This window comes from Triticum aestivum, chromosome 1A, assembly GCF_018294505.1.
Source record: "Triticum aestivum cultivar Chinese Spring chromosome 1A, IWGSC CS RefSeq v2.1, whole genome shotgun sequence".
Classification (NCBI taxonomy): domain Eukaryota; kingdom Viridiplantae; phylum Streptophyta; class Magnoliopsida; order Poales; family Poaceae; genus Triticum; species Triticum aestivum.
This window is the reverse complement of record NC_057794.1, coordinates 305,546,917-305,619,005: the sequence shown is the minus strand read 5'-3', so window position 1 is coordinate 305,619,005 and position 72,089 is coordinate 305,546,917. Positions and strand designations below refer to the sequence as shown.

The 72,089-nt window shown below is 45.8% G+C and overlaps 2 protein-coding genes across 3 annotated transcripts; one reads left to right on the top strand and one right to left on the bottom strand.

The window, feature by feature from the left end:
• The first annotated feature begins 47,356 nt into the window (after positions 1 to 47,356).
• On the top strand, positions 47,357 to 52,315 carry LOC123047349 (multidrug resistance protein 2). 2 transcript variants are annotated; one of them, XM_044470881.1, is made up of 4 exons: positions 47,357 to 47,702; positions 50,225 to 50,848; positions 51,399 to 51,574; positions 51,661 to 52,315. In XM_044470881.1, the coding sequence occupies exons 1-4, from the start codon at positions 47,641 to 47,643 to the stop codon at positions 52,257 to 52,259; spliced, it is 1,461 nt and encodes a 486-aa protein (XP_044326816.1). In that variant the 5' UTR covers positions 47,357 to 47,640; the 3' UTR covers positions 52,260 to 52,315. The 2 variants fall into 2 exon arrangements, with proteins under 2 accessions (XP_044326816.1, XP_044326818.1); XM_044470883.1 differs by lacking the exon at positions 47,357 to 47,702 and adding an exon at positions 47,716 to 47,855.
• A 1,522-nt stretch (positions 52,316 to 53,837) lies between these two features.
• On the bottom strand, positions 53,838 to 56,451 carry LOC123047357 (microtubule-associated protein RP/EB family member 1C). Its single transcript, XM_044470895.1, has 6 exons — positions 56,191 to 56,451; positions 55,871 to 56,026; positions 55,107 to 55,213; positions 54,810 to 55,014; positions 54,604 to 54,717; positions 53,838 to 54,373 (listed from the first exon to the last, which is right to left on the bottom strand). The coding sequence occupies exons 1-6, from the start codon at positions 56,299 to 56,301 to the stop codon at positions 54,050 to 54,052; spliced, it is 1,017 nt and encodes a 338-aa protein (XP_044326830.1). The 5' UTR covers positions 56,302 to 56,451; the 3' UTR covers positions 53,838 to 54,049.
• Between the last annotated feature and the right edge of the window lie 15,638 nt (positions 56,452 to 72,089).

The window sequence follows — 72,089 nt, the reverse complement described above, 5'->3', positions numbered from 1 at the left end:
TTACCTACGCATCAAAACCACAACGATAGTTTGTCAAGTTAGTGTTGTTTTAACCTTCTCAAGGACCGAGCGTAGCCACACTCGGTTCAACTAAAGTTGGAGAAACTGACACCCGCTAGTCACCTGTGTGCATAGCACAGCGGTAAAACCAGTCTCGCGTAAGCATACACATAATGTCGGTCCAGGCCGCTTCATCCAACAATACCGCCGAACCAAAGTGTGACATGCTGGTAAGCAGTATGACTTATATCGCCCACAACTCACTTGTGTTCTACTCATGCATATTACATCAACGCATAGAACCTGGCTCGGATGCCACTGTAGGGGAACGTGGTAATTTCAAAAAAAATCCTACGCACACACAGGATCATGGTGATGCATAGCAATGAGAGGGGAGAGTGTTGTCTACGTACCCTCGTAGACCGTTCGTGGAAGCGTTATATCAACGCGGTTGATGTAGTCGTATGTCTTCACGATCCGACCGATCCAAGTACCGAAAGCACGACACCTCCGAGTTCTACACATGTTCGGCTCAGTGACGTCCTCGCCTTCTCGATCCAGCAAGAGGAGCAAAGTAGTAGATGAGTTCCGGCAGCACGACGGCGAGGTGACGGTGTTGGTGAAGAACAATCTCCGCAGGGCTTCGCCTAAGCACTACGAAAACTATGACGGGTGATAAACTAGAGGGGACGGGGTTGCTAACACATAGCTTGGTGTTTCTTGATGTGTCTTGGGTGCTAGCCCAACCACTCTATTTATATGTTGAGCCTTGGGGTCGAAACTTGGAGTAAAAGCCTCCACAAAGTCGGTTTCACCCGAAAGGCAAGAGTCCTTCTCGGACTCCAGGGCCAGACGCCAGGGTTCCCGGCGTTTGGACCCAGACGCCAGGGACCCTGGCGTCTGGCCCCTAGACTCCGCAAAACTTCCTTTTGCGCTTTCCAAAAACCTTGTGGGCTTTCCCCTTTGGCCCAAATAAAGTGTTCTCGTACCCAAACAATTCGGGAAACATCCAGAACCCCTTCCGGTGAATTCCAGAACCCTTCTGGAGACCAAACACTATTATTCCATATATCAAACTTTATCTCCGGACCATTCCAGAGTTCCTCGTCATGTCTGTGATCTTATTCGGAACTCCGAACAACATTCAGTCACCAACATACATAACTCATAGTACTATATCGTCAATGAACGTTAAGCGTGCGGACCCTACGGGTTCGAGAACTATGTAGACATGACTGAGACACCTCTCTAGTCAATAACCAATAGCGGGGCCTGGATGCCCATATTGGCTCCTACATATTCTGTGAAGATCTTTATCGGTCAGACTGCATAACAACATACGTTGTTCCCTTTGTCATCGGTATGTTACTTGCCCGAGATTCGATCGTCGGTATCTCAATACCTAGTTCAATCTAGTTACCGGCAAGTCTCTTTACTCGTTCCGTAATACATCATCCCGCAACTAACTCATTAGTTGCAATGCTTGCAAGGCTTATAGTGATGTGCATTACCGAGTGGGCCCAGAGACACCTCTCCGACAATCGGAGTGACAAATCCTAATCTCGAAATATGCCAACCCAACAAGTACCTTCAGAGACACCTGTAGAGCACCTTTATAATCACCCAGTTACGTTGTGACGTTTGGTGGCACACAAATTGTTCCTCCGGTAAACGGGAGTTGCATAATCTCATAGTCATAGGAACATGTATAAGTCATGAAGAAAGCAATAGCAACAAACTAAACGATCAAGTGCTAAGCTAACGGAATGGGTCAAGTCAATCACATCATTCTCCTAATGATGTGATCCCATTAATCAAATGACAACTCATGTCTATGGTTAGGAAACTTAACCATCTTTGATCAACGAGCTAGTCAAGTAGAGGCATACTAGTGACACTCTGTTTGTCTATGTATTCACACTATTATGTTTCCGGTTAATACAATTCTAGCATGAATAATAAACATTTATCATGAAATAAGGAAATAAATAATAACTTTATTATTGCCTCTAGGGCATATTTCCTTCAAGGGGGAGGCATTGGGAAGTAATAAGTAGATGATGGGTTGCTAGAGTGACAGAAGCTTAAACCCTAGTTTATGCGTTGCTTCGTAAGGGGCTGATTTGGATCCATATGTTTCATGCTATGGTTAGGTTTATCTTAATTCTTCTTTCTTAGTTGCAGATGCTTGCGAAGGGGGTTAATCATAAGTGGGATGCTTGTCCAAGTAAGGGCAGCACCCAAGCACCGGTCCACCCACATATCAAATTATCAAAGTAATGAACGTGAATCATATGAGTATGATGAAAACTAGCTTGACGATAATTCCCATGTGTCCTCGGGAGAGCTTTCCTTTATATAAGAGTTTTCCAAGCTTGTCCTTTGCTACAAAAAGGATTGGGCCACCTTGCTGCACCTTGTTTACTTTTATTACTTGTTACCTGTTACGAATTACCTTATCACAAAACTATCTGTTACCGATAATTTCAATGCTTGCAGAGAATACCTTACTGAAAACCGCTTGTCATTTCCTTCTGCTCCTCGTTGGGTTCGACACTTTTACTTATCGAAAGGACTATGATAGATCCCCTATACTTGTGGGTCATCAATGACTTATGTATTTGGGTCCTCATGCCCAAGGCTTGTAATATAAAGATTTATGTTTATCCTTTGTGTCGTAGAGTTGTGTTGTGATATTAACGTGAGTCGCCATTCATGATCGTGCATGATGCGTGTATGATTAGTGCATGATTATAAAAGGGGGCGTCACACCTAGCTTCACCACCATTGTCCCCTGCCTCGGAAAGGGGAACCACGCACGGGTACAGGAGGACCCGACGCCGCTGACACCACTTGGGCCAGATCTGGGAGCGTCCATCGGTGGCGGTGGGGGGGAGGAGGAAGGGTGGACGAGGAGAGAGGATGCTCACGCCGCCCCGGCCACCTCCCGGGGAGATGGCGCTAGGGCGGGGACGGGAGCGGGTCAGGGGAGTGAGGAGCCTTCCTCTAGGGAGTTCCACTTCCACGTATCCTTGCCTTCAAGTTGCAGTTCAGTTTGGCACAAAGTGGGCTGCTAGTCGTGTGATTTAGAACTTTAGGAGAAACTGCTAGTGTATTAGTCCCCGAGACTCAGGTCATGTAGAATGGATGACCTGAGGATCTAATCTCCTCAGGTTATAACATATTATTTAAAACCGTTCCAGTGGCCCCTAGACACGGGCCGGTGTGAAAAGTCAACCAGAGGATCGAAATCCCCCTCGTAGACTTGAACTAGATTGAACTGGTGTGCAGTAGCCTTCGAGACTCGGGACGGGTAGAATGGCCATCTCGAGGATTGAATCTCCTCAGATTGTTCATTACACTAAGAATTTTTGACTAAAACGTCAATCAAGTATCCCCTGAGACTCAGGTTGGGCAACATGGCTGACCTGAGGATCGAATTTCCTCGAGAACTACCTGAGCCGAGTAGCGACGTTTGGGCACAAGTTGCCCGCAAGATCGATTTTGGGGGATCCGTCAATCAACCTGCTAGGCACCGACTGATGGCTTGAGAATTTGTGACTTTTTATAAGGAATTACTTGGTTTTCATCAGGTTTTCATTATTTCCCAGTTATTTCTAACGCTAATCCTTCAAGAGAGAAGAAAACTTGTTTTTTCCATTGTTTGGCACGAAAAATCATTTATAGAAGGAAACCAAGGAGAATTATACGAAATAAAGTCAGTTCGAGCAACTTCCATGTTGGTAAGATATGCTCCAACGGCAACAAAGCGCCAGATAGCCAATGGTACAAGTACAAGTGCTTGTACTAGGCGCCGCTGGCTCCCCCTCATCTACAACAACAACCTTTGTGAAGGGCATTCGTGCATTAGAAGACCTAGCCTGTGACACCCCGAGACCGACGCTCCAAATGCCTTCCATGTTTTGCGTGTCAACCTTGTGTTTTATTTGTTTGTTGCATTTCATCATCGCATCATTCGCATTGCATCGGCACTCTGTTGTCGTCATGGTTTTCAAAACTTGCACCCGTTTGTAGTTGCCGCGTCCCCCCTTGCCTTTGTTGACCGTTCCAAGACCAACCGTGTTTTTGGATTCCCTCTTGGCTAACCACCTAACCTCTCTCGTCAGCCCATCGCCCCCTTGCATGCGCGTCTGAAACTCCCCCCAACCCGACCCGGACAGTCATGACCGACGTGTTTGAATCATCTCCAAAAATACCTTCGTTTCTCATTGGACTCCCTAACCTTTTATTCTTGACTGTCTGATGGTGATCCGATGATCAAATTTGCTCCAAACCCCCTCTAGTCCATAGGCTATATTTATAGCAGATGACCCCCTAACCAAATCGTCCCCGACCCTAATTTCTAGGAGATTTGTCCCCTCACCTGATGCCGCCACACTCCTACTGTCTCTTCCTCATCGGGATCTCCTCCCGATCCATCCAATCGATCCCCACCTCCTCGATTTGCAGACCCGGGCAATCATCGTCCCCGACCACTAAGCACCTCCCACCTCGAGCTCCTCCAAGATCACCACACCGCCTCCACCAGCACTCCACTCGATCCACCGTCGCCAGCGACCGCGCCACCCGGACCTCGCGCCCTGGCCTGCTCTGTTGAGCCTCTCCACTTCCAGCACCCACCAGCACCTCCCAGAACGGCCCCACGCCCGTGCTCCCGCAGCCCCCCTCGTCCAGGAGCTCCATGAGGAGAGGAGCAATATGTTGGGGAATGTAGCAGAAATTCAAAATTTTCTACGCATCACCAAGATCAATCTATGGAGTAATCTAGCAACAAGGGGAAGGAGAGTGCTTCTACATACCCTTGTAGATTGCTAAGCGGAAGCGTTCAAGTGAACGGGGTTGATGGAGTCGTACTCGTCGTGATCCAAATCACCGATGATCCTAGTGCCGAACGGACGGCACCTCCGCGTTCAACACACGTACAGCCCGGTGACGTCTCCTACGCCTTGATCCAGCAAGGGGAGAAGGAGAGGTTGGGTAAGACTCCATCCAGCAGCAGCACGACGGCATGGTGGTGAAGGAGGAGCGTGGTAATCCTGCAGGGCTTCGCCAAGCACCGTAGGAGAAGAGGAGGACTTGGGGGAGGGGGAGGGCTGCGCCAGAACTTTTTTGTGTGGCTACCCTCCCAACCCCCACATATATATAGGGGAAAGGAAGAGGGGGGCCGGCCCCCCAGATCCAATCTGAGGAGGGGCGGCGGCCAAGGGGGTTGCCTTGCCCCCCAAGGCAAGGGGGGCGCCCCCCCTCCCCCCCTTTAGGGTTCCCCCAAACCTTAGGCGCATGGGCCCTAGGGGGGAGGCGCCCAACCCACTAAGGGGCTGGTCCCTCTCCACATACAGCCCATAGGGCCCTCCGGGGCAGGTGGACCCTCCCGGTGGACCCCCGGAACCCCTCCGGTGGTCCCGGTACAATACTGGTAACCCCCGAATTATTCCGGTGACCGTATGATGACTTCCCATATATAAATCTTTACCTCCGGACCATTCCGGAACTCCTCGTGACGTCCGGAATCTCATCCGGGACTTCAAACAACATTCGGTAACCACGTACATCTATTCCCTATAACCCTAGCGTCATCGAACCTTAAGTATGTAGACCCTACGGGCTCGGGAGTCATGCAGACATGGCCGAGACAACTCTCCGGTCAATAACCAACAGCGGGATCTGGATACCCATGTTGTCTCCCACATGCTCCACGATGATCTCATCGGATGAACCACGATGTCAAGGATTCAATCAATCCCGTATACAATTCCCTTTGTCCATCGGTACAATACTTGCCCGAGATTCGATCGTCGGTACCCCGATACCTTGTTCAATCTCGTTACCGGCAAGTCTCTTTACTCGTTCCGTAACACATCATCCCGTGATCAACTCCTTGATCACATTGTGCACATTATGATGATGTCCTACCGAGTGGGCCCAGAGATACCTCTCCGTTTACACGGAGTGACAAATCCCAGTCTCGATTCGTGCCAACCCAACAGACACTTTCGGAGATACCTGTAGTGAACCTTTATAGCCACCCAGTTACGTTGTGACGTTTGGTACACCCAAAGCATTCCTACGGTATCCGGGAGTTGCACAATCTCATGGTCTAAGGAAATGATACTTGACATTAGAAAAGCTTTAGCATACGAACTACACGATCTTTGTGCTAGGCTTAGGATTGGGTCTTGTCCATCACATCATTATCCTAATGATGTGATCCCGTTATCAACGACATCCAATGTCCATGGTCAGGAAACCGTAACCATCTATTGATCAACGAGCTAGTCAACTAGAGGCTTACTAGGGACATGGTGTTGTCTATGTATCCACACATGTATCTGAGTTTCCTATCAATACAATTCTAGCATGGATAATAAATGATTATCATGAACAATGAAATATAATAATAATAACTAATTTATTATTGCCTCTAGGGCATATTTCCAACAGTCTCCCACTTGCACTAGAGTCAATAATCTAGTTCACATCGCCATGTGATTAACACTCACAGGTCACATCGCCATGTGACCAACATCCAAGAGTCTACTAGACTCAATGATCTAGTTCACATCACTATGTGATAAACACTCAAAGAGTTCTGGGTTTGATCATGTTATGCTTGTGAGAGAGGTTGTAGTCAACGGGTCTTGCCATATTCAGATCCCTATGTATTTCGCAAAACTTTATATCGTAGATGCTGCTACCACGTTCCACTTGGAGCTATTCCAAATTGTTGCTCCATTATACGTATCCGGTATCTCTACTCAGAGCTATCCGGATAGGTGTTAAGCTTGCATCGACGTAACTCTTTACGTCGAACTCTTTATCACCTCCATAACCGAGAAACATTTCCTTATTCCTCTAAGGATAATTTTGACCGCTATCTGGTGATCTACTCCTAGATCACCTTTGTACCCTCTTGCCAGACATGTGGCAAGGCACACATCAGGTGCGGTACTTCAGCATGGCATACCGTATAGAGCCTATGACAAAAGCATAGGGGACGACCTTCGTCCTTTCTCTTTCTTCTGCCGTGGTCAAGCTTTGAGTCTTACTCAACTTCACACCTTACAACTCAGGTAAGAACCCCTTCTTTGACTGATCTATTTTGAACTCCTTCAAAAACATGTCAAGGTGTGCGTTCTTTGAAAGTACCATCAGGCGTCTTGATCTATCTCTATAGATCTTGATGCCCAATATGTAAGCAGCTTTATCCAGGTCTTCCTTTGAAAAACACTCTTCAAACAACCGTTTATGCTTTCCAGAAATTCTACATTATTTCGGATCAACAATATGTCATCCACATATACTTATCAGAAATGTTGTAGTGCTCCCACTCACTTTCTTGTAAATACAAGTTTCTAGCAAACATTGTATAAACCTAAAAGCTTTGATCACTCCATCAAAACATATATTCCGATTCCGAGATGCTTGCTCTAGTCCATAGAAGGATTGCTGGAGCCAGCATACCTTTTAGCATCCTTAGGATCGACAAAACCTTTTATTGTATCACATACAACTTTTCTTACGAAAACTGGTAACAAAACTTGTTTTGACATCCATCTGTAAGATTTCATAATCGAAAAATACAGCTAATGCTATCATGATTCCGACGGACTTAAGCATCGCTACGGGTGAGAAATTCTCATCGTAGTCAACTCCTTGAACTTGTGAAAAGACTCTTTCCCACAAGTCGAGCTTCATAGACGGTAACATTACCGCCCACGTCTGTCTTCTTCTTAAAGATCCATTTATCTCAATGGATTGCCGATCATCGGGCGAGTCCACCAAAGTCCATACTTTGTTCTGATATATGGATCCTATCTCGGATTTCATGGCTTCTAACCATTTGTCGGAATACGGGCCCACCATCACTTCTCCATAGCTCGTAGGTTCATTGTTGTCTAACAACATGATATCTAAGACAGGATTACCGTACCACTTAGGAGTAGTACATATCCTTGTCGACCTACGAGGTTCGATAGCAACTTGATCTGAAGCTTCATGATCACTATCATTAACTTCCTATTCAACAGACGTAGGCGCCATAGAAAACATCTTTCTGTGTTGCATCACTCTCTAGTTGAAGTAAAGGTTCGACAACCTCATCAAGTTCTATCTTCCTCCCACTCAATTCTTTTGAGAGAAACTCCTTCTCGATAAACAATTTGCCCTCGGATCTGAGATAGAAGGTATACCCTACTATCACCTTTGGGTATCCTATGAAGATGTGTTTGTCCGCTTTGGGTTCAAGCTTCTCTGGTTGAAGCCTTAAGCATTGCAGCCCCAAACATTAAGAAACGATAACTTTGGTTTCTTGCCAAACCAATGTTCATACGACGCCATCTCAACGGACTTAGATGGTGTCCTATCTAAAGTGAATGCAGCTGTCTCTAACGCATAACCTCAAAATGAAAATGGTAGATTGATAAGAGACATCATAGATCGCACCATATCTCATAAGGTTCGATTACGACGTCCGGACACACCATAACCCAGTGGTGTTCCAGGTGGCTTCAACTGTGAAACAATTCCACAATGTCTTAAGTGTTTGCCAAACTCATAACTCAGATATTCTCATTGATCAGATCGTAGGAATTTGATCTTCTTGTAATGATGATTCTTAACTTCACTCTGAAATCGCTTGAACTTTTCAAACTTTTTAGACTTGTGCTTCATTAAGTAAATATACCTATATCTACTCAAATCGTCAGTGAAGATGAGAAAATAGCGATATCCACCGCACGCTTCAATTCTCATTGGATCACACGCATCAGCATGTATGATTTCCAACAAGTCACTTGCCTGTTTCATTGTACCTGAAAGCGGGGTCTTAGTCATCCTGCCCATGAGGCATGGCTCGCATGTGTCAAGCGATTCAAAATCAAGTGACTCCAAACATCCATCGACATGGAGTTTCTTCATGCATCTTACGCCAATATGACCTAAGCGGCAGTGCCACGAGAAAGTGGTACTATCATTATTAACTCTACATCTTTTGGCGTGAACATGTGTATTACCACGACCGAGATTCAATGAACCATTCACATAGGGTGCATGACCATGAAAGGTATCATTCATGTAAACAGAATAACCATTATTCTCTAACTTAAATGAATGACCGTATTGCAATGAACATGATCTAATCATATTCATGCTCAACGTAGACACCTGATAACATTTATCTAGGTTCAATACTAATCCCGAAGGCAGATGGAGCGTGCGATGGTGATCTCATCAACTTTGGAAACACTTCCAACACACATCGTCACCTCGCCCTTAGCCAGTCTCCGTTTAGTCCGTAGCTTTTGCTTCAAGTCACCAATAATAGCAACTGAACCGGTATCCAATACCCAGGTGCTACCAGGAGTACTAGTGAGGTACACATTAATAACACGTATATACTTTGTTGAAGTTGCCAGCCTTCTTATCTACCATGCATTTGGGGTAATTCCGCTACCAGTGACCGTTCCCCTTACAATAGAAGCACTTAGTCTCGGGTTTGGGTTCAACCTTGGGTTCCTTCACTGGAGCGGCAACTGGTTTGCCATCCATGAAGTTTCCCTTCTAGCCCTTGCCCTTCTTGAAACCAGTGGTCTTGTTAAACCATCAACACTTGATGCTCCTTCTTGATTTCTACCTTTTGCGGTCTTAAGCACCGCGAACAGCTCCGGGATCAACTCCATCCCTTGCATGTCATAGTTCATCACGAAGATCTAGTAGCTTAGTGATAGTGGCTAGAGAACTCTATCAATCACTATCTTATCTGGAAGTTTAACTCCCACTTGATTTAAGTGATTGTAGCACCCAGACATTCTGAGCACATGCTCACTAGCTGAGCTATTCTCCTCCATCTTGTTGGCAAAAGAACTTGTCAGAGGTCTCACACCTCTCAACACGGGCATGAGCCTGAAATCCCAATTTCAGCTCTTGGAACATCTCATATGTTCTATGGCGTTCAAAACGTCATTGGAATCCCGATTCTAAGCCGTAAAGTATGGTGCACTAAACTATCAAGTAGTCATCAGGATGTGTCTGTCAGGTGTTCACAACATCCACAGACGACGTTGTAGGGGTTTGCACATCGAGCGGTGCATCAAAGACGTAAGCCTTCTGTGTAGCAGTGAGGACACTCCTCGGACTACGGACCTAGTCCGCATCAGTGCTTACAATATCTTTCAACTTGGTCTTTCTCTAGGAACGTATTGAAACAGGGAGCTACAACGTGAGCTATTTATCTACAACATATTTGCAAAGACAATTTAGACTATGTTCATGATAATTGAGTTTCAATTTTAATGAACTCCCACTCAGATAGACATCCCTCTAGTCATCTAAGTGAAACATGATCCGAGTCAACTAGGCCGTGTCCGATCATCACGTGAGACGGACTAGTCAACATCGGTGAACATCTTCATGTTGATCGTATCTTCTATACGACTCATGCTCGACCTTTCGGTCTTCCGTGTTCCGAGGCCATGTCTGTACATGCTAGGCTCGTCAAGTCAACCTAAGTGTTTTGCTGTGTAAATCTGGCTTACACCCGTTGTATTCGAACGTTAGAATCTATCACACCCGATCATCACGTGGTGCTTCGAAACAACGAACCTTCGCAACGGTGCACAGTTAGGGGGAACACTTTCTTGAAATTTTAGTGAGGGATCATCTTATTTAAGCTACCGTCGTTCTAAGCAAATAAGATGTAAAACATGATAAACATCACATGCAATCAAATAGTGACATGATATGGCCAATATCATTTTGCTCCTTTTGATCTCCATCTTCGGGGCTCCATGATCATCGTTGTCACCGGCATGACACCATGATCTCCATCATCGTGTCTTCTTGAAGTTGTCTCGTCATCTATTACTTCTACTACTATGGCTAACGCTTTAGCAATAAAGTAAAGTAATTACATGACGTTTATGTTGACACGCAGGTCATAAATAAATTAAGACAACTCCTATGGCTCCTGCCGGTTGTCATACTCATCGACATGCAAGTCGTGATTCCTATTACAAGAACATGATCAATCTCATACATCACATATATCATTCATCACATCCTTTTGGCCATATCACATCACAAGGCATATGCTGCAAAAACAAGTTAGACGTCCTCTAATTGTTGTTGCAAGTTTTTACGTGGCTGCTATAGGTTTCTAGCAAGAACGTTTCTTACCTACGCGAAAACCACAACGTGATATGCCAATTTCTATTTACCCTTCATAAGGACCCTTTTCATCGAATCCGATCCGACTAAAGTGGGAGAGACAGACACCCGCTAGCCACCTTATGCAACTAGTGCATGTCAGTCGGTGGAACCAGTCTCACGTAAGAGTACGTGTAAGGTCGGTCCGGGCCGCTTCATCCCACGATGCCGCCGAATCAAGATAAGACTAGTAACGGCAAGTAAATTGACAAAATCGACGCCCACAACTGCTTGTGTTCTACTCGTGCATAGAAACTACGCATAGACCTAGCTCATGATGCCACTGTTGGGGAACGTAGCAGAAATTTAAAATTTTCTACGCATCACCAAGATCAATCTATGGAGTAATCTAGCAACGAGGGGAAGGAGAGTGCATCTACATACCCTTGTAGATCGCTAAGCGGAAGCGTTCAAGTGAACGGGGTTGATGGAGTCGTACTCGTCGTGATCCAAATCACCGATGATCCTAGTGCCGAACGGACGGCACCTCCGCGTTCAACACACGTACAGCCCGGTGACGTCTCCTATGCCTTGATCCAGCAAGGGGAGAAGGAGAGGTTGGGGAAGACTCCATCCAGCAGCAGCACGACGGCATGGTGGTGAAGGAGGAGCGTGGTAATCCTGCAGGGCTTCGCCAAGCACCGTAGGAGAAGAGGAGGACTTGGGAGAGGGGGAGGGCTGCGCCAGAACTTTTGTGCGGCTGCCCTCCCAACCCCCACATATATATAGGGGCAAGGGAGAGGGGGCCGGCCCCCCCAGATCCAATCTGAGGAGGGGGCGGCGGCCAAGGGGGGTTGCCTTGCCCCCCAAGGCAAGGGGGCGCCCCCCCTTTACGGTTCCCCCAAACCTTAGGTGCATGGGCCCTAGGGGGGGAGGCGCCCAGCCCACTAAGGGGCTGGTCCCTCTCCACATACAGCCCATAGGGCCCTCCGGGGTAGGTGGACCCCCGGAACCCCTCCGGTGGTCCCGGTACAATACCGGTAACCCCCGAATTATTCCGGTGACCGTATGATGACTTCCCATATATAAATCTTTACCTTCGGACCATTTCGGAACTCCTCGTGACGTCCGAGATCTCATCCGGGACTCCGAACAACATTCGGTAACCACGTACATCTATTCCCTATAACCCTAGCGTCATCGAACCTTAAGTGTGTAGACCCTACGGGCTCGGGAGTCATGCAGACATGGCCGAGACAACTCTCCGGTCAATAACCAACAGCGGGATCTGGATACCCATGTTGGCTCCCACATGCTCCACGATGATCTCATTGGATGAACCACGATGTCAAGGATTCAATCAATCCCGTATACAATTCCCTTTGTCCATCGGTACGATACTTGCCCGAGATTCGATCGTCGGTACCCCAATACTTTGTTCAATCTCGTTACCGGCAAGTCCCTTTACTCGTTCCGTAACACATCATCCCGTGATCAACTCCTTGATCACATTGTGCACATTATGATGATGTCCTACCGAGTGGGCCCAGAGATACCTTTCCGTTTACACGGAGTGACAAATCCCAGTCTCGATTCGTGCCAACCCAACAGACACTTTCGGAGATACCTGTAGCGAACCTTTATAGCCACCCAGTTACGTTGTGACGTTTGGTACACCCAAAGCATTCCTACGGTATCCGGGAGTTGCACAATCTCATGGTCTAAGGAAATGATACTTGACACTAGAAAAGCTTTAGCATATGAACTATACGATCTTTGTGCTAGGCTTAGGATTGGGTCTTGTCCATCACATCATTCTCCTAATGATGTGATCCCGTTATCAACGACATCCAATGTCCATGGTCAGGAAACCGTAACCATCTATTGATCAACGAGCTAGTCAACTAGAGGCTTACTTGGGACATGGTGTTGTCTATGTATACACACATGTATCTGAGTTTCCTATCAATACAATTCTAGCATGGATAATAAACGATTATCATGAACAATGAAATATAATATAATAATAACTAATTTATTATTGCCTCTAGGGCATATTTCCAACACAATAACGCCTGAGCACTCCTCCTCCTCGCGACCCGCCGCCCCGGCGAACCACACCGCCGGCGACCACCTTCAGCAGGCCCCTCTACCGCGCCCCTCCTCCTTCCTCCCTTCATCCCCTTTTCTGGTCCCTCAAGCTCTCTCTGTTCGGCTGTCACAGAACCCCCACCATGGATGCAAGCTTCAAGCCACCACCGCTGCCGTCGATGCCGGCCATGGCCGTGCCACGCGCCGGAGTGGAGCTTCGAAGGAGTTCGTCATCGCCGCCAATCACCTCGGCTCTAGCCAAAACGAGTTCGACCCCTTCCTCTCCTCCGCCCCCTCGATCCCGCTGCTTCCTGCTTCGCTCGATTGAGCAGCGCCACCGCCGGAGTTCCTCGTCACCGGGAACCGCCTCCCCGACCCTCGGACTGCCCGGATCCGCCGCGTCCACAGCCTGCCTCGTCTCCAGCGTCGCGCCAAGTCCCACGTCGCCGGCAGCGTTCCCGCCGTCCATCGCCTGAACCTGTTGCTGCCTATGTCCTTCAGTAACGAGCGGCAGCTCGTTCGCCTCGCCTCAGGTTTACCACGGTCAGGCCACATCTTGTGCCAGGCCGAGCCGGCCCAGCTTCCCCCAGCGCAACCCGCTGCAGGCCTCACCTCATCACCGACCTGGGCTAAGGCCCACAAGGTGAGCTGCGCCCCGCCCAGATCTATAGCCTTTTGGCCCGCGTGGTGTTTTTCCCGCCTGGTGAATTTCTTAGTTATCCACAGGAAAACTAGATTTGCATAATAGTCCCTAAACTTCATGCATTTAATAACTCACAAATAGTGCATCGGATTAAAATGATGTAAACATGTAACTTGCTTAAATTTTTGTCTAGTTTCATAATATGCTGCTTTCATGCATGTTAAAAATGTTTGAAATGTTGTTTATTTAAATTTGCTCATATGACATGTTAAAATGGTTTATTTCATAACTAAATAACCATAGCTCCAAATTTAATAAACTTTATATGTAAATGGGGTAGAAAAATGCCTAGGTTAACATGGTGCACTCATCTTGCATGTTTAACAACTCTAAAATATGGTTTAGGGCAGAACAGTACCAAATTCATAAATTGCATATGAGGATTTTCCGGAGCTGTTGTTTGTTGTTTCCGGCCTCATTTAAACTTGCCTGGTTAGGTAGTTTTATATGCTTCACCTCTTGCCATATTTAATAACATTTAATATTGTTGAGTACATAACCGAGAGAGAACTAAATAAGTCATGTGGTGTTTCTTCAATATGCAACTCGTTGCATATTGAGCTCCGCTTAACTTGTAGTGTTGTTTGTGCACTTTGCCATGCCATGCCTCTTTAAACCGGACATGCATCATACTTGATTGTGCATCATGCCATGTTTATGTGATGGTTGTTTACCATGTTGTTTGCTTCTTTACAGTGTTGCTTCTTCTTGTTAGTTTCGGTAACGTTGCGTTTGTGAGGATCCATTCGACTACGTCCGTTTGTCTTCTTCATGGACTCATTCTTCTTCCTAGCGGGATTTCAGGCAAGATGACCATACCCTCGATATCACTTCTATCTTTGCTTGCTAGTTGTTCGCTCTATCGCTATGTCGCGCTACCTACCACTTGTTTATCATGCCTCCCATATTGCCATGTCAAGCCTCTAACCCACATTCCTAGCAAACCGTTGTTTGGGTATGTTACCGCTTTTGCTCAGCCCCTCTTATAGCATTGTAAGTTGCAGGTGAGGTTGAAGATTGTTACATGTTGGAACATGGATATGTTGGGATATCATTTTACCTCTTATTTAATTAATGCATCTATACACTTGGTGTTTTGTTCCACTCTTCCGCCCTAGTTTCCGTCATATCGGTGTTATGTTCCTTGATTTTGCGTCCCTAACACAATGAGGGGTATGGGACCCTCTTGATAGTTCGCTTTGAATAAACCTCTCCAGCAAGGCCCAACCTTGGTTTTACATTTGCCTAACAACCTATAACTTTCCCTTGGGGTCGCGATCCTGAGGGTCAACTTTATTTTAACCCCCCCCCCCGGTCCAGTGCTCCTCTGAGTGTTGGTCCGAAACGGGCAACCTGCGGGGCCACCTCGGGGAAACTTGAGGGCTGATTTTACTCATAGCTTGTCCCATCCGGTGTGCCCTAAGAACGAGATATGTGCAGATCCTATCGGGATTTGTCGGCACAGTCGGGCGGTCTTGCTGATTTAGTTTTACCATTGTCGAAATGTCTTGTGCACCAGGATTCCGAGTCTGATCGGGTGTCCCTCTATGGAGGATTGTCTCCGCGGATCGTGAGCTTGTGATGGGCTAAGTTGGGACACCCCTGCAGGGTTTAAACTTTTGAGAGCCATGCCCGCGGTTATGTGGTAGATGGGAATTTGTTAATATCCGGTTGTAGAGAACTTGACACTTGACTTAATTAAAATGCATCAACCGCATGTGTAGCCGTGATGGTCTCTTTTCGGCGGAGTCCGGGAAGTGAACACGGTTTGTGTTATGTTTGGACGTAAGTAGTTTTAGGATAACTTCTTGATCACTTCTAGCTTCACGACCGTTGCGTAGCTTCTCATCTTACTCTTGTTTGTGTATGTTAGTGATACGTCCATTTTGCATCATGCTTTTATATCAATATTTATTGCATTATGGGTTGTTCTTACACATTATGTCACAATACTTATGCCCATTCTCTCTTATTTTACAAGGTTTACATAAAGAGGGAGAATGCCGGCAGCTGGGATTCTGGCTGGAAAAGGAGCAAATATTAGAGACCTATTCTGCACAGCTCCAAAAGTCCTGAAACTTCACGGATGATGTTTTCCAAATATATAAAAAACATTGAGTGCAAGAACTTCACTAGGGGGCACACCCTGCCCATGAGGGTGGGGGCGCACCCCCCTACCTCGTGGGCCCCCGGTGGCCCTCCGGTGACCATCTTCTGCTATATGGACTCTTTCGATGGAAAAAAAATCATAAGCCATCTTCTCGTATGAAACTCCGCCGCCACGAGGCAGAACCTTGGCGGAACCAATCTAGGGTTCTGGCGGGGCTATTCTGCCGGGGAAACTTCCCACCCGTAGGGGGAAATCATCGCCATTATCATCACCAACACTCCTCTCGTCGGGAGAGGGCAATCTCCATCAACATCTTCATCAGCACCATCTCATCTCAAAACCCTAGTTCATCTCTTGTATCCAATTCTTGTCTTCAAGTCCGGGATTGGTGCTAGTAGGTTGCTAGTAGTGTTAATTACTCCTTGTAGTTGATGCTAGTTGGTTTAATTGGTGGAAGATCATATGTTCAGATCCTATATGCACATTAATACCCCTCTGATTATGAACATGTTTATGCTTTGTGATTAGTTACTTTTGTTCCTGAGGACATGGGAGAAGTCTTGCTATTAGTAGTCATGTGAATTTGGTATTCGTTCAATATTTTTTATGGGATGTATGTTGTTTCTCCTCTAGTGGTGGTATGTGAACGTCGACTACATGACACTTCACCATTGTTTGGGCCTAGAGGAAGGCATTGGGAAGTAATAAGTAGATGATGGGTTGCTAGAGTGACAGAAGCTTAAACCCTAGTTTATGCATTGCTTCGTAAGGGGCTGATTTGGATCCATATGTTTCATGCTATGGTTAGGTTTACCTTAATACTTTTGTTGTATTTGCGGATGCTTGCAATAGAGGTTAATCATAAGTGGGATGCTTGTCCAAGTAAGGGCAGCACCCAAGCACCGGTCCACCCACATACCAAATTATCAAAGTTGTGAATCATATGAACGTGATGAAAACTAGCTCGATGATATTCCCATGTGTCCTCGGGAGTGCTTTACATCATATAAGAGTTTGTCCAGGCTTGTCCTTTGCTACAAAAAGGATTGGGCCACCTTGCTGCACCTTATTTACTTTTGTCACTTGTTGCTCATTACAAATTATCTTATCACAAAACTATTCGTTACCAGTTATTTCGGTACTTGCAGAGAATACCTTGCTGGAAACCGATTATCATTTCCTTTTGCTCCTCGTTGGGTTCGACACTCTTACTTATTGAAAGGACTACAATAGATCCCCTATACTTGTGGGTCATCAAGACTCTTTTCTGGCGCCATTGCCGGGGAGTGAAGCGCCTTTGGTAGGTGGAATTTGGTAAGGAAAAATTTATATAGTGTGCTGAAATTTACTGTCACTTGTTACTATGGAAATTAATCCTCTAAGGGGCTTGTTCGGGGTATCTTCACCCCGACCAGTAGAGCAAAGAGTTGCTCCTCAACCTACTGAACCTACTGAAAATGAAAATGCTTGCTTTGAAATTCCTTTGGGTATGGTAGAAAAACTGCTAGCTAATCCTTTTTTAGGAGATGGAACAAAACATCCTGATGAGCATCTAATATATGTGGATGAAGTTTGTGGATTATTTAAGCTTGCAGGTGTACCCGGAGACGTTGTCAAGAAGAAGGTCTTACCTTTATCTTTGAGGGTAGATGCATCGACAAGTTATAGGCTATGTGATGATATGGAGTCTTGGAACTACAAACGATTGAAATTGGAATTTCATCAAAAGTTTTATCCTATGCATCTTGTTCATCGTGATCACAATTATATATATATAATTTTTGGCCTCGTGAAGGAGAAAGCATCGCTCAAGCTTGGGGGAGGATTAAATGAATGTTATATTCATGCCCCAATCATGAGCTCTCAAGAGAAATGATTATTCAAAATTTTTATGCTCGGCTTTCTGGTAACAATCGTACCATGCTTGATAATTCTTGTGCTGGCTCTTTTATGATCAAGAATATTGAATTCAAATGGGATTTATTGGAAAGAATTAAACGCAACTCCGAAGATTGGGACCTCGATAATGGTAAGGAGTCAGGTATGGCACCTAGTTTTGATTGTGTTAAATCTTTTATGGATACCGATATTTTTCGTAAATTTAGCACTAAATATGGACTTGACTCTGAGATAGCAGCTTCTTTCTGTGAATATTTTGCTGCTTATGTTGATCTCCCCAAGGAGAAGTGGTTTAAATATCATCCTCCCATAGAAGTAAAAGTAGTTACACCTATTAAAGTTGAAGAAAATACTATTACTTATAATGATCCTATTGTTCCTACTTCTTATGTTGAGAAACCACCTTTCCCTGTTAGGATAAAGGATCATGCTAAGCTTCAACTATAGTTCGTAAAAGCCATATTAAAACATATACACCTCCTGAGCAAGTTAAAGTTGAACCTAATATTGCTATTGTTAAAGATCTCTTGTCTGATAATATAGATGGGCATGTTATTTATTTCTGTAATGAAACTGCTAGAATTGCTAAACCCTGTGATACAGATAAACCTAGACATGTGGTAGGCATGCCTGTTATTTCTGTTAAAATAGGAGATCATTGTTATCATGGCTTATGTGATATGGGTGCTAGTGCTAGTGCAATACCTTATTCTTTATACCAAGAAGTTATGCATGATATTGCACCTGCTGAAATAGAAGATATTGATGTCACAATTAAACTTGCCAATAGAGATACTATTTCACCAATGGGAATTGTTAGGATGTTGAAGTCTTGTGTGGGAAAACTAAATATCCTGCTGATTTTCTTGTTCTTGGTTCCCCACAAGATAGCTTTTGTCCCATTATATTTGGTAGACCCTTCTTAAATACTGTTAATGCTACCATAGATTGCAAAAGGGATGTTGTTATTGTCGGTTTAGATGATATGACTCATGAATTTATTTTTTCTAAATTTAGTAGACAACACCATGAAGAAGAATTACCTAGTAAGGATGAAATTATTGGTCTTGCTTCTATTGATGTACCTCATAGGGATCCTTTAGAACAATATTTGCTAGACCATGAAAATGATATGTTTATGAATGAAAGAAGGGAATTAGATGAACTATTCTTTAAACAGGAACCTATTCTGAAAAACGATTTGCATGTTGAAATCTTAGGGGATCCTCCCCCACCCAAGGGTGATCCCGTGTTTGACCTTAAACCGTTACCTCATACTCTTAAATATGCTTATCTTGATGAGAAAAAGATATATCCTGTTATTATTAGTGCTAACCTTTCAGAACATGAAGAAGAGAGGTTATTGAAAACTCTGAAGAAGCACCGTGCTGCTATTGGGTATACTCTTGATGATCTTAAGGGCATTAGTCCCACTCTATGTCAACATAAAATTAATTTGGAAGAAGATGCTAAACCAGTTCGTGATCATCAACACCGTCTGAATCCTAAAATGAAAGAAGTGGTAAGAAAGGAGATACTAAAGCTCCTTGAGGCAGGTATAATTTATCCCGTTGCTGATAGTAAGTGGGTAAGTCCTGACCATTGTGTCCCTAAGAAGGGAGGTATTACTATTGTTCCTAATGATAAAGATGAATTGATTCCTCAAAGAATTATTACTGGTTATAGGATGGTAATTGATTTCCACAAATTAAATAAGGCTACTAAACAAGATCATTACCCCTTAACTTTTATTGATCAAATGCTAGAAAGATTATCCAAACATACGCATTTTTTCTTTCTATATGGTTATTCTGGTTTCTCTCAAATACCTGTGTCAGCCAAAGATCAATCAAAGACTACTTTTACATGCCCTTTTGGTACTTTTGCTTATAGACGTATGCCTTTTGGTTTATGTAATGCACCTGCTACCTTTCAAAGATGCATGATGGCTATATTCTCTGACTTCTGTGAAAAGATTTGTGAGGTTTTCATGGACGACTTTTTCGTCTATGGATCTTCTTTTAATGATTGCTTGAGCAACCTTGATCGAGTTTTGCAGAGATGTGAAGAAACTAATCTTGTTCTGAATTGGGAAAAGTGCCACTTTATGGTTGATGAAGGTATTGTCTTGGGGCATAAAGTTTCTAAAAGAGGTATTGAAGTTGATAAAGCCAAGGTTGATGCTATTGAAAAGATGCCATGTCCCAAGGACATCAAAGGTATAAGAAGTTTCCTTGCTCATGCCGGTTTTTATAGGAGGTTCATCAAGGACTTCTCAAAAATCTCTCGGCCTCTGACTAATTTATTACAAAAAGATATACCATTTGTCTTTGCTGATGATTGTGTAGAAGCATTTGAAATACTCAAGAAAGCATTGATCTTTGCACCTATTGTTCATCCACCTGATTGGAATTTACCCTTTGAAATTATGTGTGATGCTAGTGATTATGCAATAGGTGTTGTTCTAGGACAAAGGGTTGATAAGAAACTAAATGTTATTCAATATGCTAGTAAAACTCTAGACAATGCTCAAAGAAATTATGCTACTACTAAAAAAGAATTCTTAGCAGCTGTATTTGCTTGTGATAAGTTTAGACCTTATATTGTTGATTCTAAAGTAACTATTCACACTGATCATGCTGCTATTAAATATCTTATGGAAAAGAAAGATGCTAAACCTAGACTTATTAGATGGGTTCTCTTGCTATAAGAATTTGATTTACATATTGTTGATAGAAGAGGAGCTGAGAACCCCGTTGCAGACAACTTGTCTAGGTTAGAAAATGTGCTTGATGACCCACTACCTATTGATGATAGCTTTCCTGATGAGCAATTAAATGTCATAAATACTTCTCATACTGCTCCATGGTATGCTGATTATGCTAATTACATTGTTGCTAACTTTATACCACCTAGTTTCACATACCAGCAAAAGAAAAACTTCTTTTATGATTTGAGGCATTACTTTTGGGATGACCCACATCTTTATAAAGAAGAAGTAGATGGTGTTATTAGACGTTGTGTACCTGAGCATGAACAGGAAGAGATCCTACGCAAGTGTCACTCCGGAGTTTATGGAGGACACCATGTTGGAGATAGAACTGCACATAAGGTATTGCAATCTGGTTTTTATTGGTCTACTCTCTTCAAGGATGCCCGTAAGTTTGTCTTATCTTGTGATGAATGTCAAAGAATTGGTAATATTAGTAGACGTCAAGAAATGCCTATGAATTATTCACTTGTTATTGAACCATTTGATGTTTGGGGCTTTGACTATATGGGACCTTTTCCTTCCTCTAATGGTTATACACATATTTTAGTTGCTATTGATTACATTACTAAGTGGGTAGAAGCTATTCCAACTAGTAGTGCTTGTCGACGTTCTGGGAACGGGGGTCCCTAGACTTGCCTGCCTGCGGCCTGCGGCGTGAGTCAAGTGGGGGCCCAGCACGGCCCATCTTCATCAACGCAAGCTCAAGACCCTCGCGAGGGGCCAAGCCTCGCGGGGCGGACGACAGGAAGCTTCCTCAAGAGCGGCCTCATCAGGCAGGCTCGCGAGGAGGCGGAGAGATCAATGCAAGGGTACCAAGTGAGAATCCCATGACGCAAGCCATGACGATCAAGGCCAGGCGGGCGCCAGGCGGGCGCCGGCCTGTGTAGGGTCCTTGTTTCCCCTTTGGTGCAAAGGGGGCAAGCACAGGCCAAGGTATCAGGCAAAGGTTACCATTCCTGTGCAACGAGACCAAGACCAGCCGGACGGCCGGACGGATGTCACTGTGAAGCCCAAGACGGCGTCATCACTAGTGCTTTTGGCAGCCGAAGACCACCTTTGGTCAGGATAACTTGTACTAGATGTACCCCTTCAAAATGGCCAATTGTTGGCGCCCTTCCCGCTCAATTATTTGGGAAGAGGCCCAGGGCCTCTATAAATAGAGCTAGCCACCACAGAGGGAGAAAACATCGAGAAACCTAGTAGAACCCTAGCAGAGAGAAAGAGAGGCGACAGAACTCACCCTAGCAGTTCATCGCACCAGCTCAAGAACACCTCTCGCGAGGCTGTTCTTCCCTTGTACTATTCATCGTCAGCCCCTGAGGCAATCCACCACACCACACACCGGAGTAGGGTATTACACCACAACGGTGGCCCGAACCAGTATAATCCTCGTGTCTCTTGTGTTTTTCATCATTTTCATCTTAGTTCGCACGAGAGGATCGGGCGTAGATCGGTAGGGGAGAGATCTCCGCGCGCACCCCAGTGTTCGAACCTCAAGGGTCTGACGGAACCCAAAATCCGATAGTGCTGATCATAACACTTCTATTAAAATGCTTAAATAAGTTATTTTTCCAAGGTTTGGAGTCCCTAGATATTTAATGAGTAATGGTGGTTCACATTTTATTCATGGTGCTTTCCGTAAAATGCTTGCTAAATATGATGTTAATCATAGAATTGCATCCCCTTATCACCCTCAGTCTAGTGGTCAAGTAGAATTGAGTAATAGAGAACTCAAATTAATTTTGCAAAAGACTGTCAATAGGTCTAGAAAGAATTGGTCCAAGAAACTAGATGATGCATTATGGGCCTATAGAACTGCATATAAAAATCCTATGGGTATGTCTCCGTATAAAATGGCCTATGGAAAAGCATGTCACTTACCTCTCGAACTAGAACACAAGGCTTATTGGGCTATTAAAGAACTTAATTATGATTTTAAACTTGCCGGTGAGAAGAGGTTATTTGATATTAGCTCACTTGATGAATGGAGAACCCAGGCCTACGAAAATGCCAAGTTGTTTAAAGAAAAAGTTAAAAGGTGGCATGATAAAAGGATAGAAAAGTGTGAGTTTAATGTAGGTGGTTATGTATTGCTATGCAACTCTCATTTAAGATTTTTTTTGCAAGAAAACTTCTCTCTAAATGGGAAGGCTCTTACGTTATCGAGGAGGTCTACCGTTCCGGTGCCATAAAAATCAACAACTTCGAAGGCACAAATCCGAAGGTGGTGAACGATCAAAGAATCAAACATTATATCTCAGGTAATCCCATAAATGTTGAAACCAATGTTATTGAAACCGTAACCCTAGAGGAATACATAAAGGACACTTTCCGAAACGTTTCAGACTCCGAAAAGGAATAGGTATGTGGTACAGTAAGTAAACCGACTCCAAAACAGTTTTTAAGGCAATATTTCTCTGTTTGTAATATTTAGAAAAATAGAAAAATAAGCAGCAGTCCGGGAAGGACACGAGGGCTCCAAGAGGGTGGAGGGCGCGCCCTACCCCCCTGGGCGCGCCCCCTACCTTGTGGGCACCTCGTGTGCTCTCCGGACTCCGCTTTCTTACAGGACACGTATTTTGGTCGGTAAAAATTCATTATATAATCTCCTGGGGGTTTTGACTCCCGTATCATGCAATTATCTCCTATTTGTGTTTCGAGCTGTTGCTGCTGCAGATTAGAGCAGTATGTCTTCGCAAGAGTCAGTCGGGGAGAGCCGGGTGTCTCATCCGGCACCGAGATCAATGATAGACGATTGCTACCTCTTGAGCATTGCGTTGGATTTCCCCGAAGAGGAGAGGATGATGCAGCAAAGTAGCGTAAGTATTTCCCTCAGTTTTTGAGAACCAAGGTATCAATCCAGTAGGAGGCTACGTGCGAGTCCCTCGTACCTACACAAAAACAATAGCTCAACACAACCAACGCGCTTAGGGGTTGTCAATCCCTTCACAGTCACTTACGAAAGTGAGATCTGATAGAGATGATAAATAATATTTTTGGTATTTTTGGTATAGAGATGCAAAGTGAAAAGTAAAAGGCAAAGTAAAAAGGCAAAGCAATAATAAAGTGATGGAGATTGATATGATGAGAAAGAGACCCGGGGGCCATAGGTTTCACTAGTGGCTTCTCTCAAGAGCATAAGTATTCTACGGTGGGTGAACAAATTACTGTTGAGCAATTGACAGAATTGAGCATAGTTATGAGAATATCTAGGTATGATCATGTATATAGGCATCACGTCAGACCGACTCCTGCATGCATCTACTACTATTACTCCACTCATCGACCGCTATCCAGCATGCATCTAGAGTATATTAAGTTAAAAACAGAGTAACGCCTTAAGCAAGATGACATGATGTAGAGGGATAGTTTCATGCAATATGATAAAAAAAAACCATCTTGTTATCCTCGATGGCAACAATACAATACGTGCCTTGCTGCCCCTTCTGTCACTGGGAAAGGACACCGCAAGATCGAACCCAAAGCTAAGCACTTCTCCCATGGCAAGAAAAAACCAATCTAGTAGGCCAAACCAAACTAATAATTCGAAGAGACTTGCAAAGATAACCAATCATACATAAAAGAATTCAGAGAAGATTCAAATATTATTCATAGATAGACTGGATCATAAACCCACAATTCATCGGTCTCAACAAACACACCGCAAAAAGAAGATTACATCGAATAGATCTCCACGAGAGAGGGGGAGAACATTGTATTGAGATCCAAAAAGAGAGAAGAAGCCATATAGCTACTAACTATGGACCCGTAGGTCTGAAGTAAACTACTCACACTTCATCGGAGGGGCTTGGATGATGATGTAGAAGCCCTCCGTGATCGATGCCCCCTCCGGCGGAGCTCCGGAACAGGCCCCAAGATGGGATCTCGTGGATACAGAAAGTTGCGGCGGTGGAATTAGGTTTTTGGCTCCGTATCTGATCGTTTGGGGGTATGTAGGTATATATAGGAGGAAGGAGTACGTCGGTGGAGCTTCGAGGGGCCCACGAGGCAGGGGGCGCGCCCTCCACCCTCGTGACCGCCTCATGGCTTTCTTGACGGAGGGTCCAAGTCTCCTGGGTCTTATCTGACGAGAAAATCGCGTTCCCGAAGGTTTCATTTCGTTTGGACTCCGTTTGATATTATGTTTCTCCGAAACACTAAAATCTTCGGTTAATAGGTTAGTCCCAAAAATAATATAAAAGTGGAAAATAAAGCCCAATATAATCCAAAACAGCAGGTAATATAGCATGGGGCAATCAAAAAATATAGATACGTTGGAGACGTATCAACGATCATGTTGACCCCTTTGGGCCAGCAACGGAGGAAGAGATGGAGGCTGATTTGAAGAGGATAGATGCCATGGAAGAGGATCAAGAAGTCACTTCCCGCCTCCAAGCTGGATTCACAATGGGAGAACTGCAGAGCTCAGCTATTCCAAACTCGGTTATCCCTTCCAATGTTAGATTTCTTTCTTATGAGAATATGAAAAAGAGTGTCACTGGTTCTCCCGCAGCTATGCAGCACCCTTGGGTGCATGGAGCTTTGGCTGTTACAGGAAAACTCGAAAGGAAATAATGGACCTCAAGCAGCAAGTCAACAAGCTTGAGGAGGAGAATCATATCTTGAGGGGCATCATCACCAAGAACATCACATCAACAACTCCCCCTTCTTCACCAACAAAGGAGACATAATCACCTAGGTATGGGCACTCCACTTGGCAACTGCCAAGCTTGGGGGAGTGCCCCGGTATCGTATCACCATCACTTTTATCTTTACCGTTTTCTTAGTTCGATCCTTTTGGTAATATCTTGATCTAGTAGGATAAAAGTTCTTAGTATGATCTAGTTGTGAGTTTTGCTTTATTACCCTTCTATGTAATCGAGTATGTGAGCTATATAGTAAAGATTAGTGTTGAGTCAAGGGCTTGATTATTTTGCCATGATCCTAAGTGAATAAAAGAGAAGAGAAAGAAATAAAAAGAAACAAAGAGATCATGTGACTCTTATGGGAGTAATGAGCTCACATAGAAAGAGTATGATGAATAAAAGTTATTGAGGGTTGACAAACATAGTTTTGGTCATCATTGCAATTAATAGGAAGTAATAAAGAAAGAGAGGTCTTCACATATAAATATACTATCTTGGACATCTTTTATGATTGTGAGCACTCATTAAAATATGACATGCTAAAGAGTTGACATTGGACAAGGAAGACAACATAATGGGTTATGTTTTCTTACATCTGAGACAAATTATATTGTCTTGGATCCTCCAACATGTTGAGCTTGCCTTTCTCCCTCATGCTAGCCAAATTCATTGCACCAAGTAGAAATACTACTTGTGCTTCCAAATAACCGTAAACCAATTTTGCCATGAGAGTCCACCATACCTACCTATGGATTGAGTAAGATCCATCAAGTAAGTTGTCATCGGTGCAAGCAATAAAAATTGCTCTCTAAATATGTATGATTGATTGGTGTGGAAGAAATAAGCTTTATACGATCGTATGATATGGAAGTAATAAAAGCGATAGACTGCATAATAAAGGTCCATATCACAAGTGGCAATATAAAGTGACATTCTTTCGCATTAGGATTTTGTGCATCCAACCATAAAAGCGCATGACAATCTCTGCTTCTGTCGGATTTCGGGTTCCGGCAGACCCTTGAGGTTCGAACACTGGGGTGCGCGCGAAGATTTCGCCTCCTACCTACCTGCACCCCTCCGCCTCGCTAAGATCTAAGCTAAGGAAAGAACAACACAAGAGACACAGGGTTTATACTGGTTCGGGCCACCGTTGTGGTGTAATACCCTACTCCGGTGTGTGGTGTGGTGGATTGCCTCTTGGGCTGATGGTGATGAACAGTACAAGGAAGAACATCCTCGCGAGGGTCTGTTCTTTGCTGGGGGGGACGAACTGCTAGGAGGAGTTCAGTCACCCTTCTCTCTCTCTGATTTCGATCCGATCCTTGATCCTCGATCTCTGTCTCTAACCTTCCTTCTACCTCCAACCGAACCCCCGATCCTTGTGGGTGGTTGGTCCTATTTATAGGCAATGGCCCTGGGCCTCTTCCCAAATATTGAGCGGGAAGGGCGCCAACAATTGGCCATTTTGAAGGGGAACATCTAGTACACTTATCCTGACTAAAGTTGGTCCTCGCCTGCACAAAGCTCTGGTGGTGATGCCGTCTTGGGCTCCACGATGACCTCCGTCTTGCGGTCCTCCTGGTCTTGGTCTTGTTGCACCGAAACGGCAACCTTTGCCTGATGCCTCGGTACTCCGCGGCTGCGCTTGCCCCCTTTGCACCAAAGGGGAAAGGAGGACACTGCGCGGGCTGGCGCCCGCCTGGCGCCCTTGGTCGTCATGGCTTGCGTCACGGGCACCTCGTGAGGTACCCCGCCTTGATCTCTCCGCCTCCTCGCGAGCCAGCCTGGTGAGGCCGTGCCTCAGGAAGCTCCGTGTCGTCCACCCCGTGAGGCTTGGCCCCTCGCGAGGGTCTTGGGTCTGTGTTGATGAAGATGGGCCGTGCTGGGCCCCCCTTTGAGCCACGCCGCAGGCCGCAGGCAGGCAAGTCTGGGGACCCCCGTTCCCAGAACGCCGACAGTAGCCCCCGGGCCCAAGGCGCGCCCGGACTTGGCCGTGCAGGGAGGCGGAAGGGCAAGAGCGAAGCGCCGCGGGCCCTAACAGCCTGCGGCCTTGGGCGCCGCGTGGCGGTCGATTGAACGTGGGTGGCACTGTTCCCCCACGCCCCCTTATTTTGTGCCATGCTATGCGGACTCGCAGTCGTACATAGCCGCTCCCCTTTCTGTTGCTCGAATGCCCTCTGCCCTTCCTCCACCCGAACTCCAGCTTCTGTTTTCAACCCAATCTCAAACCTTCCCCCCTTCCCATCGCCATGGCTCCGACGAAGAAGGGAAGAGGGAAGAAACCCGTGCCTCCGCCTTGCCCGCCGCCGTTGGCGGCCCCCACCGAGGGCTTGGGCAAGGTCAGCTCGGCTCTGGCCACTATCTTCAACGAATGCGGGAGGACGACGGCCTGGCCCGCGTCCCACTTCTCCATCGACAGGATAGTCACCGAGGTCCCGTATTTTGCCGACGCCCTGTGGGCGGGTCTGGTTCCTCCCTTTTCTGATTTCTTCAATGTCGTGCTTTCCCACTATCAGATCCACATGATGCATCTGGGTCCTGAATCCATCACCCTCCTTTCGGTCTTCGCCTTTGTTTGCGAGGCTATGATGGGCATCCTTCCTTCGGTTGCCTTGCTGCGCCACTTCTTCTCGCTGCGCCTTGTCGACCCTACCCAATGCTGGGCGTGCGTGAGCTTCGTTGCCGCGTCTGAGACAGCGGCCTCTGGGATTGACTTCAAGCTCCCTCTGCTCGCGGCTGGGTTCTGCGAGCGGTGGCTATATGTGGATGCAGGGGTGCCCAGCCCCCTGCTATCGGAGCCAACTTCGCCTGCTGTCCCCAATTCGGGCTGGGGCCAGGAGACGCTTGAGAGCCCCCGGCTCGTCTTCGTCTGGCACCGCTTCGCGTTCTTGAGGTCGCTTGGCGTGACAACGTCCAAGGTGGTGAAGGAGTTCCTGCTACGCCGCGTTGCTCCTCTCCAACGCCACTCCCGCCGGATGTGGGCCTTCTGCGGGCGCGATGATCGTATGAGGCTCCAGGAAGAGGACCTGGCGCCTAAAGTGCTGAGGACAGCGCTCTTGACCCTGACCGGGGACCCCAACCCTGGCAGCATCCAGCAGGGAGGGGCCTTGTTGTACCTCTGCTAGAGCAGGGGCGGTTTTGTGAATCAGATGCCTATCTTTGATGAGTGGGGGCCGCGCCCCGCCGGCCTCCAGGGGCCTCGCGATAACCCAGTGATGGTGACTGCCCTTCCAGTCGGCCAAGGCGACTCTTCCTCAAATGGCGGAGCAGGGAGGCATGAGGCGCCAGAGGCCGAGGGGGCTCCCGGCGGGGTGACAGCGCCGAACGATGCTCATGAGGGAGCAGCTCTTGGGGCTCGTGCCGCTGAGGCTGAGAGTGACAAGCAGCTGCCCTTAGCACCTGCGACTGAGGCCCCTGAGGCTCCAGCTGCTTCTCTTGGCGAGGCGATTGGCAGCGCGCATCAGGCAGGCGCCCCTGATGCAGATCGCCTTAACGCTCCGTCTTTGTCGCAGGTTGATCCCTGCGCTCAACTCTTGGGCCACTTCCGCGTGGACTTTGAGGCCCTCCGGAAGAGAAGGGAGGCCCTGGGCGACGATTACCCTTGTCGCCTGCTGAAGCGTAGGAAGTACTTCGCCACTGATGAGTAAGCCTTCTCCTTTCCCGGCTCCGATCCTTCTGTTGCTTTTACTGATCCTTGCTCCGCAGGCCCCTTCCAGCCGAGCTCGCGGAGACGGCTGAGGTGCCGTCCCCCTTGGCTTCGCCCCCTCCACCGTCCTCAAGCGCTCCGAGCAGCAGAGCCCTTGTGGTGAGGGCGATCGGAGAGGCGAACCGTCCCGAGGCGCATCGTGGCCCTGCGCACCTCGCGATCCTCCTTCGCGGGCCTTCTCGTGGCATAGCCAGCCTGCCGTGGGCTTCTCGCCTGGTCGTGGACTGCGATTGGCTGAGGCGCTCCCTGCGCTCTTCATCTGGGGACGGGCTGGCTCCAGGCCGGGCTTCTGGCGTGACGTGCCCGGCCGTCGCGAGGGTGCCAGCCCCCAACCCCCTGCCCGGAGGGGGAGTGCTGATTCGTGGCCCCCGGCGCTTGCTCGGGGCAGATGATGGTGTGGAAGACGTGCTCGAGCGCGCCCGGGAGCGTCGCGCTCTTCGCCAAGGATTCCTTCGAAGGGCGGCTGACGCGGTGAGCCTGCTTGGTGAGGAGCTTGCTGATGAAGATGCGTGCCTTGAGGCTGAGGGCCTGCACCTGGCTGTAGAGAGGCGCGAGCTAGAGGGCGCCATCGCCCTTGCGCACCGTCAGCGCGATCTTGACGACGCAGAGGCCAAGGCGTCGCTGGTGGCCTCTCGGGAGGCCCGATCTCGGGCCACTGAGGAGGCCTGGGAAGCCGACCGGTGGCGAGAGGCAGCGGAGGAGCGGGCTCGGGAGCTCCTGGCCTGGTGCCACTCACTGGAGGAGCAAGTGGAGCTGCGCGAGGCAGCCCTCGCGTCGATGAAGGTGGCCTCTGGCAACCCGGTAGAGCTCCAGGAGCGGGAGAAGGCGCTGACGCTAGAAGCCGCCGAACGTACCCGCGAGTACGAGCGTCTGGAGACGAGGGAGCGCTTGGTGACGCAGGCGAAGGATGATGTCGCTGCACAGGAAGCCCGTGTCCTGGAGGAGGTCGGACGTCGGGTGGCGATGGCATGTTTGAACCTCGAGCTCGAGTTCGAGGAGAAGCTGGGGTTGATCCGGGCCGAGGCTGAAGGCAGGACTGCCGCCTTGAGGGCCAAGCTGGAGGAGGCGACGCGGCGGGCCGATGCTTTCCGGGCCACCCTTGAGGTGGCGCAAGGTGAGCTAACCACCTCCAAGGCCGAGGTGCTTCTTCTTCGCCAGCGGGTGGAGGAGGCTGAGGTCGTCGCGCGCCAGAATGCGGACGAGATACGTCAGCGGCGGATCCTGGAGCATGAGCACGGCCCCATGCTCACCACGCTCCGGGAGAGAGCCAACACAGCCTTGGGCAACATCTGCGAGGCGGCTGTTGGCGAGCCGCACGCAGTCAACTACGCCGGCAATCTTTAGTTCTTCACCGACATGGTGACGCAGCTGGAGGCGCGGTCGGTCAGGGTTGACAGGTTGGTGGAGGAGAGGAGCCGCGCCCTGCTCGGGCGCGCCTTTTCTCGCGTCTTCAGCCATCTCCGGAACATGGATCCCCACTTCGATTTCGACGCCGCCATCGCCCCAGTCCCCCAGGCCGTCCGAGACGACCTGGCGCACTGGGTGGAAGACAATGTGGATGCTCTTATCAGGGCCTTCGCTTCAGACAACGACGGCGTGATCGTGGCTGCCGACGAGGGCGGCGTGGTGAACGGCCCTGACGCCGCTAGCGGCGACGCGGATAGCGATGGCGAGTTCAGCGACGCCAGCAATGGCTCGAGTGGTGCTCCTGAGGACGCATTGGGGGATTTATCCGACTGATTGTGCATCGTTCCTGCTTCCTTACCCTGCATGAATAGAACTAAGGTTTTGGCCTGATGGCTGTGAGAGCATTTTGGAGGGGGAGCCCCTCATGTAAAACTTGTGTTCATCGTATTAGTAGACGCTACATTGCCCATGCGCCCGCGCCAAGTGGTTGGCTTAAGCGACGCGCTGGTCGGCTAGTTTACCTTTGTCCCGTGCTGGCCCTGAGGTAGCCTGTGGGAGGCTGTGGTGTCCCGAGTGTTCCCTGATTGAATCCGTAGGACCTGCAGTAAAACACCCTCCTGAGAGGACGCGGCGGCGGCAGTCTGGGCTGCGCGCAAGCTAGGCCTGACCCGGCTCGCGAGGGGCTCACGAGGGGAGGCAGCTGAGGCGAAGTGGTAACCAAAACGCGAGGAATTGCTCGAACGAGACTAAGCACCCCTTCCCCGAACACACGCAAATCTCAAATTCGAATCCAACTTGAATCCAGCGGGGGAAAGCGACAACCAAAGGGAAAAGCAACGAAAGCAGACAAAAGGCCGCGTCCGGCACCTAATCTAGTCTTGGACGTCTTCTCACCAGCGCGGAGCTAAGTGCTGCCACTGGGCGTGGGAGGGAGCCCCAGGGCCTGAGGCCGGCACCCCTGAGACTCCGGGGCGTGTACAGCCCCACTCATTATTACGTGAGAGTGTCACGGGGCGGCGAGCTTCACAGGCACTGGGCCTTCTTCACAGGAACCGGCCTTGCTTCATATCGCCAGACGAGGGCCCCGCCTTGCGCCACACTCTAGTGCCATCAACGACGACCGGAAACCAGGACGCCGCCGATGGGGTAGAGCGGTCGCCAGCGGTTCCCCCGACGACCACGGGTCCTCCGCCAGGGGCAGGCCCTGAGGCACCTCCCCAGCAGAGGGCCTACCTCCTGAGAACACCTTGCTCCGAACGCCGCGGTGGTGATGTCGGATCTCGGCCCCTCTCCTACAGCCCCCTGCGCCCTCCTCCCGAGGGGTAGGAGACTGTGGGAGCGGGGCTGCTGCTCACCGTGGCGACCTGCACCTCCTGCGATCCATGATTAGCGTATGCTTGCTCCTGAGGAATTAGCGGTACCCGATAATCGTTGCCTCCAGCGTGGCCAGTGGGACCGTCCCGGGGCTCCTGGAAGGGCTCAGCTTCTGGCGCCTCGTCCCCCCAGCTCGGGCTGAGGAGCGAGCCTTGTTCGCCTTGGTAAGGGTGTCCTTGGTCCATCATGAGGGGCACATATTCTTCCAGCGCCGTCATCCCGAAGGCCATGCCGTAGTGCTCCGCGTACCACGCAGCACTGCTTGACGCGCCCACCGTGGGGTGGTAGCGCGGCTGTCCACTGGGGCCGTGGGTCGCGTCGAGTCCTTCTTCTTCGCGGACCGGGAGCGGGGGTAGCGCCGCCGCCGGTCCGGTGCCGACAGCTTCGCTGGCGTTGGAGTAGCCTTGGAGCCCGCGGGCGCGCGCGGAGCCCCCACGCGGGCCGCACTGGGCTTGAGATGGGAGCTGGGTGCAGAAGGGGTGAGCCCCCGAGGCGGCGAAGCCTAGGAGCTCTGCCACCCGCTCTAGCAGCACGTCGCGGCCGCCCTCCAGCAGCCTGCACTGCAGCAGCTCTCGGGCTACCGTGAGCGCGGCCCTCGAGTTCGCCTGTTCCCGGCGGGTGTACGGTGTCGTGGTCGCGGCGTGATTGGAGGCCCTTGCTGCCGACCGCGCTTGCCGCGGTGTGAGAGCTGTCGAAGCCTGTCCGCATCGCCCGTGGCCCGCAGCGCCCTGCGGACCGCGAGCTGCCTGGGGCACGGGGTCGCCCGAGGCGAGCGGCTCTGCATGGGCGGGCCATGCCGCCCACGGATCTGGGTTGCCCGCCTGGTCGCCGGACATGGTGATGATGACGCGACGGGGCATGAAGCGGTAGAAGGTGGATTCCGGCACACCCCTACCTAGCGCGCCAAATGTCGGATTTCGGGTTCCGATAGACCCTTGTGGTTCGAACACTAGGGTGCGCGTGGAGATTTCGCCTCCTACCTACCTGCACCCCTCCGCCTCGCTAACATATAAGCTAAGGAAAGAACAACACAAGAGACACAGGGTTTATACTGGTTCGGGCCACCGTTGTGGTGTAATACCCTACTCCAGTGTGTGGTGTGGTGGATTGCCTCTTGGGCTGATGGTGATGAACAGTACAAGGAAGAACAGCCTCGCGAGGGTCTGTTCTTTGCTGGGGGGGACGAACTGCTAGGAGGAGTTCAGTCACCCTTCTCTCTCTCTGATTTCGATCCGATCCTTGATCCTCGATCTCTGTCTCTAACCTTCCTTTACCTCGAACCCGAACCCCCATCCTTGTGGGTGGTTGGTCCTATTTATAGGCAATGGCCCTGGGCCTCTTCCCAAATATTGAGCGGGAAGGGCGCCAACAATTGGCCATTTTGAAGGGGAACATCTAGTACACTTATCCTGACTAAAGTTGGTCCTCGCCTGCACAAAGCTCTGGTGGTGACGCCGTCTTGGGCTCCACGATGACCTCCGTCTTACGGTCCTCCTAGTCTTGGTCTTGTTGCACCGAAACGGCAACCTTTGCCTGATGCCTAGGTACTCCACGGCTGCGCTTGCCCCCTTTGCACCAAAGGGGAAAGGAGGACACTGCGCGGGCTGGCGCCCGCCCGGCGCCCTTGGTCGTCATGGCTTGCGTCACGGGCACCTCGTGAGGTACCCCGCCTTGATCTCTCCGCCTCCTCGCGAGCCAGCCTGTTGAGGCCGTGCCTGAGGAAGCTCCGTGTCGTCCGCCCTGCGAGGCTTGGCCCCTCGCGAGGGTCTTGGGTCTGTGTTGATGAAGATGGGCCGTGCTGGGCCCCCCTTTGAGCCACGCCGCAGGCCGCAGGCAGGCAAGTCTGGGGACCCCCGTTCCCAGAACACCGACAGCTTCCCTCTGCGAAGGGCCTATCTTTTACTTTTATCTCCTACATTGCATAAGAGTCATGGTGATTTTCACCCTTCCTTTTTACATTTTATCCTTTGGCAAGCACAATATGTTGGAAAGATCTTGGTATATATGGCTAATTGGATGTGAGTTTTCATGAACTATTACTGTTGACATTACCCTTGAGGTAAAATGTTGGGATGCAAAACTATAAGCCCCTATCTTTCTCTGTGTCCGATTAAAACTCCATACCCATAAGTATTGCGTGAGTGTCAGCAATTGTGAAAGACTATATGATAGTTGAGTATATGGACTTGCTGAAAAGCTCTTATACATTGACTCTTTCCTATGTTATGATAAATTGCAATTGCTTCAATGACTGAGATTATAGTTTGTTAGTTTTCAATGAAGTTTACGATTCATACTTGATATTGTGATTGAATTATTACTCTAGCATAAGAGATCATATGACAAGAATTATATAAGTTGTTATCCTAAAAATGATCATGATGCCCTCATGTCCGTATTTTATTTTTATCGACACCTCTATCTCTAAACATGTGGACATATTTTTCGATTTCGGCTTTTCGCTTGAGGACAAGCGAGGTCTAAGCTTGGGGGAGTTGATACGTCCATTTTGCATCATGCTTTTATATCAATATTTATTGCATTATGGGTTGTTATTACACATTATGTCACACTACTTATGCCTATTCTCTCTTATCTTACATGGTTTACATAAAGAGGGAGAATGCCGGCAGCTGGGATTCTGGCTAGAAAAGGAGCAAATATTAGAGACCTATTCTGCACAGCTCCAAAAGTCCTGAAACTTCACGGATGGTGTTTTCCAAATATATAAAAAACATTGAGCACAAGAACTTCACCAGGGGGGGCACACCCTGCCCACGAGGGTGGGGGCGCACCCTACCCCCTGGGCGCGCCCCCTACCTCGTGGGCCCCCTGGTGGCCCTCCGCTGACCATCTTCTGCTATATGGACTCTTTTGATGAAAAAAAATCATAATCCATCTTCTCGGACGAAACTCCACCGCCACGAGGCGGAACCTTGGCGGAACCAATCTAGGGTTCTGGCGGGGTTGTTCTGTCGGGAAAAGTTCCCTCCTGAAGGGGGAAATCAACATCATCGTCATCACCAACGCTCCTCTCATCGGGAGAGGGCAATCTCCATCAACATCTTCATCAGCACCATCTCATCTCAAAACCCTAGTTCATCTCTTGTATCCAATTCTTGTCTTCAAGTCCGGGATTGGTGCTAGTAGGTTGCTAGTAGTGTTAATTACTCCTTGTAGTTGATGCTAGTTGGTTTAATTGGTGGAAGATCATATGTTCAGATCCTATATGCACATTAATACCCCTCTGATTATGAACATGTTTATGCTTTGTGAGTTGTTACTTTTGTTCCTGAGGACATGGGAGAAATCTTGCTATTAGTAGTCATGTGAATTTGGTATTCGTTCGATATTTTGATTAGATGTATGTTGTCTCTCCTCTAGTGGTGTTATGTGAACGTCGACTACATGACACTTCACCATTGTTTGGGCCTAGAGGAAGGCATTGGGAAGTAATAAGTAGATGATGGGTTGCTAGAGTGATAGAAGCTTAAACCCTAGTTTATGTGTTGCTTTGTAAGGGGCTGATTTGGATCCATATGTTTCATGCTATGGTTAGGTTTACCTTAATACTTTTGTTGTATTTGCGGATGCTTGCAATAGAGGTTAATCATAAGTGGGATGCTTGTCCAAGTAAGGGCAGCACCCAAGCACCGGTCCACCCACATACCAAATTATCAAAGTACCGAACCTGAATCATATGAACGTGATGAAAACTAGCTTGATGATATTCCCATGTGTCCTCGGGAGCGCTTTACATCATATAAGAGTTTGTCCAGGCTTGTCCTTTGCTACAAAAAGGATTGGGCCACCTTGCTGCACCTTATTTACTTTTGTCACTTGTTGCTCATTACAAATTATCTTATCACAAAACTATTTGTTACCACTTATTTCAGTACTTGTAGAGAATACCTTGCTGGAAACCGCTTATCATTTCCTTCTGCTCCTTGTTGGGTTCGGCGCTCTTACTTATCAAAAGGACTACGATAGATCCCCTATACTTGTGGGTCATCGGTTAGCCACCATATTTTTGCTTAGCGCTTGCTGCAACTCCACCTCATTATCACATCCTACCCATAAGCTTAAATATTCTTGATCTCGCGGGTGTGAGATTGCTGAGTCCTCGTGACTCACGGATACTTCCAAACAGTTGCAGGTGCCGATGATACCACTGCAGGTGATGCTATCGAACTCAAGTGGGAGTTCGACGAGGACCTTGGTCATTGCTATGTTTCGTTTCCTGATGATCAGTAGTGGAGCCCAGTTGGGACGATCGGGGATCTAGCATTTGGGTTTGTCTTCCTTTATTTTGGTTCCGTAGTCGGACCTTGATTATACTCTGGATGATGTATGTTTAACTTGTTATTTGTGTGAAGTGGCGATTGTAAGCCAACTCTTTATCCCTTTCTTATTCAGTACATGGGATTGTGTGAAGATTACCCCTCTTATGACAAAACCACCATGCTGTTATGCCTCTAAGTCGTGCCTCGACACGTGGGAGATATAGCCGCATCTTGGGCGTTACAAGTTGGTAATCAGAGCCATCCCCGACTTAGGAGCCCCCCTGCTTGATCGAATCGTTGAGGTTGTTGAGTCTAGAACAAAAATGTTTTGAGTCTTAGGATTATATACATCGGAGAGTAGGATTCTTTTTACTCCTCAGTACCTTCGTCGCTCTGGTGAGGCCTCCTGACGTAGAAGTTTTGACTTTCCTCTCCTCAAATTTCACTATTTTTTTAGGATCACGCGGGTATCTTGGAATCGTTTCGATATTCTTGTGACGAGAACATTATTCTTGGTGCCTCCTGACATTTAGGGGTTGTGGCAGTGTCCCGGGGAGTTGAGCTCTGAGGTGTTGTCGTCACAATTTTATCGTTGCAGTTCTGGAATACCTGAGTTTCGCCGACATCGAAAATCTCTTTTATGCAATTGTTGGTGAGATAACCTCGACGCCACCCAGTACTGGGGCAGGAGTTCGGGAGTATTGCCATAGCTTGTATAACGGATGCTTTTCGAAGGTTGAGGTACACGATTTCCGGAGTTTTCTTGGTTATGTGTTGACGGATGGATACAGTTGGAGCGTAGGGCTTGTTAGTTGTGTGATATATGTTGTGCCTCCCTGTATCCCTAACACCAGATTGCATAACCAAAAAGTTTTGGGAGTTTATAGGTGGGAATTCAAGTAGCTCCTAGAATATCTTTCCAACAGACACATGATATGATTTGGGGTCTATCATATGTTTGTTCTGGCTTATTCTGCAAGCCAAATCCTTTGTTTTTGTTTTGGTTTGTGTTATTCGAGTTGCATCAATGTCAAGTGTTGATTCCATTCCTTCCCTGAGCAGTGTTCTCATATTTCTATGTGAATACTAATCCTTCTTGATAATCGAGGTTGTCATGTTAATTCTTTTCCAACCGGCGTGCTTCTCTTCAAGTGGATCCGATCATTTCAACATTCGCGAGATCAATTCTAAGTTTTCCTCAACGGTGTTTGTTTCAATCCGTCCCAAGTTGTCTTTGTTTTTCCCGCCCTCCCACCTTTTTTATTCAAGGACTCAGATTTCTTATCAAGTATCCATCTTATGGATGTGAAGTCTCTCCATTCTTTTCCGTCAATGTTCTTATCCGATGGTTCTCAGTAAGATACTAACGGAGCTTCAAGTTTATTATTCTTCGTTCTCTTTTCTTCTCCGATGAATTCAATTCGATCATATCCTTTCCTCGTTTCAAATGTTTTATCATGCCGGTGCACCTCTTAATCATCCACTTCTCGCCATTCATTTGTTCTGGAGTACTGAAGACATCTCAAGAGATTCGTGTTTTCATTCCTAATCCGTTCAAGCTATCTCAAGGTTGTTATCTCATTCAAGCCATTTAATTCAACCGGTGCAATCTCTCTTTTCAAGCAATCATTCAACGGTGTATCTTTGAGTGGGCCCTAATCCATAGGTCTTTTTCCAGGATCTTACCTGACTCTTCTAATTTTCCTGGAGCTATTCTCGAATTATTTTCAAAGTGTGACGTAAGAATGAATTGTTGAATTGTCATCAGTCATATGTCTTTCTCTAAGATCTTTCAAATTCTTTCTGTCGTTGGTTCAACCTTTCTAGTATTCATTCCAGAGTGCCTCAACAATTCTTGATGGTGTTTCTCGTCGTCATTCTTGGATTTTGAAGACCGAAGAAGAGTTCCTCTTAAATCCTTACCCGTTCTTCCAAAGATATGAAGTTCAAGCTTGATGCCATCCTCTCATAATTGTTTTTTGATTGTGACAATTCTTTTCACCCATCCGAAGCAATTCAGGAGTCTTTTCAGTTTGATTCTTCGGAGCCATCATCTTAGAATTATTCATTCCAGCTTTCAGCTCTCGTTCTCCAAATCTTACCGGTGCATCACTCAAGTATTCTCTAGTCAGTTCATGATCTATTCATTCTCATGTATCTAAATTCCTTCAAGTATCTTCATTCGTTTTCCAATTCTTCCCGATGAATTCTGCCTTTGCTTCATTCTTTTTCAATTCTTACGGCGGTTTGTTCAAGATTACTCTTCCTATGTTCTCACATTAATTCATTCGTTCTTTCCAATCCTACCGGTGGATCGTTGAAGACTTTTCTCAGGTTTGGCTATATCTTTTCAATCTTTTCAAGAAGAATCAGTAGCATGCCAAATCCATTGCTTGTCATCAAGTTAAGTTGATGAAGGATAAACATACAGTACATCTTATTCTTGTTTTCTTTGAGGTGATTCAATTCTTTTCTTCCGGAGTTCATTCATGATATCAATTTGTTGGTGCTAAGTTGTTCATGTTTATTTACGGAGTTCCAAGTTTTCTCGGTTATATCATCGCGAAGCTCCATCTAAATCATCGCAAGGCTTCACCTTGTGTTTTCAACTTCTCTCTCTTTTTATCATCCTTTTATTACCGGAGTTCTTCATGGCGGTTCTACATGGTGGTTCGTCAAGGATTCATTCCATTCTTCAATTGTTCTTCAAGATTTCTCTCAGAGTTATGATCCGCCAAGCTATACTCAAAATTTAACATGGTGCTCAACACATGTTTTGTCTTGAGGAGTTTAAGCATTCTTCAACTTGCACCCGAAGTGCAATTCTTTCTACATTATCTTTTGAGGTGGTTTTATGTCACTCTTGACAATTTCCTTCATGTTTCATGATTCTCAAGTTGTCAGGAATGAGATAATTAAATCTATTAATTACTTCATTGGAGTATCTTGGTATAGATTTCACCTAAAGCCTTCCATTGGGAATGTTGCTATTATGGTGCTTATCAATGATCCAATCTTCTCCTTCCTATCTTGGTGAAGAAGTTTTTCATCTCTTCTTTGTTCCCGATCAATCATTGCTTTCGGTGGCAGAATTTCACCTCGGTTTTGAGATGTTTTCCATAAGCCCACTACAAGCTTTTTCGTTTCGTTTTTGGTTTTCCAACAACTCCATTTTAACCTTCTTTGAAGGGTGTTTTCCAAGCTCATTTGTGGCAGAAGTTGTCATTTTCTTCTCCATTTTGTTATTCCAATGATATATCTTCTATTCTTTCTTCCGGGGGCATTGTGATGTTGCTCTCTTCACTCATCATCTCGGATTGTGAGGACCATGTTCTTTTCGTGCTTATCCATTCAACCAGAGTGCTATATGAAACCTTTCTTACCCCTTGTACCATTCTTTCAATAGTTCCGGAGGTAGTGTGTTGTTGATTTCATCAAGTATCTTCTCATCTTGTCAAGTTCATGTTCAATTCCTTCCATTTACAGTCGGAGTGCTGTCCAAACTATATCATTCTTATTCCTTCTCTATCTTGTTTTAATCGGAGTGTTGTGTCTATCATTCCTCTTCTAATCGGAGTCTCATCCAAGTGCCTTCTTTTTGCCAAATTCATATTCTATGCCTTTCATTTTCAACCAGAATGCTTGCATGTACTTCTTGTCCATTGTAACCCTTTTCTTATGTCTTTCAACCTACAAGGTTCCCGTAATGTTCCTTGTTCCTCTTTTCTAACGGAGTGTTTTCAACTTTGTTCATCTTCGTTGTATTCTTTCTTTCAAGTTGTTCAACCTCTAAGGTTCTTTGGTTTCACTCTTTTGTCAAGAAGCAACTTTGTTTTTACCTCTTCCTCTTCTGCTTCTCTCCGGTGTCATCCTTAGATCTCAGGATGAGATCTCTTGTAAGTCGAGGAGTGTTGTGACACCCCGAGACCGACGCTCCAGATGCCTTCCATGTGTTGTGTGTCAGCCTTGTGTTTTATTTGTTTGTTGCATTTCATCATCGCATCATTCGCATTGCATCGGCACTCTGTTGTTGTCATGGTTTTCAAAACTTGCACCCGTTCCTAGTTGCCGCGTCCCCCCCTTGCCTTCATTGACTGTTCCAAGACCAACCGTGTTTTTGGATTCCCTCTTGGCTAACCACCTAACATCTCTCGTCATCCCATGGCCCCCTTGCGTGCGCGTCGGAAACTCCCCCCAACCCGACCCGGACAGTCATGACCGACATGTTTGAATCATCTCCAAAAATACCTTCGTTTCTCCATTGGACTCACTAACCTTTTATTCTTCACTGTCCGATCGCGATCCGATGATAAAATTTGCTCCAAACCCCCTCTAGTCCATAGGCTATATTTATAGCAGATGACCCCCTAACCAAATTGTCCCCAACCCTAATTTCTAGGAGATTTGTCCCCTCACCCGCCACTGCCACACTCCTCCTGTCTCTTCCTCATCGGGATCTCCTCCCGATCCATCCAGTCAATCCCCACCTCCTCGATTTGCAGACCCGGCCAATCATCGTCCCTGGCCACTAAGCACCTCCCACATCGAGCTCCTCCAAGATCACCACACCGCCTCCACCAGCACTCCACTCGGTCCACCGTCGCCAGCGACCGCGCCACCCGGACCCCGCGCCCTGGCCTGCTCCGTCGAGCCTCTCCACTGCCAGCACCCACCAGCACGGCCCCGCGCCCGTGCTCCCACAGCCCCCCTCGTCTAGGAGCTCCACGAGGAGAGGAGCAATAGCGCTCGAGCGCTCCTCCTCCTCGCGACCCGCCGCCCCAGCGAACCACACCGCCGGCGACCACCTTCAGCAGGCCCCTCTGTCGCGCCCCTCCTCCTTCCTCCCTTCATCCCCTTTTCTGGTCCCTCAAGCTCTCTCTGTTCGGCTGTCACAGGACCCCCGCCATGGATGCAGGCTTCAAGCCACCACCGCTGCCATCGACACTGGCCATGCACGTGCCACGCGCTGGAGTGAAGCTTCGAAGGAGTTCATCATCGCCGCCAATCACTTCGGCTCCGGCTAGAACGAGCTCGACCCCTTCCTCTACTTCGCCCCCTCGATCCCGCTGCTGTTTGCTTCATTTGATTGAGCAGCGCCACCGCTGGAGTTCCTTGTTGCCGGGAACCGCCTCCCCGACCCTCGGACTGCCCGGATCCTCCGCGTCCACAGCATGCCTCGTCTCCAGCGTCGCGCCAAGTCCCACGTTGTCGGCAGCGTTCCCACCATCCGTCGCCTGAACCTGTTGCTGCCTATGTCCTTAAGTAACGAGCGGCAGCTCGTTCGCCTCGCCTCGCGTTGACCACGGTCGGGCCACATCTTGCGCCAGGCCGACCCGGCCTAGCTTCCCCCAGCGCAACCCGCTGCCGGCCTCACCTCATCACCGACCTGGGCTAAGTCCCACGAGGTGAGTTGCGTCCCGCCCAGATCCATAGCCTTTTGGCCCGCGTGGTGTTTTTTCCCGCCTGGTGGATTTCTCAATTATCCACAGGAAAACTAGATTTGCACAATAGCCCCTAAACTTCATGCATTTAATAACTCACAAATAGTGCATCGAATTAAAATGATGTAAACATGTAACTTGCTTAAAATTTCATCTAGTTTCATAATATGCTACTTTCATGCATGTTAAAAATGTTTGAAATGTTGTTTGTTTAAATTTGCTCATATGACATGTTAAAATGGTTTATTTCATAACTACATAACTGTAGCTCCAAATTTAATAAACTTTATATGTAAATGGGGCAGAAAATGCCTAGTTTAACATGGTGCACTCATCTTGCATGTTTAACAACTCTAAAATATGGTTTAGGGCGGAACAGTACCAAATCCATAAATTGCATATGAGGATTTTCCGGAATTGTTGTTTGTTGTTTCCGGCCTCATTTAAACTTGCCTGGTTAGGTAGTTTTATTATGCTTCACCTATTGCCATGTTTAATAACACTTAATATTATTGAGTACATAACCGAGAGAAGAACTAAATAAGTCATGTGGTGTTTCGTCAATATGCAACCCGTTTGTCTTCTTCATGGACTCGTTCTTCTTCCTAGCGGGATTTCAGGCAAGATGACCATACCCTCGATATCACTTCTATCTTTGCTTGCTAGTTGTTCGCTTTATTGATATGTCACGCTACCTACCACTTGTTTATCATGCCTCCCATATTGCCATGTCAAGCCTCTAACCCACATTCCTAGCAAACTGTTGTTTGGCTATGTTACCGCTTTTGCTCAACCCCTCTTATAGCATTGTTAGTTGCGGGTGAGGTTGAAGATTGTTCCATGTTGGAACATGGATATGTTGGAATATCATTTTACCTCTTATTTAATTAATGCATCTATACACTTGGTAAAGGGTGGAAGGCTGGGCCTTATGCCTGGCGTTTTATTCCACTCTTGCCGCCCTAGTTTCTGTCATACTGGTGTTATGTTCCTTGATTTTGCATCCCTAACACGATGAGGGGTATGGGACCCTCTTGACAGTTCACTTTGAATAAAACTCCTCCAACAAGGCCCAACCTTGGTTTTACATTTGCCTAACAACCTATAACTTTCCCTTGGGGTCGCGACCCCGAGGGTCATCTTTATTTTAACCCCCCAAGACTGTGCTCCTCTGAGTGTTGGTCCAAAACGGGCAACCTGCGGGGCCACCTCGGGGAAACTTGAGGGCTGGGTTTACTCGTAGATTGTCCCATCCGGTGTGCCCTGAGAACGAGATGTGTGCAGCTCCTATCGGGATTTGTTGGCACAGTCGGATGGTCTTGCTGGTTTAATTTTACCATTGTTGAAATGTCTTGTGCACTGGGATTCCGAGTCTGATCGGGTGTCCCGCGATGGAGGATTGTCTCCACGGGATCATGAGCTTGTGATGGGTTAATTTGGGACACCCCTGCAGGGTTTAAACTTTCGAGAGCCGTGCCTGCGGTTATGTGGCAGATGGGAATTTGTTAATATCCGATTGTAGAGAACTTGACACTTGACTTAATTAAAATGCATCAACCGTGTGTGTAGCCGTGATGGTCTCTTTTCGGCGGAGTTCGGGAAGTGAACACGGTTTGTGTTATGTTTGAACGTGAGTAGTTTCAGGATCACTTCTAGCTTCACGACCGTTGTGTAGCTTCTCATCTTACTATTATTTGCATATGTTAGCCATCATATTTTTGCTTAGCGCTTGCTGCAACTCCACCTCATTACCACATCCTACCCATAAGCTTAAATAGTCTTGATCTCGCGGGTGTGAGATTGCTGAGTCCTTGTGACTCACGGATACTTCCAAATAGTTGCAGGTGCCGATGATACCAGTGCAGGTGATGCTACCGAACTCAAGTGGGAGTTCGACGAGGACCTTGGTCGTTGCTATGTTTTGTTTCCTGATGATCAGTAGTGGAGCCCAGTTGGGACGATCGGGGATCTAGCATTTGGGGTTGTCTTCCTTTATTTTGGTTCCGTAGTCGGACCTTAATTGTACTATGGATGATGTATGTTAACTTTTTATTTATGTGAAGTGGCGATTGTAAGCCAACTCTTTATCCCTTTCTTATTCAATACACGGGATTGTGTGAAAATTACCCCTTTTGCGACAAAACCACCATGCGGTTATGCCTCTAAGTCGTGCCTCGACACGTGGGAGATATAGCCGCATCGTGGGCGTTACATAGCCGCCGCCACTCCATTCAAAACAGGGAGAGAAGAGATCAAGAGAAGAAGAACCACCAGAGATCTTTCTTGTTTTGTTCTTCTGCCTTCATATTCATTTCATCTCGGCATCACCGTTGTAAGAGAAATTCCAAGTTGTAAGATCATGGGGTATAACTATATTCATACTCATTTGGAGATTGAGACTTGTTGAATTAGAATAAAACTAAACATAACAACATTCATCAGAATTTATTAGTTCACAAGAAAGGCTCTGAATCAATCACAGAGAAGGTAGACATGGGAAGATCTATAAAACACACACATCATAAAATAAGTAAAGTAGTTCTAAGAGATAGAACCGACAAGCTCGACAAAGACAATGCAATTTGTTTACCCAGTTTGAGTTGCTCGCATAACTCTATGTCTGGTTGGAGGGATTGAGCCTAAACTCACAAGACACAAGATTCCTCACCCTATTCTCCTTGAGCTAAGCTCACTTCTAACATGCCCAATTACTCGTGGTAGATGTTCAACATGATCTTCGAACCTTCACAGACTTGTTCTTCAGCAGTCCGTGACTACTCTTGCATGCTCTTGAACAGAGACTAGCCATCTAGAGGATGTGTAGTCCTCAAGAGTAGCATGTTAAGTTTGGCTTAGATGAAGTTCTTCAATGATACTTGGTACTTAGCAGTTTTTAGGCTCTGGGTGTTCTCCGCACTTAGGGTTCTCACAATCTATTCGGTAGGATGGATTGGTGATAAAACACTTGTGAATTTACTCGGACCAACTAACTGCAAATGGTTGGAGTGTCATTGCTATTTATAGCCGGGAGTTATCCCGAGGGCTGAATAAATTGCGCCTTGTCATTGCTATTTATAGCCGGGAGTTATCCCAAATATGATAAATTGCGCCTTGTCAGGAGATGTTTACCTCTCAAGTCAGTTCGGTCAATTGTCTCTACTTAGTGTGCAATGCGGGTGGTGGGGTGGATGGTGAGCTCGAGTTAGTGGAGTTGAGATTAGGAGCAAATAGCGAGTTTGCCGATGTGGTGAGGAACACATAGAGCTCAGGACGGAGGTGTCAATGAGATCCTACTATGTAGGAAAGCGTGGGGCGTTAGATTACGCTCGGGCGGCGAGAGGTAGGAGGGGCATGTGAAAGGTCACTTACGAGTGGCCCCGATGTAGGTAGGCGCAATCTCTATCCTGCATGGCACGGACAGACAGACACAATGGACACCCCCATTTCTTCCCCGCATCTTGGGCTAAAATGGGGGATGTATTTATTCTTTTTGGTTTTCGCTATAGACTATAGTCTACTAGTCTAGCTTGTTAACTTTTAGGTATTATAGATCTATCTATGACACAAGTATATCACTTGGTTTATGTTGTGGTTGCTTCCTAACTAAAAGGTCTTGCATTCAATTCTAAAAATGTTGCAATTTGTAGAAATGGTCATGTGGATTTTTTTCTCAAACCATGCTTGATACTTTCACATTAGTAGCTATATCATTGGAAATTACACTTTTAAAAATCTTCCATGATTTTAGATAGCCCAAATGGTCATTTACTATGGTTCATTAGTTATAATTAAAAATCCTAATAGCTTTGTGAGCTATTTGGACAAGAGAAACTGCCATTGACATTGTTATCTAGCTAGCCGCTGCTTGGTACTGAGAATTTATTATACATTGTAATGAGTTTACCATCTATCACTTCCTTTCATGCATAACATATCATTTGTTGTTCTCAAGGTCATCTATAAATCACACAAGAGATACAATTGGATAAAGGATTTAGTTCGTATATGCGGTTCCTTTCTTGCAAAGATTAATTTAGCAATGGTTGTGTTTGGAAGTTGCCCATTGGGGGCTATTTATCTAATATCTTCAACCGCGTAGATTCTTGATTTTACAGGGTTATTGATTGTTCTACCGAGTCCCCTATTAAGTATAGTGGTATAGAAAGAGCATAGTCTAACATTCTTGAATTTACAGGGTTATTTTTCTTTTACAAAGTCTCATTTTATGTTCACGAAGAACATTGTCTAAAATCTTGATAACATATAGGAGTACGTAGTCACTTGACTACAAATTCATGTTGTGCATTAGACGATTTATTCACTAATTTAAGATTTTGGCGTCTCTTGTCTTGGATTTGTCTCAACTCGTAAAATATGTTTACACTCAAAGCTCAACATGTAACTGTAGTCACAATATGGAATGAACTCTGTTTCGGTCATTTCAGAGTTGTGTCTTTGAATTCATGTGTTGGCTTTCAAAATTTTACTTATCATACATTGTGTTGCATAGATGGTGCTAACACTAAATAGTCCAATTAACATATTCAACTTAATGCCATGATTATTCTATGCCAAGTAAGAACAAAACATTAACATGAATTTAGCAGGATCAGAATAATGCTACCAGTGGGAGTGTCAGATATTCTTGGTCGTCGTTGTATGGAGTAGATTGTTAGGTGTTCGACCTAAATCATTTGCTTCCAGATTGCATGCATCTTCAACCCTACATGCATATATCCTGCCAGAGCATATTTTGTAGAATCGGATTTGTACTCAAGAGTTTTCTTGATACTGTCAAAATATTGATAACATGTGTTCACGCTTGAGCCAATGATGCAAGCCAGCATTGGCTCCATTGCGCTTCCGCCACCTCCTGGTCCATGCACACCTGCCATTACTGTTTAAGATATATCCACCCGGTGTTCTCTTCATGTACATCTTCCATACGAGGAGGCGCTGGTGGCTAGATGGCGATAGGGGCAATGGTGGGCGGAGATGTTGTCGGAGAGAGATCAACATGAGGACAAGGGAGGTGGTGACAGGAGGTAAGAAGGGTGATAGCAGGGTCAACATGAGGATAAAAAGGGAGGCAATGAGAGAAGGCAAGGGGCGATAGTGGGAGAGACTGGTTTGTGGGCAGAATATGAATGTGACAGTGGTGTCATCACATCCTCCAAGTTGTAGAAAAGGGAAAGAAGTGGCTTGATGTGCCCCGAAAAGAGAAGTGCATTGTTATTATTATTTTGTAGCATGCTTGTATTTGCAATTTGTTTAGTGAAATCATATGTGTAATAGTCAAGCATGCCGCTAAGCAATGTATAGCTTAATAAGTGATAATTAGCTTTCCTTTTTTGCTTTCATATATGATGTTAAAGCATATTTCAAGTTGAAGAGGAATCATAATTTTATAAAATACTATATGATGATTTTTTTGACACACGTGCAATTTTTAAGTGAATTTATGTGTGCATTATGTTTGTGTGTGCGGCTTGACTGGCATGAGATAAATTGTCCGTGGTTGTAAGTTTATGCGATATTTGTTTTGATATATTCATAAGTACATGCTCGCGAATTACAATGATATCTTTTTGTCAATGTCTTTGTATAAGTTTTATTGGTTCATAGTACTTCCTTCTTTTCAAAATAAATACGGTTGATTTAGTACAATTTTATACTAATTTATACTAAATCCGTGACATTTAGTTCGGGACGGAAGAGAGCATTAAGCAGCGCATTCAAGTAGTAACCGTAAAAACAAAGTAGCGCAAGGAAGGACGACAAAATCTGTTCACCACCTTGCCGCTTGTGGTCTCTCGCTCCTCCCGTGTGCGTGCGGCGTTGCGTCACTCATCCATCCATCCTCACCCCCGCTTACCCATCCTGCTTCTGCCTCACTCGATTCAGTTCAAGTTTCCAGCACCGGCCACCGGGAAGCAGCGGGGCGCGCAGTGGGAAAGAAGGAACGCCGCAAGAGAAGAGAAGGGCGCTGCGACCGCGCTGCTCGCCGCGGCAGAGATCCGGCGGCGGCGCTCGAATCGACGGCCATGATGAGGCACAGAGCTCGCTCTTCCCCCAGCTCCCCTCTCACCCCATCCTCCAGCACGAGGTGACCTATCCATTTCCTCAGCTCTTCTTCTTCCTCCGGGCTTTTCTTCGCCGGTTCTTGTGACGGAATCGCTGCAAGCAAATTTACATGTGAATTCGCTGGAAGTTCTCACTAGAGCCGCGGCCATGGAATTCCTGGTGATGGCTGGACCAGGTTTAGAAAGCTTTTATACTGTTTATTTATTTGCCACCTTGAATATACGAGCTAGTACTTAGAACGAGGAATCTTGGGGTCCTTTTTGGCACTTTATTTATTCAGTAAGACAACAATCTACTCGTATGGCTTATGAATAAATAAAGAATAAGAATAAGAATGACAGGTCCACTGAAAGGTGGGCGTGTTGCTTCGATTTCAGATTCATGGATTGGTAATGTGGGTATTGCAATGTCGATCTTTGGCCAAAAAGTAGCTGCAAAATCATCACTGTAATTTGGAGACAATCGGACAAGAACAGTGCACAAGTCAGCCTCCGTTCCCCTTCACTTTTTTTCTTGAGCACAGCACAAGGGGATCTCCGAGGTCGGGTCCTCACCCTTAGCGTCGTGGAACCTGGTGGTATCAACATGGAGCACTAGTGCACTTGGCGTTGACATTTCCCGCAGCACACTATCTTTTCCCTTCTACCACTAGCGCAGTTTTGGATAGAAACAATGTGTTAATGATGTGCTCCGCACTTTAGCTTGACCTTGAGTTAATGATATGCCCAGAGCATCAGCAGGCCATCATGTTTTTTCCCTGAAAAGTATGATAAACCATTGGCCTCTGCATCGATTGATTCACACAACTGTATATTATTAATTAATTAATTAATGATGATGCCAAACAAATCAACTTAATAAAATTGTAAAAGGAAAGAACTCGAGGCCATCCACAAAGACCTGCCTCCCGCAGCATCCCCAAAACCTACCACCAAAGCTGTGCGCAACATTCCAAGAAAACGCTTTCAAGAAGGAACCGCCGCTCGTACGCTGATGTTGGCTCATCCAACCAGATGTGAGACCAAGGGCTATTGCCCCGAAGCAGATCTTTGAACAAACACCTTCAACAAGGTAACGATGCACGTACGTCGACGCTGCCTGATCAAGCCCCAAAGGCAGATCATGGGTTTCCACTTGGAGAGAATGCACCCGCAATGTCTGCCGCCATACTCGTCGTCCACCACACTACCAGCTTGCTCACACAGAACTAGCGGGCCAAAGGAGAAGTCACCGGAAGGGAAGACGTCGTCACCTTGGCTTATAATGGGTGTTGCGTGGATACCCTCATTGTTCTCATCAATGGAGAAGATGCGAACAGTAGTCTTCTGATTTCCACTGCTCCATTTCCCCCCTGTCCAAGATTTGTCAGTTGCAAGAATCTCATGGCTCTATCCATATGAAGGTGTTGCATTCCTCAAGAAAGTTGTGATAATAGTTCGATCTTTTCTTGTATGTAGGTCTGCAACCATCATGTTCATTTCAGGTTGCATAATTGGTTAGTGTCAAGGGATTAGCATTTTAGCTCACATGGGAGATTCTTTCCCATTAACCCCATTATCATTGAATGACAAATTAAACTGTTGAACTAACATGTTGATTAGCCAGCACATCAGTCATTTGCTAGAAAATCACGATTTGATTTGGCAAGGCGCCGACTAGAGGCTTCTTCTTCATTTTTCACAATAGTGATAATAAATGCCACGCAAACTTATAATCGGTTCTAAATTTATTACTGTGCTAATTAGTCAACTCACCGCTAATATTACCCAATTAACGGACTGAAGACCCACCTAGTATGACCTAGTTAATCATCATTAGTTACAACTACTTCAGCTAATTTTGGTGAAAGAGTTAGAACAGATTGCTTGATCATTTGTTAAATATTTTGAGCTATATCATGTAAAATGAATTGAACAATGAACATTGAACAACATACTAATGATGTGGACTAGTTTTCTCTACCAATTTATTTTCAAACTCATCTAGAGCCAGATCAAACCACCAGTTTTCATGACAGACTGGTCCATATGTGTTGGAGATCTCAAACCGTCATGTTATGCCTATGTTTTGCCTTTCTGTGAAGGAATAGAAGCTTGTCGTCGACTCCTCCTCTATCTTCAGTTCAAATGCGAAACGGCATGAGGTTTGGTATGCAGTACAGTTGATCTAAATGAAATCTGTGAGAAATTTGAGGCACACAAATATTAAACACCGAAGGAAATTTGAGTTGTGCAGTTATCTCGGAAGACTTCTTTTATTCCTCACATTCCATGATCCCAAAATCTGGAGCTGTAACCAGGCACTACACAATGGGAAAGGATAATAGTAGTATATTAGTTGAAATGAAAGGAAGATTACCAAAAGAGGATTTAAAAAAATTACAATCGTGTTCAACAACAGAGGTGTAATAGTGCATACTTTCGTCAAATACCGGCATGAGTGTAATAGAATATTTCGCGTAATTTGCTGGACCGTGGTGGGGAACTTTCCTTGCATAGTTGCATTCTACAGCATAAACAATTTACACAGTTTCCTTATTGGCAGAGTGAAGAAGATATTTGGTTTCTCCGTATCTCTCATCCTCATCAATCTGGCTTCTATTATGGAGCGTGCTGATGAGAATCTTCTTCCAGCAGTTTACAAGGAAGTCGGTGCAGCCTTCAATGCTGGTCCCACTGACCTGGGATACCTTAATTTTGTAATGAACTTTCTTAAGTCGATAGCATCGCCCTTGGCCGGCATCCTTGCTCTTCACTATGATCGCCCAGCAGTGCTTGCAATAGGAACTGTCTTCTGGGCCTTATCAACAGGGGCTGTTGGTGTTAGCCAGCATTTTCAGCAGGTTGCATTCTGGAGAGCTATAAATGGCCTTGGACTTGCCATTGTAATACCAGCACTTCAGTCGTTCATAGCGGATAGCTACAAAGATGGTACACGCGGAGCTGGGTTTGGTTTGTTAAGCCTCATCGGTGCAGTAGGAGGTATAGGTGGTAGTATTGTGGCAACACTCATGGCTGGGAAGGACTACTGGGGATTGCCCGGGTGGCGTCTTGCTTTTATTATGGTTGCGCTTGTCAGCTTCATAATTGGAATTCTTGTCTACTTGTATTGTACTGATCCAAGAAGAATCCCTGGAAATCATCTTCTTGATGACGACGACTACGAGAGGTATTTCCCCTTATTAATTTTTAAATTGTGTGTTTGTTTAATTTATTTTATCTTGTCATGCTGCGAGGCTTCATTAATCAGAACTAGTACCCGAGTCCTGCTAAAACGAGTCTAAAGAACACCCTTACAGAGAGAGACCTTTGTGTGTTGTGTACAGTGATTTGGTGATCATATAGATGCTATGATTCTGCCAGATAAGATGCTATCATGATTTTCTATTTACTTGCAGGAATATAAATTTGTTCTGCAGTGAATAATATGTGATGAGGTTGATTCTAAAGATGCATATCTCTTGTTTCATTACTTTGTCCCTTCCAGTTTGTAACTGCAGATAAAAAACCAAAAGATTTCCTTGGTCAGTGAAGCTTGTTAACTTGCAATGTGACTGCATTAGGGATGCTTTGATTTACAGGATACTCCCTCTGTCCCACAATATTATGGGACAGAGGGAGTAGATTTCTTCGTGTTCTAACTAAAGTGTGTAGTAATTGAGCCAAAGCTAGCGAAGAGATGAATAAACATAAATATTTGTATCCTCCTCTTTTCCCAGGTCACATCTGTCCAGCAAAGATGTTCTTCCTCCGACCTCTATCTGGATGGATTCTTGGGTAGCAATGAAGAGTGTCATGAAAGTGAAGACATTTCAGATCATTGTGTTGCAGGGGATAATTGGCTCATTGCCCTGGACCGCCATAGTTTTCTTCACCATGTGGTTTGAACTCATTGGTAAGGCAAACAAGCTGATAAGCTCCTAAATTAAATTCTCTAAAAGAAAGTTGAATATTGACGCTCCATGTTTGAACTCCTCTTAGGTTTTGACAATAGGAGTTCTGCAGCATTGAACAGCCTATTCGCCATTGGGTGCGCCAGTGGAGCTCTCCTTGGTGGTGTACTAGCAGACCGCCTGTCACGGCACTATCCCGATTCTGCACGCATCATGTGCGCTCAGTTTAGCGCCTTCATGGGCATTCCTTTCTCATGGATCCTTCTTACAGTCATTCCTCAGTCAACTGACTACTGGTTTGCCTACGCCGTCACACTCTTCTTCATGGGTATCACCATCAGCTGGTGTGCTACTTCCGCAAACAACCCCATGTTCGCGGAGGTAGTCCCTCCCAAGCACCGCACCATGATCTACGCCTTCGACCGGGCTTTTGAGGGTTCATTCGCCTCACTGGCCGCTCCTGCTGTTGGCTTGGTCACTGAGAAGATATATGGCTACGACGCCAAGACTGTAAACATCGCAAACGGATCAGCACAAGGGGCGTATGCGCTGTCGAGAGGGCTACTAACCATGATGATCCTTCCTTTTGGTATTTGTGTCCTGTTCTACAGCCCTTTGTACCTTGTGTTCAAGCACGACAGAGACAATGCCAAGGTAGCCAGATTCAAGGACCAGGAGCTAATCTGAAAATAAAAATATTTCTGCAGTGATGTTTCTGATAAGGATTCGAGCTTATTTGTGAATGTTTTGGTTGTAAATCGGAGCAAAAGACAATATATGCTATCAGGGAAATGTGATGCTAGTTCTAACAAAGTGCCAACATCACTAGATAATCTGAGCACATTGTGTACTTGTACACGATAACTTAAACTGCTATCTTATAGAACTTCCACAACTGCATTTCGTGTATAACTAACTTTAAAATGCACAAAGTTCCCCGTCTAGATAAGGAGACAAATCTAAGACAAGTATTTCGGGGCGGAGATAATATATTTTAGTATCTGAAAATAGAACTGTCTTCATTTACTGAACTCAATAACTATCAGTGATTCACATTTCCTTTTCTTCATATTGATGTGGGCTTTTCACTCTCAGGAAATTTGACGCCTCTAATGAACCCTGTTATAATCACGCTATCAATATAGAAGCATGATTATACCAAATATTCAATGGATTAAAAGGTTCAGACATAAATAAAAAAATTAAGCATTTAAACGTTATAACTGACAACTTTGACAAAAAAAACAGTAAAACATACAGGAGCACAGGAGTTTCAGCTCGAACATCCTGGAGAAGCGTAGTGAGCCACAAGCACAGTAGTTCCCTGATGTAAGACATAATCATGCCCTGGAGGTGTGTGACTATCATCTAGCTCAAAAGAAGATTCATATTCAGAAGGAATGTCCTCGGTGTCTTATTCCTGTGTGTATGTCAACAGTGAAAACAGCATTAATAAAATCCAATAGAGAATGTATTGTGAACACATAATTCAGAAGTAATGTGAATGCAGAAGAGAATCAAAGTGTGACCTGAATCCCTAGATGTGGAGTATTCTATGTCTGTATTTGCAGGCTCAGTGTCTTCTCCTGTACATAGTCTCGATGGTTATATAATATGAAATGTATTGTGAACACATAATTCAGTAAGTAATGTTAATACAAAAGAGAATCATAATGTAACCTCAATGGTGAAAACGACAGTAAATATAATGATAGTAACATAAACAGATAACTGAGAGACGCCAGCGCAGAAGATAATCAAAATACAACCTGAATCCTCAGGTTAAATCTTCCCGGATACTTCAACGCCTTCTTGCCTTTGCATCCGACATTGAGCTTCTTCTTTTATTAATTAGAGTGCATTGGCAATATCCCTTTTGCCACCAGATAATCTTCATTAGCATCGACCCACCTCCAAAAAAATCACAGGGCCACCAAACACTAAATTCAAAGAAAACATACCTTATGGTTCAGGCATTTGTATCTATTGTGAACTGCTTCACGTGTCCCTCCACCAGCACAAGGCCCTTGATGATGGGAAAGCTGTCTTGCCAGCACACTATATGGCAGGTTGGTCGAGCTCGATGATGCCAGCGGAGAGAATGCAACGACGGCGGACAGGAAAGATGAAGAGGATTCAGGCACCAGCACAGAATTTGTATTCCAGGGATACCCGCTAACAAAAAAATCAGAGCGCAGCAACCTTTTTGTAATCGAAAACAGACCGTCTTGCAATAAGAGAGGCAGAGCAAGGAACACCAGTGACTACATAAAAGAGGCTATTCAATAATAACATGTTGCAGAAGGCCACAAATGCTGTGGCAGATCGATCACAGTCAAAGGCAGGTTCAACTCCAGCTCCACAAGAGCACACACATTATGACACCAAACAACAAACGAAACAACACAAGATAAACCCACAAGTCATAACCGGCAATGACATCAACTCAGCCCCTGCAATTCGGTCCCTCCTTTCTTTCAGGTGAAGCTCATCAACGGTGAGCCGCACAGCTGCACGTCCGAGACGTCTGAGAGCCTCATCCTGGAGCTCGACCCCATCTCGAACTCCTCCAGGTCCGAGATGCTCTTCCTCTTGTGTGCTGCCGCTGCTTCCTGCCTCAAGCTCTCCTCGGAAGAATCCTTGGGGGTGATGCTTGGGGCCTCGGACGCCTCCAGGATGGGGCTCAGCATTGGCTGCTGCTGCATCTGGTTCTGCTGCGCCACCATCTCTGCCTGGGCTTCCGCCACCGTCGAGGGGTCGTCCTCCGAAGCATAGAGTATCTTCTGGATAGCCTTCACAATCTGCACACGAGATAAAGATTTCATCGTCAACATTGCCCTTTCAAATACATAGATCAAGGTTCAGACACCTGCTGTTGTACTCTACAAGCATGATGTTTACACGTTCAGACACCTGCTGTTGTACTCTACAAGCATGATGTTTACACTTGTTCAGAAGGCTTTTTTTAACACACTGGTAGCCAATTGGCAGGCGCCTAGTAAGAGAATGGTTAAGCATTTCTGCTACTTACCGGTAAATGCTCAACCTCGGGGCTCTGGCACAAGATCTCAACGTCCCGCAGCTTAGAGAAATAGAAATCTCTCTCTTTCTCGGCGCTATCAACAAGGAGTTTCAGCTCGGTCATCTGCAAAGCATCATTGTCAGAATACAGGACTTGTGCAATGCCGAGAGACAGCAAGAAAGTTATGCTCAGCGTTCATGCCAAGTCACTCTCACCTGTGCATCATAAGCTGGAGGCGGCTTTGCGCACCGCTGTGGAGCATTTGAAGCATGCCCGTTGGCCCGCTTAGCTGCGTGCGACGGAGGCTGAGCTTTGTGGGTGGCGGATGCAGACTTGGCAGGCGCCTGGGAAGTCCCTGATGTCCTTCTGTTGGTGTCTTTCCCACCCTTGCTGCTTTCTCTTCTCTCGGAAGCATTGTAGCTGCGTGTTCAGAGGATTTTCATGAGATATGATAAGCACAATTGGTAACACTACCTGGTCATATATGCTACAGAAAGAATGGGGTTGGCTACCTGGTCATGAATCCACCATTAACAGAATCACAGTATCTTTTCATCCACTGCATGAACTCCAGGTTGTCTAGGGGCCTTCCTTTGATGAGCTTATTAACCTCAATGTGCTGCGACAGTGACAAAATATCACAATGTTCAGTTACATTAACAGTCCCTAAGGAATAACAAGAAGTAAGGATATGCTCAATGGTAATCCAGATTGCTCAAAAGGGTTGAATTTCAGTTTTCACACAGTTCTGATGACAAACACCATTTATGTAGGTTGTACACAGTTTACATATTCAGATATATATATTTTTATATAAAATTCAGTTACACTAATAGTCCCTATGGAAGTACTTAACAAGTAAGGATATCCTCAATAAGAATCCAGACTGCTCATGTGCTTCAAAGTTAAAAAGGACTGAATTTCAGTTTTCACGCGGTTCTGACAACACATGGCAATTCTCCACACAGCAAAAACACTATTTATTTAGGGAACCTTCTATTCAGATCCGTATTTTGAACAGCCTAAAAATGTGATGTCTCGACCGTTCACTTTCACAATCAACAAAACTACATATACCCATCAAATTACTAGCCAATTGCCGAACTCATGGCTCAGTGTCTGTATATAGAATTCTGGTGACCACAACTCCACAATTAACTGATAACCTACAAATTGTTAGTGCATCCTCGTGTGCGGAGTAATCTGGCGGCATGAGCAATACAACTAACGCCACATAAATTCGCTCGCGAGAGGGGAAGAAGAAATGGGAGCGCACCTTGGTGATCTTCAGCTTGTTGAACACATCCTGCAGGACCTTGTAGTTCTGGATCATGTCGTACTCGTTCTTGGCGTCGAAGTTGACCTTGTGCATGGGCACCGCCCCGGGGTGCGCCGCGTCCATGAGCTGGCACGCCACCGCGCCCGACGCCGCCTGCACACACACGAGAATTCCGGCCGCGCGCCGTGTGAGCATCCCGAAACGCAACGAACCGAACCGAAATCGCGCCCGCAGATCCAGCAAAACCGCACGGATCGGGGGACGAACAGGCCATTGGAAGACGAGGTGGAGAGGGGAGGGGGGAGATCCGAACGTACCTCCTCGACCTTGGCGAGGCCGAGCTGCAGGGTAGTGTTGATCCAGGCGAGGATCTCGTTCCGCCCCACGAAGTAGGCGCCGTCCATCATCCCTATGTTGCTGACCGACATCTCCGCCGCCCTTGTCTTGCTTCTCCGCCGCCGGAGACGCGACCCGGACCTGCTCTCGCGAGGGACCAGGGGAGGTGGGGGTGGAGCGGAGGAGCGGGGCTGGGGTTTCGCGAGGAAGGTTTTCGAATGCGGGCGGCGTTGGGGGATTCGGCCGAGATATAAGGTGAGAGAGACTTTTGCGTCGGACGGTTCTACCCTCCTAGGTCTGCGGTGCGGCCAGGGCTGGGAGGGGATTCAGGTTTCGACGGGTGTGACCGAGCGCCGGGGTGCGCGTGGACGGCCGGATTCGTCCGACCGTTGGGAGCGCTGCGGGTGGCCAGGGGCTGTCTCGTAATTTCGCACGGTTGGGGGATTTCGAATTTTGGGTTTAGGCGTGCTGCAACCATCACGTCTCTCGCGGTGTGAAGGCGACTCGCGTTGGGCTGGCATAGTTTTTTTTTTCGACAAAGGGCTGGCGTAAATGTTTCCCTATGGGCAACGGTGGAGCGTTTTCGGTTTCAGCGAATTCTGCCCGTTGCTTTTTGCTACGAGGAGTAATAGCGTGTGATCGAACGGGTGGTCCTGCTCCACCAAGCCTGCGAACTTAGGGCATCTCTAGCCATTCGGCCTCCCGGTTATCGAAAAAAAGCGGTCTGAGGGTGAATCGGCGTTAGATTGGTCTCTGAGGATTACTTCATTTCTAGTCGTTGGCCCACAAGTCGTTGCGGGTTCGGCGATATTTCATTCAAATTTTTGCAAACTCGGCGATTTTTACACAAACTCGGTGATACTTCATTGAAATTTGTATAAAAACATAAAACACATGCAAACCACGCCTAATTACGCCAAACTAAAAGCCTAGCCAGCGTCGTCGTCTACATGTCGAAAAGTCTGTAGAAGCGGGTGCAGTCGCCGTCGCCATCATCGTCGTCGTCGTCGCGCGCCTCGCTTACGCCGTCGTCGTCCCTGCTGCAGCCCTGGTCGGGGTCGCCGACACGCGGTGGGGCGCTGGACGGCTTGGCCTCGTCCTCCTCGTCGCTGTCGAGGACGATGACGTTGCCCTCCTCGCGCCTGCGGTGACAAGCCTGGAGCTCCAGGTACGCTTGGCGCTGGCGGCGCACCTGCTCGCGGACGTAGTCCTCCTTCGCCCACTTGAGGGCGGACTCGTCGTCGGGGGCCACCATGTCGGCGTGCTCCGGCTTCACGGGGAGCAGCCCCGGCTCGGGCTTCGACCGAACCGGTAGGAGAGAGCGCGGGGAGAGTCGGGCACCCTCGTTGATGACGAGGGCGCCGCTACGAGTGCGGCGCCCGAGCGGCGTCTCCTCCGTCTCGGGCTTGACGAGGCGAAGCGCCAGCGAGCCGGAGGCCGACGACGAGGACGATCCCGGCTCCATCCGCCGCGGCGTCCAGAAGCTGCCACGGCGGCGAGAGAATGACGGCTGCTACGTCTCCAACGTATCTACTTTTCCAAACACTTTTGCCTTTAGTTTGGACTCTAACTTGCATGATTTAAATGGAACTAACCCGGACTGATATTGTTTTCAGCAGAATTGTCATGGTGTTATTTTTGTGCAGAAATAAAAGTTTTCGGAATGACCTGAAACTTCATGGAGAATATTTTTGGAATTAATAAAAAATACTGGCGAAAGAATCAACACCAGGGGGTCCACCCTGTCCACGAGGGTGCAGGGCGCCCCCCGGGACGCGCCCCCTGCCTCATGGGCCCTCTGAGGCTCCACCAATATCAACTCCAACTCTATATATTCACATTCAAGGAGAAAAAAATCAGAGAGAATGATTCATCGCGTTTTACGACACTAAGCCGCCGCCAAGCCCTAATCTCTCTCGGGAGGGTAGATCTGGAGTCCGTTCGGGGCTCCAGAGAGGGGAATCCGTTGTCGTCGTCATCATCAACCTTCCTTCATCACCAATTTCATGATGCTCACCGCCGTGCCTTTGTAATTCCATCGTAGACTTGCTGGACGGTGATGGGTTGGATGAGATCTATCATGTAATCAAGTTAGTTTTGTTAGGATTTGATCCCTAGTATCCACTATGTTTATGAGATTGATGTTGCTATGACTTTGCTATGCTTAATGCTTGTCACTAGGGCCCGAGTGCCATGATTTCAGATCTTAACCTATTATGTTTTCATGAATATATGTGAGTTCTTGATTCTATCTTGCAAGTCAATAGTCACCTGCTATGTGTTATGATCCGGTAACCCCGAAGTGACAATAATCAGGACCACTCCCGGTGATGACCGTAGTTTGAGGAGTTCATGTATTCACTAAGTGTTAATGCTTTGATCTGGTACTCTATTAAAAGGAGGCCTTAATATCCCTTAATTTCTAATAGGACCCCGCTGCCATGGAAGGGTAGGACAAAAGATGGCATGCAAGTTCTTTTCCATAAGCACGTATGACTATATGCAGAATACATGCCTACATTACTTTGATGAACTGGAGCTAGTTCTGTGTCACCCTATGTTATAACTGTTGCATGAGGAATCACATCCGACATAATTATCCATCACTGGTCCATTGCCTATGAGCTTTTCATATATTGATCTTTACTTAGTTACTTTTCCGTTGCCACTGTTACAATCACTATAAAAACTACTATTGTTACTTTTGCCACCGTTACCGCTACTTCCATATTACTTTGTTACTAAATATTTTGCTACAAATATTAAGTCTTTCAAGTGCGGTTGGATTGACAACTCAACTGTTAATACTTGAGAATATTCTTTGACTTCCCTTGTGTTGAATCAATAAATTTGGGTTGAATACTCTCCCTCAAAAACAGTTGCGACCCCTATACTTGTGGGTTATCAAGACTATTTTCTGGCGCCGTTGCCGAGGAGTATAGCTCTATTCTTTGAGTCACTTGGGATTTATATCTGCTGATCATTATGAGAAACTTGAAAGACGAAAAAACCAAGATTTATCCCTCAACTATGAGGGGAGGTAAGGAACTGCCATCTAGCTCTGCACTTGATTCACCTTCTGTTTTGAGTAAACTTGCGACGCCTAAACCTACTCATGCTACTGATTCTGATATGTCGCATGTTATTGATGATGCCACTTCCGCTATGTGTGATGCTTATGATGAAACTACTTCTATGCTTGACAAAACTTTGCCATTAGGTGAATTTTTTGATGAACAACTTGCTAGGTTTAGAGAAAATGAAATTATTGAAAATGTTAATATTGATGAAAGTGATGATGAAGATTCTCCCCCTAGATATGAATTGTCTGATGTGTCTGAGGGTTATGTTATGGATGAAGAAACTGCTAGAGATCTTTTAGCTTGCAAAGATAGATATGATCTTAAGAAACTGTTAGCTAACCTGAAAGAGAAGTCTTTGAATGCTAGAATGAAATATGACCCTGCTTTTGCTACTTCACCTATCTGTATTTCTGATAAGGATTATGATTTCTCTTTCAATCCTGAGTTAATTACTTTGATTGAATCTGATCCTTTTTATTACTATGAATCTAAAACTATTGTGTCACATCTTACTAAATTAAATGATATAGCCACCATGTTCACTAATGAGGAGAAAATTCGTTACTACTATATCCTTAAGTTATTTCCGTTCTCATTAAAGAATGATGCTAAAATATGGTTTAATTCTCTTGACCTTGGTTGTGTGCACAGTCCCTAGGATATGATCTATTACTTCTCTGCTAAATATTTGTAGGGGAACGTAGCAATAATTCAAAATTTTCCTACGTGTCACCAAGATCAATCTATGGAGTCATCTAGCAACGAGGGAGGAGTGGATCTACATACCCTTGTAGATCGCGCGCGGAAGCGTTCAAGAGAACGGGGTTGATGGAGTCGTACTCGTCGTGATCCAAATCACCGATGATCCTAGCACCGAACGGACGGCACCTCCGCGTTCAACACACGTACGGAGCAATGACGTCTCCTCCTTCTTGATCCAGCAAGGAGGGAGGAGAAGTTGATGGAGATCCAGCAGGACGACGCCGTGGTGGTGGAAGTAGCGGGATTCCAATAGGGCTTCGCCAAGCGCTGCGGGAGAAGGGAGATGTGTCATGGGAGGGAGAGGGAGGCGCCAGGGCTTAGGTATTGTTGTCCTCTCTTTCCCCCACTATATATAGGGCCAAGGGAGAGGGGGGGCGCAGCCTTGGCCCTTCCTCCAAGGAAGGGTGCGGCCAAGGGAGGAATCCATCCTCCCCAAGGCACCTAGGAGGTGCCTTCCCCCTTTAGGACTCTTCCTTTCCCTCTCTCTTGGTGCATGGGCCTCTTGGGGCTGGTGCCCTTGGCCCATACAGGCCAAGGCGCATCCCCTACAGCCCATGTGGCCCCCCGGGGCAGGTGGCCCCACCCGGTGGACCCCCGGGACCCTTCCGGTGGTCCCGGTACAATACCGGTGACCCCGAAACTTGTCCCGATAGCCGAAATAGCACTTCATATATATAATTCTTTACCTCTGGACCATTCCGGAACTCCTCGTGACGTCCGGGATCTCATCCGGGACTCCGAACAACTTTCAGGTTACCGCATACTAATATCTCTATAACCCTAGCGTCACCGAACCTGAAGTGTGTAGACCCTACGGGTTCGGGAGACATGCAGACATGACCGAGATGACTCTCCAGTCAATAACCAACAGCGGGATCTGGATACCCATGTTGGCTCCCACATGTTCCACGATGATCTCATCGGATGAACCACGATGTCAAGGACTTAATCAATCCCGTATACAATTCCCTTTGTCTAGTGGTACGATACTTGCCCGAGATTCGATCGTCGGTATCCCGATACCTTGTTCAATCTCGTTACCGGCAAGTCTCTTTACTCGTTTCGTAACACATCATCCCGTGATCAACTCCTTGATCACATTGTGCACATTATGATGATGTCCTACCGAGTGGGCCCAGAGATACCTCTCCGTTTACACGGAGTGACAAATCCCAGTCTTGATTCGTGCCAACCCAACAGACACTTTCGGAGATACCTGTAGTGTACCTTTATAGCCACCCAGTTACGTTGTGACGTTTGGCACACCCAAAGCACTCCTACGGTATCCGGGAGTTGCACAATCTCATGGTCTAAGGAAATGATACTTGACATTAGAAAAGCTTTAGCATACGAACTACATGATCTTGTGCTAGGCTTAGGATTGGGTCTTTGTCCATCACATCATTCTCCTAATGATGTGATCCCGTTATCAATGACATCCAATGTCCATGGTCAGGAAACCGTAACCATCTATTGATCAACGAGCTAGTCAACTAGAGGCTTACTAGGGACATGGTGTTGTCTATGTATCCACACATGTATCTGAGTTTCCTAACAATACAATTCTAGCATGGATAATAAACGATTATCATGAACAAGGAAATATAATAATAACTAATTTATTATTGCCTCTAGGGCATATTTCCAACAGTCTCCCACTTGCACTAGAGTCAATAATCCAGTTCACATCGATATGTGATTAACACTCAAGGTCACATCCCCATGTGACTAACACCCAAAGAGTTTTACTAGAGTCAATAATCTAGTTCACATTACCATGTGATTAACACTCGATGAGTTCTGGGTTTGATCATGTTATGCTTGTGAGAGATGTTATAGTCAACGGGTCTGAATCTTTTAGATCTGTATGTACTTCGCAAATCTCTATGTCATCTTGTAGATGCAACTACTATGCTACATTTGGAGCTATTCCAAATAATTGTTTCTACTATACGAATCCAGTTTACTACTCAGAATAATCTGGATTAGTGTCAAAGTTTGCATCGGCGTAACCCTTTACGACGAACTCTTTTACCACCTCCATAATCGAGAAAATTCCTTAGTCCACTAGTTACTAAGGATAACTTTGACCGCTGTCCTGTGATCCATTCTTGGATCACTCTTGTACCCCTTGACTGACTCACGGTAAGGCACACTTCAGGTGCGGTACACAGCATAGCATACTGTAGAGAGCCTATGATAAAAGCATAGGGGACGACCTTCGTCCTTCCTCTTTCTTCTGCCGCGGTCGAGCTTTAAGTCTTAACTTCATACCTTACAACTCAGGCAAGAACTCCTTCTTTGACTGATCCATCTTGAACACCTTCAAGATCATGTCAAGGTATGTGCTCATTTGAAAGTACCATTAAGCGTTTTGATCTTATCCTTATAGATCTTGATGCTCAACGTTCAAGTAGCTTAATCTAGGCTTTCCATTGAAAAACACTTTCCAAATAACCCTATATGCTTTCCAGAAATTCTACGTCATTTCTGATCAACAATATGTCAACATATATTTATCAGAAATTCTATAGTGCTCCCACTCACTTCTTTGGAAATACAAGTTTCTCATAAACTTTGTATACACCCAAAATCTTTGATCATCTCATCAAAGCATACATTCCAACTCCGAGATGCTTACTCCAGTCCTTAGAAGGATTGCTGGAGCTTTGCATACTTATTAGCATCTTTCAGGATTAACAAACCCTTCCGGTTGTATCACATACAACCTTTCCTCAAGAAAATCGTCGAGGAAACAATGTTTTGACATCCTATCTGCAAGATTTCATAAATAATGCAGTAATCGCTAATATAATTCCAACAGACTCTTAGCATCGCTACGAGTGAGAAAGTCTCACCGTAGTCAGCTCCTTGAACTTGTCGGAAAACATCTTAACGACAAGTCGAGCTTTCTTAATGGTGATACCTACCATCATTGTCCGTCTTCCTTCTAAAATCCATCTGTACTCAACAGCCTTACGACCATCGAGCCGTTCTGCCAAAGTCTACACTTTGTTTTCATACATGGATCCTCTCTCGGATTATATGGCCTCGAGCCATTTTGGAATCCAGGCCCACCATCGCTTCTCCATAGCTCGTAGGTTCATTGTTGTCTAGCAACATGACTTCAAAGACAGGATCACGTACCACTCTGAAGTAGTACGCATCCTTGTCATCCCACGAGGTTTGGTAGTGACTTGATCTGAAGTTTCATGATCACTATCATAAGCTTCCACTTCAATTGTTGTAGGTGCCACAGAAACAACTTCCTGTGCCCTGCCACACACTAGTTGAAGAGACGGTTCAATAACCTCATCAAGTCTCCCCCATCCTCCCACTCAATTCTTTCAAGAGAAACTTTTCCTCGAGAAAGGACCCGATTCTAGAAACAATCCTTTATTGCTTTCGGATCTGAGATAGGAGGTATACCCAACTGTTTTGGGTGTCCTATGAAGATGCATTTATCTGCTTTGGGTTCGAGCTTATCAGCCTGAAACCCTTTTCACATAAGCGTCGCAGCCCCAAACCTTCTAAGAAATGACAGCTTAGGTTTCTCTAAACCATAGTTCATATGGTGTCATCTCATCGGAATTACGTGGTACCCTATTTAAAGTGAATGTGGTTGTCTCTAATGCCTAACCCATAAACTATCGTGGTAATTCGATAAGAGACATCATGGTATGCATCATATCCAATAGGGTGCAGTTATGATGTTTGGACACACCATCACACTATGGTGTTCCAGGCTGTATTAGTTGTGAAACAGTTTCCACAATGTCTTAATTCTGTGCCAAACTCGTAATTCAGATATTCATCTCTATGATCATATCATAGATATTTTATCCTCTTGTCACGACGATCTTTCAACTTCACCCTGAAATTACTTGAACCTTTCAATAATTCAGACTCGTGATTCATCAAGTAAATATACTCAACATCTACTCAAATCATCTGTGAAGTAAGAACATAACGATATCCACTACATGCCTCAGACTCATTGGACTGCACACATCAAAATGTATTACTTCCAACAAGTTGCTTTCTAGTTCCATTTTACTAAAAATGAGGCTTTCAGTCATCTTGCCCATGTGGTATGATTTGCATGTCCCAAGTGATTCAAAATCAAGTGAGTCAAAACGGTCCATTTGCATGGAGTTTCTTCATGCATATACACCAATAGACATGGTTCGCATGTCTCAAACTTTTCAACAACGAGTGAGCCCAAAGATCCATCAACATGGAGCCTCTTCATGCGTTTTATACCGATATGACTTAAGTGGCAGTGCCACAAGTAGGTGGTACTATCATTACTATCTTATATCTTTTGGCATGAACATGTGTATCACTATGATCAAGATTCAATGAACCATTCATTTTAGGTGCAAGACCATTGAAGGTATTATTCAAATAAACAGAGTAACCGTTATTCTCCTTAAATGAATAACCGTATTGCGATAGACATAATCCAATCATGTCCATGCTCAACGCAAACACCAATCTCGATGGTAGAGGGAGCATGCGATGCTTGATCATATCAACATTGGAAACACTTCCAACACATATCGTCAGCTCACCTTTAGCTAGTCTCCGTTTATTCCGTAGCTTTTCTTTCGAGTTACTACCACTTAGCAACCGAACCGGTATCTAATACCCTGGTGCTACTAGGAGTACTAGTAAAGTACACATTAACATAATGTATATCCAATATACTTCTATTGACAGCCTTCTCATCTACCAAGTATCTAGGGTAATTCTGCTCCAGTGGTTGTTCCCCTTATTACAGAAGCACTTAGTCTCGGGTTTGGGTTCAACCTTGGGTTTCTTCACTAGTGCAGCAGCTGATTTGCCGTTTCATGAAGCATCCCTTTTTTTTGCCCTTGCCCTCCTTGAAACTAGTGGTTTCACAAACCATCAACAATTGATGCTCCTTTTTGATTTCTACTTTTGTGGCGTCAAACATCGCGAATATCTCAAGGATCATCATATATGTCCCCGATACATTATAGTTCATCATGAAGCTCTAGCAGCTTGGTGGTAATGACTTCGGAGAAACATTACTAACTCATTTGGAAGATCAACTCCCACTTGATTCAAGCGATTGTTGTACTCAGACAATCTGAGCACAAGCTCAACAATTGAGTTTTTCTCCCTTAGTTTGCAGGCTAAGAAAATCGTCGGAGGTCTTATTCCTCTTGACATGGGCACGAGCCTGAAATCCCAATTTCAGCCCTCGAAACATCTCATATGTTTCGCGACATTTCAAAAACGTCTTCGGTGCCTCAACTCTAAACCCTTTAACTGAACTATCACGTAGTTATCAAAATTTGTATGTCAGATGTTCCCAACATCCATAGACAACGTTCGAGGTTCAGCACACTGAGCGGTGCATTAAGGACATAAGCCTTCTATGAAGCAATGAGGACAAACCTCAGTTTACGGACCTAGTCCGCATAATTACTACTATCAACTTTCAACTAAATTTTCTCTAGGAACATATCTAAACAGTAGAACTGAAGCGCGAGCTACGACATAATTTGCGAAGACCTTTTGACTATGTTCAGGATAATTAAGTTCATCTTGTGAACTCCCACTCAGATAGACATCCCTCTAGTCATCTAAGTGATTACATGATCTGAGTCAACTAGGCCGTGTCCGATCATCACGTGAGACGGACTAGTCATCATCGGTAAACATCTTCATGTTGATCGTATCTACCATACGACTCATGCTCGACCTTTCGGTCTCTTGTGTTCCGAGGCCATGTCTGTACATGATAGGCTCGTCAAGTCAACCTAAGTGTTTTGCATGTGTTTCGAGGCCATGTCTGTACATGCTAGGCTCGTCAACACCCGTTGTATTCGAACGTAAGAATCTATCACACCCGATCATCACGTGGTGCTTCGAAACGACGAACTTTCGCAACGGTGCACAATTAGGGGGAACACCTTCTTGAAATTTTAGTGAGGGGTCATCTTATTTACTACCGTCGTTCTAAGCAAATAAGATGTATAAACATGATAAACATCACATGCAATCAAATAGTGACATGATATGGCCAATATCATATTGCTCCTTTTGATCTTCATCTTCGGGGCTCCATGATCATCATCGTCACCGGCATGACACCATGATCTCCATCATCATGATCTCCATCATCGTGTCTCCATGAAGTTGCCTCGCCAACTATTACTTCTACTACTACAGCTAACGGTTAGCAATAAAGTAAAGTAATTACATGACGTTTATGTTGACACGCAGGTCATAAATAAATTAAGACAACTCCTATGGCTCCTGCCGGTTGTCATACTCATCGACATGCAAGTCGTGATTCCTATTACAAGAACATGATCATCTCATACATCACATATATCATTCATCACATCCTTTGGCCATATCACATCACATATCATACCCTGCAAAAACAAGTTAGACATCCTCTAATTGTTGTTTGCATGTTTTACGTGGCTGCTATGGGTTTGTAGCAAGAACGTTTCTTACCTACGCAAAACCACAACGTGATATGCCAATTGCTATTTACCCTTCATAAGGACCCTTTTCATCGAATCCGATCCGACTAAAGTGGGAGAGACAGACATCCACTAGCCACCTTATGCAACTAGTGCATGTCAGTCGGTGGAACCAGTCTCACGTAAGAGTACGTGTAAGGTCGGTCCGGGCCGCTTCATCCCACAATGCCACCAAATCAAGATTGGACTAGTAACGGTAAGCATATTGAACAAAATCAACGCCCACAACTACTTTGTGTTCTACTCGTGCATAGAAACTACGCATAGACCTAGCTCATGATGCCACTGTAGGGGAACGTAGCAATAATTCAAAATTTTCCTATGTGTCACCAAGATCAATCTATGGAGTCATCTAGCAACGAGGGAGGAGTGGATCTACATACCCTTGTAGATCGCGCGCGGAAGCGTTCAAGAGAACGGGGTTGATGGAGTCGTACTCGTCGTGATCCAAATCACCGATGATCCTAGCGCCGAACGGACGGCACCTCCGCGTTCAACACACGTACGGAGCAGCAACGTCTCCTCCTTCTTGATCCAGCAAGGGGGGGGGACAAGTTGATGGAGATCCAGCAGCACGATGACGTGGTGGTGGAAGTAGCGGGATTCCAACAGGGCTTTGCCAAGCGCTGCGGGAGAAGGGAGATGTGTCATGGGAGGGAGAGGTAGGCGCCAGGGCTTAGGTATTGCTGCCCTCTCTTTCCCCCACTATATATAGGGCCAAGGGACAGGGGGGCGCAGCCTTGGCCCTTCCTCCAAGGAAGGGTGCGGCCAAGGGAGGAATCCATCCTCCCCAAGGCACCTAGGAGGTGCCTTCCCCCTTTAGGACTCTTCCTTTCCCTCTCTCTTGGCGCATGGGCCTCTTGGGGCTGGTGCCCTTGGCCCATACAGGCCAAGGAGCACCCCCTATAGCCCATGTGCCCCCCCGGGGCAGGTGGCCCCACCCGATGGACCCCCGGGACCCTTCCGGTGGTCCCGGTACAATACCGGTGACCCCGAAACTTGTCCCAATAGCCGAAATAGCACTTCCTATATATAATTCTTTACCTTCGGACCATTCCGGAACTCCTCGTGATGTCCGGGATTTCATCCGGGACTCCAAACAACTTTCGGGTTACCGCATACTAATATCTCTATAACCCTAGCGTCACCGAACCTTAAGTGTGTAGACCCTACGGGTTCGGGAGACATGCAGACATGACCGAGATGACTCTCCGGTCAATAACCAACAGCGGGATCTGGATACCCATGTTGGCTCCCACATGTTCCACGATGATCTCATCGGATGAACCACGATGTCAAGGACTTAATCAATCCCGTATACAATTCCCTTTGTCTAGCGGTACGATACTTGCCCGAGATTCGATCGTCGGTATCCCGATACCTTGTTCAATCTCGTTACCGGCAAGTCTCTTTACTCGTTTCGTAACACATCATCCCATGATCAACTCCTTGATCACATTGTGCACATTATGATGATGTCCTACCGAGTGGGCCCAGAGATACCTCTCCGTTTACACGGAGTGACAAATCCCAGTCTCGATTCGTGCCAACCCAACAGACACTTTCGGAGATACCTGTAGTGTACTTTTATAGCCACCCAGTTACGTTGTGACGTTTGGCACACCCAAAGCACTCCTACGGTATCCGGGAGTTGCACAATCTCATGGTCTAAAGAAATGATACTTGACATTAGAAAAGCTTTAGCATACGAACTACATGATCTTGTGCTAGGCTTAGGACTGGGTCTTTGTCCATCACATCATTCTCCTAATGATGTGATCCCGTTATCAATGACATCCAATATCCATGGTCGGGAAACCGTAACTATCTATTGATCAACGAGCTAGTCAACTAGAGGCTTACTAGGGACATGGTGTTGTCTATGTATCCACACATGTATCTGAGTTTCCTAACAATACAATTCTAGCTTGGATAATAAACGATTATCATGAACAAGGAAATATAATAATAACTAATTTATTATTGCCTCTAGGGCATATTTCCAACAATATTTCCCCGCTCATAATAAACAAGCGGCCTTAAGGGAAATATATAATTTTGTGCAAATTGAAGAAGAGAGTCTCCCACAAGCTTGGGGGAGGCTTCTCCGATTACTTAATGCTTTGCCTGATCATTCTCCCAAGAAAAATGAAATACTTTATATCTTGTATAATGGACTAACCGATGCTTTCAGAGACCACCTGGATAGTTGTGTTGGTTGTGTTTTCAGGGAAAGAACTGTTGAGCAAGTTGAATTGCTATTGAATAATATGTTGAGTAATGATAATGATTGGACACTTACTGGACTAACTCCTAAGCCAACTCCGAAGAAAAGGGGTATTCTATTTCTCAGTCATGAAGATATGCAAGAGGCAAAGAAATATATGAAAGAAAAGGGTATTAACGCTAAAGATATTAAGAATTTACCACCTATTGAAGAGATGCGGTAGTAAAGGTAAATTCTCTCTATAGATTTGATGAAGGTGATATGCCTCGTTATAAGTCTGCTAGCCAATGCTTAGATGCGTTTAATAATTTTATTGTTAAACAAGAAAACTTCAATGCTTATGTTAGTAGACAATTGAAATGTAATGCTTATATGATTGAACACTTTAGTGATTATATGTCTAGATTTAAAGGTGAACTTAAACTTATTAGTAAACATGCTTCTATGGTTACCACTCAAGTAGAACAAGTGCTTAAAGCACAAGATGATTTGCTCAATGAATTAAATAATAAGAAAAATGATAATGCTTTGAGAGTTGTGACTAGAGGGGGTAAAGTGACTCAGGAACCTTTGTATCCCAAGGGCCACCCTAAGAGAGTTGAGCAAGATTCTCAGAGAACTAATGTTGATGCACCTAGTCCTTCTAAAAAGAAGAAAAAGAAAAATGATAGGACTTTGCATGCTTCTAGTGAACCTGTTGTTGACACACCTGAGAATCCCAGTGATATTTCTATTTCTGATGTTGAAACACAATCTAGTAATGAACATGAACCTAGTGATAATGTTAATGATGATGTTCGTGTTGATGCTCAGCCTAGCAATAACAATGATGTAGAGATTGAACCTATTGTTGATCTTGATAACCCACAATCAAAGAATCAACGTTATGATAAGAGAGACTTCGTTGCTAGGAAGCACGGTAAAAAAAGAGAACCATGGGTTCAGAAATCCATGCCTTTTCCTCCTAAACCATCCAAGAAAAAGGATGATGAGAATTTTGAGCGCTTTGCTGAAATGATTAGACCTATCTTTTTGCGTATGCGTTTGATTGATATACTTAAAATGAATCCTTATGCTAAGTATATGAAAGATGTTGTCACAAATAAAAGAAAGATACCGGAATCTGAAATTTCCACCATGCTTGCTAATTATACTTTTAAGGGTGGAATACCAAAGAAACTAGGAGATCCTGGAGTACCAACTATACCATGCTCCATTAAGAGAAACTATGTTAAAACTGCTTTATGTGATATTGGAGCCGGTGTTAGTGTTATGCCTTTTTCTTTATATCGTAGACTTGATTTGAATAAGTTGACACCTACTGAAATATCTTTGCAAATGGCCGATAAATCAACTGCTATACCTGTCGGTATTTGTGAGGATGTGCCTGTTGTGGTTGCAAATGTTACTATTTTAATGGACTTTGTTATTCTTGATATTCCCGAGGATGATAGTATGTATATTATTCTTGGTAGACCCTTTTTAAATACTGCAGAGGCTGTTATTGATTGCAACGAAGGCAATGTCACTTTGCATATGGTACACTTTCTGAGGAAACAACCTCAAGTCCATAGTATCAATTCTATTGGAAAAACTTCAACGATTACTATTGGAGGTTTTGAATTTCCTCTCCCTACTGTAAAAAAGAAATATGATATTCTTATTGTTGGGGACGTTCATATCCCCATTGAGGTAACTTAGTGTTATTTGAAAATTCTCTGGTTTCATGCAATTCGAAAAGAGTTTCTTAACAAGACTTGATCAACCTTGTTAGTGGATTTCTTTTGATGAGCATGAGATGGATGAAGTTAGAAAGCACAACTCTATGTACCCCCCCCTCTTTTACTTTCTGTTATTTAGATTAAATAAAGCAAAAATGCTATTTTCTGTCTGTTTCTGAATTATCCTTGCAATAAAAAATACCCCGAAAATAAAAGTTCTCCAAATGTCGTGAACATGAAATATGACTTTTTGTAGAATATTTAAAAATATCTGGCACTGAGAACACACTAGGGGGCCACACCACCTGGCCACGAGGGTCCAGGGCGCGCCCTTGCCTCGTGGACCCCACATGGCCCCCCTCCACTTATTCCAGCACCCACACACTTCGTCTTCCTTCAGAAAAAATCCTCCCACAGCTCAAACCCATGTTCTAGCTCATCTTGCTGCCATTTTTGATCTCCTTGCTCAGAGCTCCATTCACAAAACTGCTTTGGGGGATTGTTCTTTGGTATGTGACTCCCCCAATGGTCCAATTAGTTTTTGTTTTAGTGCTTTATTTATTACAATTTTTTGCTGCTTAGGTGACCCTGTTATTGAGCTTGCATGTCAAATTTATATGGTCAAAAGTAGTTTTAATACATGATATAGCCTCTAGGCACTTGTGGGAGTAGTTGCTATCAATCTTGTTGAGTTTGGTTCACTTTTATTTTGAGTCAGTAAAAATTTTAGAAATTTTTCAAAGTAAGAAAAATGTTTAGGAAAATGTACCAAGGTGGTTCCTCAAGGAAGCAAGGACCAAGGCTCGCGATACATGAGCATGACGATGAACCACCAAGGGAAGCTCAAGTGCGGCCTTGTGAATGACCGTCAGAGGAGTTTATGGTCCAAGCAGGCATCAAGGATGAATTTGACGCGCATATGCGTAATGCTGATCTTGAGGACTTCGTGTCAGGTAAGTGCCGGCAATACCGCTACCTAACTGATTCCTTTGTGAGAAGGTTTAAATTTACATCCTCGCGCAATTCTCACACTGTTTTATTTGATCTTTATGATGAATCATATACCATCGACCTAGGAGATTTTAGTATTGCTTGTAAACTCCCGCAGTGGGGTAATGTTAGTGAATCTCGCAAATCTAAATATAGTCTTTTTTGTTAGTATTACTGTGGCGGAATCTAGAGAAATCACGCAAGCTACCATAGGGAGCATTCATTCCCTTCCATACATTATTTTGCTCTCTTCATTGGTAGATGCATTAATGGTAAAGATGAGGTTTGTCACATGTGCGTTCTAGATCTTAGTGTCCTCAAGAGTGCGGTATTAGGTGATAAACAATATAACTTGGGGGCCATTGTTGCACGAAGGTTGCATCACAACAGTGTAAGTGGAGATTTGTTTGGTGGAATTTATGCAGCTCGCGTAGATAATTATCTTAATATACCCATACATGGAAATGATATAGAGTTACCTCCTGCTTACCTAGCTTATAATGCCATGGTTCGCCATCAGTTTGTTGAGAGGAATGAACAATTCCTCCAGTATCGACTAATCTTTGACAG

What these genes read in the sequence shown, in the direction of transcription:
- LOC123047349 (XM_044470881.1), top strand. Translation starts at nt 47,641, where the DNA reads ATGATGAGGCACAGAGCTCGCTCTTCCCCCAGCTCCCCTCTCACCCCA. An exon ending in ACCCCATCCTCCAGCACGAG is followed by an intron (nt 47,703 to 50,224) that starts GTGACCTATCCA and finishes CCTTATTGGCAG; the next exon opens with AGTGAAGAAGATATTTGGTT. An exon ending in CATGTGGTTTGAACTCATTG is followed by an intron (nt 51,575 to 51,660) that starts GTAAGGCAAACA and finishes AACTCCTCTTAG; the next exon opens with GTTTTGACAATAGGAGTTCT.
- LOC123047357 (XM_044470895.1), bottom strand. Translation starts at nt 56,301, where the DNA reads ATGTCGGTCAGCAACATAGGGATGATGGACGGCGCCTACTTCGTGGGG. An exon ending in GCCTCGCCAAGGTCGAGGAG is followed by an intron (nt 56,027 to 56,190) that starts GTACGTTCGGAT and finishes GTGTGTGTGCAG; the next exon opens with GCGGCGTCGGGCGCGGTGGC. An exon ending in CTCCAGCTTATGATGCACAG is followed by an intron (nt 54,718 to 54,809) that starts GTGAGAGTGACT and finishes GATGCTTTGCAG; the next exon opens with ATGACCGAGCTGAAACTCCT.